General features: G+C 36.3%; 1 long non-coding RNA gene and 2 pseudogenes across 1 annotated transcript; 2 read left to right on the top strand and 1 right to left on the bottom strand.

The window, feature by feature from the left end:
- Positions 1-12,381: 12,381 nt before the first annotated feature.
- On the top strand, positions 12,382-15,608 carry LOC136206860 (benzyl alcohol O-benzoyltransferase-like; annotated as a pseudogene).
- A 13,567-nt stretch (positions 15,609-29,175) lies between these two features.
- On the top strand, positions 29,176-37,814 carry LOC136207339 (uncharacterized; annotated as a pseudogene).
- Positions 37,815-40,300: 2,486 nt separating this feature from the next.
- On the bottom strand, positions 40,301-45,117 carry LOC136206370 (uncharacterized). Its single transcript, XR_010676266.1, has 3 exons — positions 45,000-45,117; positions 43,706-44,877; positions 40,301-43,590 (listed from the first exon to the last, which is right to left on the bottom strand). It is a non-coding gene; the product is annotated as an uncharacterized lncRNA (long non-coding RNA).
- Between the last annotated feature and the right edge of the window lie 26,972 nt (positions 45,118-72,089).

Below are 72,089 nucleotides of genomic sequence, written 5' to 3' on the forward strand. Positions count from 1 at the left end.
CTGAGTACATTGGTACTGAGTACCTTGATACTTAGTTCTCAGAGGAAAATTATTTTTGTTTGGAACCTTTAGTTGGTTCTGAATGGTTGTGACATCCTTCCTCAGTTTCTTGGAAACTGACTGGACTTCAACGACAGACTCATGAATGGTTTTCATATTTTCATGCAAAACTGAGTTGTCTTGAAGAAGGTATCTGAGGTCACTCAGTTTGACCTCTTCCACCTCATCACAGCGCTGGCTGAGTGTTTTAATCTTTTTGTTAGACTTTTTGACAAGTGTGTAAAGATCACTCAGGGCATTACCCATTTCATTTCTGAGTTGAGAGAGTGAGATTACCTCATTGGATTGCTCTTCATTGTCTGACTTATCAGATTGGTCAGCATGCTCAGAAATGCATGGCTCAGCAAGTTCGTCAGCCATGAAGCATATCTTCGCTGACTCGGTGGCCTCAGTTTCTGTTGATGAAGATTCATCACTGTCACTCCAAGTAGCCACCATTGCCTTCTTCCCACTTTTCTTGTCTTTCCTCAGCGTGGGGCAGTTTGACTTAATATGGACATCTTGGTGGCACTCAAAGCATGTAATGGGCTTTGAGCTGTCCTTTCTATATTTGATGTCGCTTGAGTCAGCCTTATACTTATCAAACTTTTTGTAAGGCTTTTTGGAATATTTGTCGTTCTTCCTGAACAGCCTCTTCATCTTTCTTGTGAACATAGCCATCTCCTCATCATCAGTTGAACTCCCGTCAGTGGAGTCAGCCTTCATGACAAGTGACTTCTGCTTCTTGTCATCAGATTTTTCCTTCACCTCAAAGTTCTTCATTGATATCTCATGGGTCAGCAATGAACTGATGAGTTCGTCATATTTGTAGGTGGTTAAATCCTGAGCTTCCTCAACTGCTGTCTTCTTTGCTTGCCAGTCTTTTGGAAGACTCCTGAGTATCTTTTTGACTTGTTCTTCCTCAGTGAAGATTTTCCCAAGTCTCTTGAGCTCATTAATGATGTTGGTGAACCTTGCGTTCATGTCTAAAATGCCCTCATCATTGTTCATCTCGAACAGCTCGTACAGTCTCATCTGCTGATTCACCTTGGATTCTTTTACTTTGTTTGTTCCCTCGTAGGTGACTTCCAGCTTTTTCTAGATCTCTTGTGCCGACTCACAACCTGAGATTTTGTTATATTCTGCAGCATCGAGCGCACAGTGAAGCATATTGATAGCCGAAGCATGGTTTTGAAGCTTCTTAAGATCATCCTCTGTCCATTCAACCTCAGCTTTAACAACTGACTGGCCAGCAACAACTTTCACAGGTACAAACGGGCCTTGGACTATAGATAGCCAGGCACTCATGTTTGTAGCTTGAATGAAGTTTTTCATCCTATTCTTCCAAAAGGTATAGTTTGACCCGAAGAATAGGGGAGGCCTGGTAATGGACAGCCCCTCAGGTAATATCTGAGTTGTCTGGTTTCCAGGGAGAAACCGAGTGCTGTTTTCGCCCATGGTATGGATCAACTCAAGGTTGTTAGACCTTGAGTAATGAGCTTTTAGGCTCTGATACCACTTGTTGGTCCCTTGTAAGGTTGCAAATATAGTTCCAAGGGGGGGTTAGGAACTATTTTACCTTTTTAAAATAATTTGGGCAGATTTCTTTTCTTTAAGAAAAGTTTATAAAACAGCGGCACTTAACACTCAGCAAGACACTGGCTTAGTCAACTAGTGACTAGGACAGCTTCGTTGCTTAGGTCAGGAAATAGCACTTAGAGTCTATTCCTGAACCTGCTCGTTTGTAGCGCACAACTCAGCTTGACCTCTTTTACTTGGTCAGTTTTAGTTTGTTTTAAGCAAGCAATATAAATAAGGAGTTAAGGTTTAAGAAAACTTCACTCAGCAGATTTATCCAGGTTCGACTTCTTCTAAGCCTACGTCCTGTCCCCGGAACACTTCCGAGATTTCAAATCCTCTACTGAGCTCTTTAAAGATAGAGCCTCAAACCTTTTACAATATCAGCAATTGAGTATGACAAGAGTACCTTCCTCTATACTTCTACTCAATCCTAATCTCTCCGCTGAGTACTTAAAACCGAGTACTCAGCCTCTCCTTTCTACTTCTAGAAATGATAAAGATTTTGTCCTAAACAACAATTGCTAGAACACCTTAGATGATTGAAAAACAATCACTCTAGACTTTTACACAAATGAATAGACTTTGTAGTGTAAGAATTTTTCTTTGCTTTTGATGGAGAACTTTTATATACGTTTGGTCAGCGTAACGGCTTTTGCTCAAAGTTCTCTAAAGAATGTGGATTCTGAATGCTCTATTTATAGAGAGCTATGAGAGCTTCTGGTTATTTCGAATTTCGAAATAACCGTTGGAGGGAAACGGCTACAAGTCGCTTTTACTGAGTCTGCCAGCAGTTCTCTTTAGCCAATCAGATTCCAGCGTCTTCTGTTCTTCGGTCAGTGTGTCAGTATGTTCCACCATTTTGGGTAATGTCAACCAGACAGCTTGTTGTGTCTTCTGAACTTTACTAAATGGGGAAATACTTTGTCTGGAAGCTGTCTTATGGTCAGCAGCTGTCTTGCACGTTTTGTCGAGACAGCTCAGCAGCTTCATACCGAAGTTGTCTACGTGGATCTTCTCGATCCTTCTTTACTCAGCATGCGTTTCATCACTTCAACGGCGACGTTTTGGAGATACGCGAGCTGAGTGGTCTTTGGCTTGTTTGACTTGGGCCTTGATTTCCATATAGGGCTTGAGCCTTATGATCTTTATGTCTTATGATAAATTATAAACTCAATATTGAACAAACACATTAGTAACACTAAATCAAAGCATTTAAACTTAGTGTGTTGTAGAATATTTACTTTCACTTAATTAATTTTGTCAAATCAAAATCTTGTGGAAAGGTGTTTCAACACTTCACTCTTAGAAGCATTAAGAGGTGTAAAGGAGGTGACAAACGTTGATTTATTCCTAGAATCTCTTCGCTTACTTCAGGAGGAAGGATCTTGACGCTTGTCTTTGTCCCGATCTCGAAGATGAGATTCGCCTCTGTCTCTTTTTGGCGATGATGGTGAACCTCGGCGAATGTCGTCTACCTCTATAAAATCTTTACAACGCTCCATCAGCTCTGCCATGCTGGTGGGTTTCTTTCGGATGAGATCTTTCTGCAAACTCTTGCAGGTAGTGTTTCTTACGAAACATTCCACAGCTACGGAGATATCTACATCAACGATTTGTATGCACAATTGGTTGAAAGTGTCCACATACTCCCGAAGGGGTTCATTCGCTTTCTGCTTTAACTCAAAAAGTTTTCCAGATTTTACTACTGCAGGAATACAACCGGCGAATTTAGCACAAAATTCCCTGCTTAATTGATCAAAGCTGTTTATCGAGCCCGGAGGTAGAGATTGAAACCACAAATAGGCTGGGCCCCCCAGCGTGGTGACAAACATTTTGCAGAGCACAGGCTCGGTGGCCCGATTGAGCCTGGCCAGTATTCGATATTTTCGGACGTGAGCTTCTGGATTATCTTTGCCTGTGTATATTGCGAGATTGGGAATCTTAAAAGCTCTTTCTGTCTCCTCCGCCTCAATCCAAGCTGCAAAAGGCGAATCTCTATTGGCGAACGGGTTGTGCCTGGCATTTTCTTCATTCATACGGAGCACCAGGGCCCTTACCCTATCATCAAAATTTTCCGGATCTGCCCTGGGACAGCCTCTTCGTGGCGATCTGCTTGGAGAAGAAGAAGAAGAAGAAGAACTTGAATCAGACGATGGATCTGATGGCGAACGTCTTCCTTCATTACCGCGTCCACTTCCTCCTCCACCTCCTCCTCCACCACCACCTCTCCCTCCATTTCCTCCACCTGGGAGAGTCGGACCGCTTCCTCCCCCCTGGCCTCCTGACGGGATATGTCCAACAGTCCCTGAAGGCGGCAGCGGTGGTGGTCCACTTGCATGGGAAGCCTTTTCTGGCCTTTTACTTCGCCTGCGGCCAGTAGGTGGGGACGATCTGCCACGACGGGAGGATTTTGCTCGTCGGGGCGAAGGTGACCTTATCCGCTTATCTTTCTCTTTTCTATGCTTCTTGCGAGTTGGCCCTTTAGATCCGCCAAGGGATAAATTCGTCCGTGGACGCCTGGGTATATCGGACCCACCAAAATTCAAGCCCGGACCCCCAGATCCGCCAGGAAGGGTCGTATCATTTCTTTGACTTCCTTCACCAGGGAATAACTCCCGATTAATTGGTCGCTCGCCACCTGATGTCGTGGCCGTTAACATGGAATCCGTGTTGTGAGCTTGAAGGAACGAGGAGCTATGGGCACCTGGTCCAAAGCCAAAGTTTAACAAAGGCAAAGATGAAACGGTTGAAGCAGACGTCGTACTCCAAGAGTCATGTATGTTCGAAGGCGATTTCCTATCTCGAGTCCATATCGCGCCTCGATATCTTGTGCACACATATTGATAAAAGCAGCGGTAGGCATGTTATTGTCGACATGCGTTATTGGAGCGGTTGTATCGGTGCGACCAGCACTAGATGGTGTAACTAACGGTGTTTCAATCCCTGAGGAGGGATTTTCACCTCCGTTGGTCATTGCGTTTTCAGCGTGAACGAAGAAACCCTTTGTTTGATTAAGGATTCCACGCTCACCGCACCAATGTTAACTTGAGGAAAAATCCTTGATCGGAGCACTTCCCTGTGAGGTGCCGTTGGGATCGGCCGGGGACACTCCGATGCCAAAGTCAGTAAGATGGATCAAGGAAACCAACGGAATTGACAAGAATGGTGAGAATGTGTGTGTGTACCTTGATAACCTAGGGGATCAGGCTATATATAGCTGGGAAGTTGTAACCTTCAGGTAACTAGAAAGTCTCCATTAATGCCTCATTAATGGCGGTTACGGGTTATTCTGAACCTGGCGGATTAGCTAATTAATAACTCATTAATGGTCTTTATGGCCGAGTCGGCGGCCAGCCGTTATAGAGGCGAAGGGAGAGATTCGCCCTATAGGTCCGCCAGCGGATCTCTCTGAGCTGATCTAGGGAGATCCGCCAACCAGTTTCCTTTTGGAGACCCCTACGCGGCGTACTTTGAGGTGAATATCCCTTTTAGTCCTCAGGATAATATCTCAATGTTATCAAAACTTTACATTACTTAATAGTAAAGTCCAATCAATATATAAAAACGATTAATAAAATGCTGATATAAACATTAACTATGGTTATTTACTCATTATTTCCTTAATGTTTTAAGGAATTTTTGTTGATATAGATTTAAAGTTAAGTAATGTGAAAGTTAAACAATTTTTATGGCGAGAAATGAAGTTTAGAAACCATAATATAATTAGCAATATTATGATGTCGGGGTAATTACTGAAATTCCAGCAAATGGTAAGATGAGTATTATTTTATATGCTTCAAGCCTAGAGGGCATTCGCTTACATTAATATAAAAGATATTAATTATTTGACTGTAACTAAACTTTTAGTTTAAAATGGTTCCTTAACAGTGTGGAGGTTTTTTTATCGCTCTAAGTTTCAACCAGACAATGTGCGATGGGCCCAGGTTAGTCCAATTCATGACGGCAGTGGCAGAAATTGCAACAGGGAAACAAGTTCCTTCTATTTCTCCTATATGGGAAAGACATGTTCTTACTGCTAATTCACAACCTAGATTCAAAGCTCGATTAATTATGAAGGAATACCGTCAAACAAAAGGCATCGACTTTGACGAGATTTTCTAACCGGTGGTGAAGATGATATCCATTCGTACTATGCGGGGGTTAGCAACAAGTCAGAACCTGGAGGTCGAACAAATGGATGTGAAGACTACCTTCCTTCATGGTGATTTGGAAGAAGATATATACATGGAGCAACAAGAGTGTTTTGAAAAGAAAGGAAAAGAGGACTATGTCTGCGAGCTAAATAAGAGTCTTTACGGTTTGAAGTATGCATCGAGACAATGATACTAGAAATTCGAGTCTGTTATGGGGGAGCAAGGCTATAAGAAGACTACTCCAGATCACTGCGTATTCGTTCAAAAATACTCTTATGATGATTTTATTATTTTATTGCTCTATATGGACAACATGTTGATTGTTGGCAATAATATTTTCAGAATTAACAATCTGAAGCAAGTCTTTTTGCCATGAAAGACTTTGGGCCAGCAAAATAGATTTTTGGCATAAATAAACTTAATTTATTAACATGGTTAAATAAGAATATGTGATATTGGAAAATTATCATAAAAGACAAGGAACCTTAATACATGCAAGTAGTGCATGTGATAAATAAAAAATAAAAAAAAGAGGTGAATTACATGGAGCATGGTTTGTGGAGTTGAACAAATTATGGCTAAATTTTGTCCAAGTCCATGTCTGAAAATTAAATATCACGATGTATTTTGTCAAAGTAATGTCAGTGTATTTGAGTATATATAGAGGTGTGGAGTAAGTTTGAGTGTAGACATATAAAGAAGTGTGCAAAATAAAAGAGCGTCAATAATTGATGTTGTTATGCATGTGAGGGTCTAATAAATGTCAGAGTGGTATTGAGTTATGTGAAAGCAGTGCAATCTGACATGCTCGTTGAGTTAATGTAATTTTTTTGATAAAAACATCAACTTTAGTCCTTTTTATTCTTAAATCTCTTCTTAATCTCCAACAAAGTGGTATCAGAGCCTAGATTGAGAGAGTTTATTCTTCTACAAAATAATATATCTTTCTTAAATTGAGTGTTTTAAGACACCTATAAAAATGTCATGCAATTCCAATAACATATCCTTCCACAAAAACCAACTATGCAAGTTGGTGTATTTGAATGAAGGTATTATTCATATGTCAATATGTTTGGGACATCATAGAAAAAGGCTATGTAGTTCCAGAAGTCGAGTCACAACTGTCGCAGATTGAAAAAGGTAGTCTACAAAAAAAATCGTAGAACTGATTAAAAGACGCTTAATGTCATCCATCAAGTCTTGGATGAAGTTATGTTCGAGAAGGTAGCTGAAGCTACTACCTCCAAACAAGCGTGGAAAATTCTACGAGTGTCTCTTCAAGGTAAAGAAAAAGTTAAAAATGTTCGTTTGCAAATGCTGAGAGGAGAATTTGAGACGATGAGGATGAAGGAGTGGAGGCAGTTATTGATTAATTATCTCGAGTAAAATCTTTCGTGAATCAAATCCGACAATATGGTGATAAAATTGAACCAATGACAAAGATAACCGAAAATGTATAACTAGTTTTTTTATTTTTTCTAGGTGACATGGCATTCACATGGAGTTCAAAAAAGCAACCGATCGTGACGTTATCTACTTGTGAAGTTGAATATGTCACTGCAACATCATATGGCTGTCATGCAATATGGCTTTGAAGATTGTTAAAAGAATTTGAAATGGAAGAACGAGATCTGACGGAGATTTTTGTTGATAATAAGTCTACTTTGACACTAGCTAAAAATCCAACGTTTTATGACCGGAGCAAACACATTGACACAAAATATCATTTTATTCGGGAGTGTATTGAGAAAAATGAGTTGATACTAAAGCACGTGAAAACACAAGATCAAATTGCAGATATTTTCATGAAAACGTTGAAATTTGATGTGTTCGGTCATTTGAGAGCTCAATTCGAAGTTACGGTAAATTAAGTTTCAAAGGGCATGTTAAAATTAATAAACTTAATTATAAAAAAAAAAAAAAAAAAAAAAAAACCAAATCTGAATCATCACATGATGATGACAATTTGGTAAGGAAAAAAAAAATCAATGCATAAGGTAAGAAAATTATGGTTGTAAGAGATACAGATATATGCAAAAAAGAATTTAATTGTTGTGGTGTGTAAGAGGTCACTAGTCTTATATATAGACTTGTTGAATTTTTGTTTTTGTGCGAATTTTATTACATATCTAGTCCATTTCTAATTACTTAATTAGTTTCTACCTTCCAATATCCGTTCGTAAATACAGTCTAAACTGACTAAGAGTTATTTTTGTCTTTATATTTATTTATTTTATAAATTAATTCATTTATTATTTAATTATCACAAACAACCCCTAAAATAAAAAAATATAAATCAAACTCACCATCTATTTCATCTCTTTTCACTGTTTACAATTTACAGTTAGACGTGCCATAGTGGAAGCCATTTTAGTAATGTCAGGAATATCCTCAAGCATGCTCACCGGACAAACCCCGGCCCTGACCAATAGATGATCCGCTGTTAGCTAAAATAGAAAACCATAAACAATTTTTAAAACTTAATTAGAAGATAAATATTGATATGTAATGCAAATTAATTAAAACTATATTATACTGAAATATTAATGCTATATATATTAAGGAAAATAAAATTGTATAATTTGATTAATATTGATCAAAGTGCTCCGGTAATAAGTACAACTTTTCTGGCTACATCTTCACTGAAGAAGAAGGCACGCAAAGCAGAGAAGAGATATTTGAAAAAGAGAAAAGGTGGTTGGAAGAAGAAGAGTCAAATTATAGGTAGAGGGAATGTTAATGAAATCATTTATCAAATCCATGGTGTTTGTTTTAGAAATTAAAGAGAGACGAAGAAGATGGTGAGTTTTATTTTTATTATTAATTTTTAGAGTTTATTTGTAATAATTATATAATAAAATGGTTAACTGTGTTTACTAATGAAATTAATTTTAAGGTACCTATATCAAACCATATGATTTATTTTTATATTTTCCTGACTAATTATGCATTCAAATGGACAAACTTTTCAATTTTTACCTAATAGTCTTTGAAATTGTCAAGTTTAATTGAATCCAAGTAAATTACAAGGAACTTTCTGGTCCAATACCAAAGTCATATGGCTACTTCAATTTGTTGAATATGTTAAGTCTTTTTTTACCATATAACCTGCTTGCATGTCAATTTCCGTCACTTCACTTAAGCAGTCAAATTGCAAAGGAGCTATCCCAAGTATCAACTCTTCTTCAACTGTGAGTTCATATTACAATTTTTAATGTGAATTTAGCAATGGTTTGCTAAATCTGAATTCCATTTTGTTGTAGCCAAGTAATATAGTGGTCCAAAGATATGGACATTACTTAAAACCTCAATCACTACCAATCCAAACGTTTAACATGAACCAGATTATGTGAATGCAATTAAGGATGTGAACAGTGGTTCTGTATTATCTTAAGAAATTTCTAGTTATTTAATAAATTCCACATTTGGAATGAAGTTATCATTATTGTGAATGCAATTAAGGATGTATATTATCATCATCATTACTGTATGAGCAGAAAATGAATTATATTCACCAACCCATACTAATATTATTGATATAACAAGTCTTGTGGTTTTCATTTGTCCAGATGTCTGGTGGATAGCTAGATAAATAGAGTTTCAATGTTGTCCTAGTTTATCAAGTATAAGGAAAATAAGAGTGTGCCCGTGCAATAAAGTATGAGGTTGTGTTTGTCCATATTTTATAGGCTTAATAGGCATTCAGCCCCCTAAATTTATAACTTTTTTTCACCTGGCCCCTTCAACTTAGGAGACAACCTCTCAACACCACTCAACTCTCAAAAACATCAGATACAGCCCCTTACACCTCTTATGTTCGGTCAATGACCCGTGTAGAAAACGCGCTTGACTGTTGACCACACCAATGTCAAGTGTCATTTTTTTATTAAATTTTTCCATTCTGGCATAAGAATTCTGATCGAAATCCATCTCTGGTAGTTGCTCGCCCAGCACAATTGGGCTTGCTCGCCGAACAGAGGTCTCAATGGAAAAATTTAATAAAAAATGACACGTGGCATTGGTGTGGACAACAGTCAAACGCGTTTTCTACACGGGTCAATATTTTGACCAAACATAGGGGTGTAAGGGGTTGTATGTGATGTTTTTGGGGAGTTGAGGGGGTTGAGAGGTTGTCCCCTAAGTTGAAGGGGCAGGTGAAAAAAGTTACAAGTTAGGAGGCTGGGTGCCTATTAAACCTATTTTATATATTCTGCAAAATTAATAATCTCGGGTGAGAGAGTGAATAATTAATGACAAAGTAGTTGTTAGTTGAGTAGGGCTGGGCACAGTCCGGTCCAATCCGGAGATTCAAAAATCTCCAAGATTGGATTGTAGTTCGGAGATTTCAAAATAGAAATCTCCAAACTTGGATTGAAATATTAAATCTCCAAGATTGGATTGTACCAAAAATTTCGGTTCAATCCAGTTCGGAGATTCGGAGATCGGTTCCGGTCCAATCCAGTTCAATCTAATACAGTTATTCGGTTATTCGGATAAATATTCTAATGAAATAAAAATTAAATTTATAAGATAAAAATATAAAAATATTTAAGTAAAATAAAAATTCTTAGCCAAATGAAATAACATTTGTTTACAATACATATTAATTGTCAAACAAAATCAATGTGCTTGTGTTACATTGAAAAACTTCAATAATCCAATTGAAATATGGATGTAAGAGACGCTGCAACATCAGGATCAGAACTAATCTCTGCAAAATTAGAGAACAAAGTTAAAAATAAATTCATACTAAGAATACATCTAAATATGTAATCAGTATAACCTAAAGAAGACAAATGGTTAATTAATTTTTTTTAATTCAATTTTATCAAAATCTATAACTAATAAATTATGCACGTAATAAATTCATATTCACACTAAAATAAATAAATAAAAATAAGATTTTTAAAGAAATATTACCTTTTTCAATAGCTTCGAGATCATCCAGTTCTTCTTCATATTTGAACGCTGGAGTCGAGGTTCTTAGCCAATCTTGACAACAAATCAACACCGCAGCAGTAATAGGAGTTAAAGAACTCCTAAATTGATCTAAAGTTCTATCGCTCGTGCTAAATGTAGATTCGGAAGCCACGGTAGAACATTGGATTGCCAAAACATCTTTAGCAACTTGAGATAAAGCTGGATACCTTATAGCATTAACCTTCCACCACGCTAGAAGGTCAAAATCAACTACATATTTCTCAGGTAACTCATTGACATATCTATCCCAATCTCTCTCAGTTACCACATTATTTTTATCGACATCCAAAAAATAATCATCAATATCATCATCAATATCATCATCCACTTCATCAAACCTAGAAATTTGTGCTCCAAAATCCACATCTTTTACCTTATATTCATCTAACAATGTAATAATAATCTTTGTAACTCGTGCCACCAACTCATTAGCATCACTCTCACTATAAAATTCAATATATTTAGCCATCAAATATTTGAAGTCCATTAACTGAATAATCCTCAAATTGGGTTTAATCATTAGGGTTGAGTTTGAATTGGGTTGGGTTTAATCATTAGGCCAACCGAATTTGAAGTCCATTAACTGAATAATCCTCAAATTGTAGAACCTTTTATTATGCTATCCATTTAATCATTTATAAAATATAAAATTAATAATAAAATTTGAAATGATAAATTTTATGTCAATAAATTATCGGTTTTTTCAATCCAGTTCGGTCCAATTCAATCCAATTCGGTTATCAGTCCAGTTTCGGATAATTTCGGTCCAGTTCGGTCCAGTTCTTTAACAAAAAGTCAACGGTCCGGTTCTTTAAAAAAAGTCAACAATTCAGTCCAGTTTCGGATATTTTGACTCGGATATTCGGTCCAGTTCAGTATCTTCAGTCCAAATGCCCAGCCCTATAGTTGAGAGTATAATTGATTACAATTGTGATTCACATGGATACGCAAAGTACAAGTTATCCAGAATTTAGTTACATAAATGAAGTTAATAAAGAACGTACAGTGGTCCAAAGATAGCACATTACTTAAACCCTCAATCACTACCACTTTCAAATGGTACACATGAAGATAATGAGGTTTATATTCTTCATTATTGTTGTCATAATTACTAAAAAAATTTAACAGAATGATTTAAGAGTTTTTCCACTGTCAAATGGGATCTTTTAAACAAGTTTATGTATAAAATAAAACGCTTTTATATATTTTGTCAAATTGTTTATAACTATTTTAAAATTATAGTAAATATCTTAGGCAATTTCTTTTGCATATAACTTTGTAATACGAAACTTAAATATTAGACATAATTGATGTATGAAATGTTTAATGTAATGTATGAAAGGTTTAATGTGACATTAACGAGTCAAATAACAGTAGATATGTCTCTTTAAATTTTTTGTTTGGTAGGAGTACAGTCATTCTTTTTTTGCAACATTAATGGTAAAATTACACAATTTTATATGTTAGAAGTAAATCTAAATCCGTATTTGGGAATCTAATTTGTATTTGTTGACAAGGATAGCCAAAGCAAATTAGGGCAGTTGAAGATTGAGTCCATAAATACAAGTGATATTTCTACCTTAAAATAATAGAAAAGTCTCCTTTCCATTCTATAAAACCAGAAAAACTTAAACACTAAAAGCTGCACTTGGTATTTACTAGAATGAGCATATCAGGAATCTCTCAACCTTTCAAGGTTCACAGACGTGAACCTGAATTTATTCGTCCCGCGAAGGCCACACCATATGAGTTCAGGGCATTATCAGACATAGATGACCAAGATGGTCTCAGATTTCATATTCCTGTCATCCAAATCTATCCGCACAATTCCTCAATGGAAGGAGTAGACCCTGTTGAGTTAATTAGGCATGCTGTTTCTAAAACTCTTGTATTTTATTATCCTTTTGCGGGTAGGCTCAGAGAAGTTGGTCCTACCCGCAAGCTTGTCGTGGAATGCTCCGGTGAAGGTGTATTGTTTATTGAAGCTGATGCTGATACTACTCTTCATCAATCTCTCAATTCACTTATCCCTCCATCTCCTTACTTGGAGGACCTCCTTTTTCATGTCCCCCGGCTCTGATGGAGTACTCAACTCCCCTTTGTTGCTTATTCAGGTATACTTCATAGATATTCTTATACTCCTGACCGTTTTTGACATTTTATGAGCATGTCTAAAAAATATAAGCATACCCTCTCGGATAGAATTGTGTAATGTCAAAAATATAAGTCCCAATGATATTCATTTATAAAGGTTTTATTAATTTAATGATATTTTATCCTTTTAGTTTATAATTTTTCATAGATGCTTTGTAATTAAGTTTATATAATTTTTTTACTAAATCAATGCAAGTATGAAAAGTAATATTAGTAATAAAATTATATTACTAACGGTTGAAAGTCTACTTATAGAAAATAATGGGTTCGAATCACATGATGTTAGAGTTTTTTTTTCATCATTTAATGTAAGCGTATGTGTAAAAAGCATTTTATAAAAGAATTAGTAATATTGGTGATAAAATTATATTATTATATATTTTAAATAATGAACCGATCTTTAAATATGTTGTGTTTGTATATGTATTAAATTTATATATACATAATCAATGATATATTAATAATTATTTTAATAAATAATTATATACAAAACGATAAGTTTATCTATCTACCATAAATTACTCTAGTGTTTGATTGTTCGATATATTAATATATTTTAAAAAAACTAATTGTCACATGTTGCAATAAAATAAAGCCAATAATGTAACATTTAACTATTATTTACTAAAATATTATGTATTAAATATTTTATTACAAAAAAATGATAATTTAATTTATATTGCATTTAATCGATAGTTTAAAATCCAATAACACATAAATCATAAAAATCGCTTAAAATAAATATTATATGATTTTTTTTATTACAAATTAAAATATTAAGTTATTATAATCTTGATTATATTTTTTAATTAATAATAACTAAATAATAATGGTCCAAAAATAATAACTAAATAATAATATAATTTTATTACTAGGGCTGCTTTTCATGCTTGTATTAATATAATAAAAAATTATATAAACTTTAATTAAAAATATATTTAAATTAATTAGTAAAAATCATATAAAATTTCTCAAAAAATTATTATAAAAAACTCAATATTTATGAAAATTAATTAGTGATAGAAGAGTTAATTTATTATTTTATATAAAATTTATGGATGAAGAACTTAAGTAGTTAGTTTTGTCAATATTCAGAGACTTTATAATGTGTTTGAATAAAAACAGAGAGATTTATTAGTGTGCTATGCACAAACTCAAGCATTAATAGATTATTTATACTAAATAACGTTATGCCTCTAGTTTCATTTCTTGAAAAAAAAAATTGAATTTTACATTACTTAATACTAAAGTCAAAATCAACAAAATCTATAAAAAAAAAACAATTAATAAAATTATACCCAAACTTTAATTATGGTCAAATGCCTATTTACTCTCATTCTTTTGTTGATTTTTTAAGGAATTTTTGTTGACATAGACTTTAAAGTTAGTAATGCAAAGTAAAGGATTTTTAAATCAAGAAATGAAGTTTAGCCATAATGCAATTAGTAATATTATGATATTCATGGGTCATTAATATAATTTTAGTAGATGGTAAGATGAGTTTATGTTTTGCACCCTTCGAATTCAAAGGGCATTCGCATGCAGTAGTAAAAACTATTAATTATTTGACTTTAATTAAGCTTTTGGTTAAAATGGTTTCTTTACAGGTAACACGTCTTAAATGTGGAGGTTTTGTTTTTGCTCTAAATTTAAACCACACAATGAGCGACGGGCCTGGGTTAGTCCAATTCATGACGGCAGTGGGAGAAATTGCAAGAGGGAAACCAATTCCTTCTATTGTACCTATATGGAAAAGACATGTTCTTAGTGCTAGAAATCCACTAAATCCGACATGTTTTCACCCTGAATATGAAAACAATCCAACAATTCCACTTCAACTTAATGACTTAGTCCAACGAGCGTTCTTTTTTGAACTCAAACAACTTTCTATCATAAGAAAATCCATTCTTCCACAGATGCTTCCTTGTTCTACTTTTGAAATATTAACAGCATGTATGTGGAAATGTCGTACCATTTTACTTCAACCAAACCCAACCCAGATTATGCGAATGATATGTCTTATTAATGTTCGTAAACGATTCAACCCTCCTTTATTACCACAAGGCTATTACGGGAATGGTTTCTTTCTTTCCATGGTTACATCGATTGCTAAAGATCTGATTCAAAATCCATTGGAGTATGCATTGGGGTTAATAAGAAAGTCTAAAGAAAATGTAAGTAGAGAATACGTACAATCTACAATGGATACTCTAGTGAGTAAAGGAAGGCCTTTGTTTCATGTTGAAGGGACTTACATAATGTCTGATAATATCAAATTAGGACTTAGAGACGTGGATTTTGGGTGGGGAAATGCTATTTATGGTGGTCCTGCTAGAGCTATTCCAACTATGGCAAGCTTTTTGGTTCCCTATCAAAACAATAATGGAGAAAATGGAATTTTAGTGCCTCTTTGTTTGCCCATTCAAGCTATGGATAGATTCGTTAAGGAGTTGAAGTATATGTTCAAGGACAACTCTCCAAAATCCTCCCTTTGATGTGCCTTTTATATCGATCAATTAGCAGGGCCGGCCCTGGGCCTAGGCCAGGAGTGCGCTGGCCTAGGGCCCAAGGCCATAAGGGGGCCCAAATATTTTATCAAGAATTCAGTATATATAAGAAGAAAAAAAAGCAATTTGTATCAAAATAAATATGTATCCTTATCTCAAAAAAATATATATATCCTAGTGGTAAAGCTAGCAATTCCTCTCCTAATGCTCTTGTGTTCGATCCATAGCCTCAGCATGTATAGCCTCAACATTCACACTTTTTAGATATGGAGAAATCAGTTTTTTTTTTCTAAAAAAAATTATACAAATATGGAACTTATTTGTAATTATGTCAAATAAATAAAATTATTTTAATATATTTTAAAACTTAAAATTTATAAATTAAGAGTCCAAAATATATATTAAAGCTTAGAATTTATGAATTTGGATCTAATTTTTTTAAATTAGAGTATAAAAGTTAACAAATTGCTTAGTTTTGTTTATACAAAACGAGTTAAATTTCCTTCATGGAAATACTCCAATGAGCAAATGTTATCAAATAATACCACATTAGCCAAATGATCAAATTTTGGATTAATATACATATTTGCCCTTGTATTTGTCCGTTTTGACACATATACCCCTATATCAAATAAACGCACAAATGTCTCCTTATACTTTTCAAAAAACTGCAAAAATACCATGAGCTAACAGATTGGTGATATGTCACTTACAGAACTACACCTCAGCCTCCACCTAATCTGCCACCTCAATTAATAAATATCACGTCAGATTTTTAGCGACGAAAATTTATGCGTCGAAATTTATACAACAAAATTTTATAATACTGCATTTTACATGACGAAAATTCCAAATTTGTCGCTGAAAAATACCATACCGACAAATTACTGACAAAAATCATTCCTTATTAAAATTTTGAATTTACTAATTTAATAGTGATTTATTTATTTTTATTTTATAAATTAATTTTGTACCTAATGATAATTATTGATCAATACTCAAATTTAAATCTAGAAAACTTGTAATTTTTTATTTAAATTTACAAAACTTTCAATCATTTCAAAAGTGCATATAATATACAAATTTTCAAATTTTGAAACATTTCTAAATTTACATCCATGCTAACGGCTACATTATTTATCTTCTTCCGTTTCCATTCTCTTCTCTTCTTCTTTCTCTCCATCTTCTTCCTTTTTTCTTCATCTTCCTCCTTCCTTCTTCATCTTCACCTAAAACCATCAAAATTATAAACCATTAACTTACAATAGCAATAATCTCCACATTAATGAATACATACTATGATACTATTATATAAACAATCATTTAGCAACGGAAACAACAATTAAAACCGCATTTGTCTGCTAGATCAATATATCACCTTAAGAAATATGTTACCCTTAAAGCAAGCACTTGCACCAGATATTAATCTCCATACTTGACTTGTAAATTTTACAGTCCAAATATAAACTATATCCTCTAACATTGTTTGATATGAACTAACAAACATGCCCACAATAAAGTATCACAATCATACCTCAACCACGCCCATTATATCCCGTTGAAGCTTTTTATACATTAGAAACAACGCAAGACTTAGTAACTTGACCAAGTTCTCTATCTCTGATATCACCCAGAGTTAGCATATCTATAAATATCCAACTAATGATGTAACAAAGAATGCATAATTTTATTTATGAGATCAGCACCCTATATACCCATAGTACTGCAGATAATACAAAATTATAAATTTCATGCAACAAATAGGTGTAAATTCTCAATAACCCAATCAACCAATAATTGTAAAACCCAGAATGTACATATACGGACTAATCAAAGCTAAATCAAGGTACAAAAGTTTGGTGCAATTCGAAATGCTAGGAGGAATGGATCCATCGAGACGGTTCCGACTTAGCTCTATGATTTCCAAAGCTTGCAACTTTGCAATTGAAACATGTATTGAACCCTCTAATTTGTTTGCAGCTAGCACTAAAAGTTTTAAGTTAATTAAATTCCCTATGTTCCTAGGTAATGACCCAGTGAGATTGTAAGAATCAGTATGAAAACATTGCAAGGAGGACCAATTGCAAATACTTTCAGGAATGCTTCCATTCAAGAAATTCATACCTAAATCTAAAGTTTGCAGATTTGAAGGTTTCCTAAATACATGCTAGAAACACCAGAGGGTTAGATCAAAGTAAAATTATTTCGATCTGGCTCGGAGAGAGGGTAAATAGAGAAAACTCCTTGCCCAAAGGACAAACACCTCTTCCATCTGCAGAAATCAGTAGAGGTCCTCGACATCCTCAAGGCGGATTCAGACCCAAAAAAAAATATGACAATTAAATAAACCAAAAAATATAACAAAACCCCCAAAAAAAATGACTCTACTTGCTCAATTCGAAAAATTGAGCAAGTCCAGTACAAATCTACCCAAACACCCCTATGCTGAATAATGTACATAAACGGAAGATTCAAGATTCTTGATAAAAAAAATTAAAAAACCATAAATACTGTAAAAAAAATAACTAGAACAACGTCTTAAAATCTGCACATATTTTACACCTTCAAAAAATGTAAATGACAGCAAACAACTTACCCAGGCTAAGAGATCTGACAGAAATCACCGATTAGTGAATGAATCGAAGAAGGGCAAAATACAGATTGAAACCTTCGAATAAGAAACAAATGAAAAGAATCATCGGTACGTGAAAGGAATCATCCAAAAGGAATCGAAATGGAATCCCTCATGTCGTTCATCGATCGCTCAAAGAGAAGACGGGTGCAATGAATTTCAATGAGAGAAGGAGAAGAGTCCGCTAGATGGCGATTAGTTGTGTTAGGTTTTTTTTCCATTTTATATTCCTATGCCACGTGTTGTATTTTTCATGAGGGCTGGGATGACTGGATTAACAGAGTTATCCAAATAAAAGTTCTGTTTAGGTTAGGGCATTTTTGCTATGTTTTGAAAAGTATAAGGAGATATTTGTACGTTTATTTGATATAAGGTCATATGTGCTAAAACGAACAAATACAAGGGTAAATATGTGTATTAACCCTAAAATTTTAGATACCACGTGGATTAAATAGGGATTTATCCATAATTTAAAGAATTTGTGAAACATTTTTTTTATTTTGGATAAACAATTGTATTCGATGATCGTAATAATACATACTGTATAATTACTAATAAAATATTTTTTATTTATCATGTATTGAAATGTATTTTAATTTGTTTACGAAAAATATTTTTATTAAAGGGGCCCTTATTTATTATTCCGCCTAGGGCCCGTAAATTATCAGGACCGGCCCTGTCAATTAGAGATATATATCTTCACTCTAGGGCCAAAGAAAGTTTCTTAGTCATGAGGGTTCAACTCTATTAGGACTTGCTATTAAATAGTTAAATATTAACATTTTATATCTTCTAAAATAAATTTTTTATGTGTGAGCTTTGCATGATAGTAAATTTGCACCAATAAACGTAATTCTTTGTACACTATTTTCAATATAACATATAAAATACACATCAAAAAATAAACATGTAAAAAAAATATTTACAATAATAAACAATAATAAAACACTCATATTTTAAATTTGAAAATTTTATAACACGCATCATGCAAATGAATACTACCATGAATAAATTTTTCATAATGTCAATATGCTTGAATTAACGGTATATCAACTGAGCAAGAATGCAGTGAATGCAACCGCAGTCCTGTAAACTCCAATATCAAATGAACAATAATTATGATTTCTATGGGAAGAAGTATCAAGCACATGAATACAAAATTAAAATAATTTGATTCTAAAAGTAGTATAAGACTGCATATGACATATCTTTGTATTACACACATATCAATATCAACCTATTAAAAAAGTTATATCAAGAGACAATAAATGAAAGAGATATGACGACCCAATTAAATAATTTTCATTTCAAATAAATAAAAATTACAATTAATAAATTTTAAGAATTTAAGATAAAAGTGAATAAATGAAGATGTTAAAATTTAACTTATTGTCATTCATGTTATACATAAAACTGTTATAAAAACATAATTACTAACTAATTTATTAACATATTAATATCTTTTTGTTCTCCTTTAAAAAAAATATCAACTTGATATACATTGGTTCATCAGAGAAATTTCTTATGACTAATAAAAATTATTGAAATACTAACAATTTTGTACAAACCATAATATAATGATTAATAACTATAAAACTCAATGTTGCCAAAGCAACTGTCTCGCTATCCCATAATTAATAATTAATGCACATTTTAGGATTCTGAGCATCAAAAATTATTTTTATTTACCTTCATTTTGAGTTCATATCTAGCATAACCTAAATTGCTTCAAGAATAAACATCTTATCAAGTGTATTGGACGTTTACAATCTCTCATCTAAAGGATTGAGCAAAAAAAACTTAACTTCTTGATAATAATAATAATAATAATAATAATAATAATAATAATAATAATAATAATAATAATAATAATAATAATAATAATGTAGAATCCATGACTAAAAATGAGAAAGAAACTTAGAATGATAATCATAACAGAACATGATTTATAATTGAAATAAATTTCATTGCAAGTATAATGTTTCAATACATCTTTAATTAATTTCTTCAATATATGTTTCCAACTTCAATGAACAACTATTGTGTGAAACTTTATATCTATTCGTACAAAAAATGTATAAAAATAAAAAAATTCAATCCATATGAGTTTGATAAGCCCAAACTAAAAAAAAAATCAGTGGACTTCACCGGGTTCTGAATTTGGAAAATTAACCTAACTCCAATTAAACCTAACAATTGTGTTCATATAAAGCCGAAAATCCAAATTTTAGTTAGAGTTAACAATTGAAAGGATTACATCTAGCAACTTATACTAAAAAAGAATGAAAATATACAAAATCTTTATTTAGTCATTTTGAAAAAAAAAAGACAAATAAAAAAACATTGATAAGGAAGCGAGATGTATGGAACAACACAATTGAGAAAAAAGAACTATATATATGAAAAAAATTGAATAATTACTTCGAAAACATAACGATTTCCTGTAATTTTTGACGCATTTGCTTTTTCCGATTTCAGTTGTCCATGCATCTTATATTTTCATCAGATTTCTTCAATTAAAGATGTCAAAGTCTAAATTCTCCTAATTTTTGAAGAAAATGTTACTAATAAAGTTTATCAATGAAAATCGCTCTTAGATCAATCGGAATCTTTTAATGAAGTAAGAAAAAATTATAAGACTATATTATTTGAAGTAAGAACAAAATTAAGAGATTAAGAACAAAACTAATACATAATCAAAATTAAAGGTCGATGAGTTCTTTGATTTTCAGTGGCCAATAAGTATAATGACGTAATACTATATATCATGTTTTATATATATATATATATATATATATATATATATATGTTTATTTGTGACTTTTGGATTTCCTTCGCTTTGTGTTTTTTCGTCTTCCTGTGACTCTTACTTTCTTTTATTACTTTAATTAATGAGCAAGTAATTGACAATAAATAATATATTAATATAGTACTCATGATATAGATATAATTAAAACTCATTCTCTTTGCTCCTAAGGTGCCAACTAAGTTAAAAAGCCTCTAAAACACTTCTTGTAAATTCTCTCTGCTTCCGCTATTATATATAGTATAGATAGATATTATAATTATTGTAATTATTATTTTTAATAATTGGATTATTATAAAAAAAAGTTATTATTTTTTGACACTATTTTTAATATAAGATATAAAAAATAAAAAGTATACGTCAAAAAATTAAAATAAAATAAATATATTTATAACAATAAAACAATAATAAATCACTCATATTTTAAATTTAAAAAATTTATAACACGAATCACGTTTATTCATTTAAACGAATACTACCATGAATAGATTTTTCATAATGTCAATATGCTTGAATCAATGGTATATCAACTGAGCAAGAATTACTGTAGTGAATGCAGCCACAGTCCTATAAAATCCAATATCAAATGAACAACAATTATAATTTTTATTGAGAGAAGTATCAAATCCATGAATAAAAAATTAAAATGAATGCTTATAATTTGATTTTAAAAGCAGTATGAGACTGCATATGACATATCTCCGTATTAACAAACACCAATATCAACCTAGTAAAAAATTAGGGTTAATTACATATAGATGTAATGTGGTTTCGCCGATTTGCTGATGAGTACTTATGGTATTTTTTTTTCAAACACAACTCTATAAAGATCAAAATAGTTCTTTACCATTTGACTTTTGATTTTTTTTAACATTGCTAGTCAGTTTGGACTATCTTTAATTGCTAACGGAATGAACCACAATGTACCAATTTGCAAGTTTTTAAACCACGTAGTTATGTTTGAAAATGACTCAAACCACATGGTTTATATTTGTACTTTTTCCCCCAAAAAAGACCAATTATTTATAATAAATCTGGTTAACATAGCATTATTCATTTCAGCTGGATTCGAAATTTGCATTCAACAGTTCGAAAGCAAACTTTTTTATACGTATAATGTGGTTATAGAGACAGTAATTTTTTTTATTCCAAACTCTAAAAAATAACACTCTATTAAATGAGTTTTATATTCGCTGTTAATTTGTTTGATAAGAAGCTTAGGGCCGTGTGTTTCAGCTGTTTATTATTTGTTGTTGTTAATAGACAGTAGATATTAGTTGTTTTTCTGCAAAAAAAAAAAAAAAAAGCAGTTGTTTCAGAATTTTACCAAACACTTTCTATCTTAGGCAAAATGCAGTTCCGAAAAATGGAAAGAAACGGACACTTAATATAATAGAAAATAAAAATTAAAAAATTAATGTGTTAAAATAGAAGATTATAGGCTTAATAAACTAAAATCGTTTTTTACCTAAAAAATAGGGGTGCACACAAAAATCCGGAAAATCCGGAAAACCGAAACCGAACCGAAAATAAGGTTAATCGAAACCGATGGACTAGTGTACGGTTTTTAATTTTAAAAATAGTGGTTAATGGTTACGGTTACGGTTTCGGCATTTCAAAAACCGCGGTTAACCGAAACCGACCGAATGTCAATTAAATATTTAAAAAATATAAAAATATATTTATTTATATTTATATATATAATTATATTTTATCCAACTATACTAATTAGTAATTAGTTACATTTATCCAATTAAGTAGTTAGCTAAATATATATTGATTATATTTATCCAAATTTTTTTATAAGATTTAATTACTCTAATTTAACTAATAAATATTACTAATTTATTTCGCAAATTATAAATCATTTGTTAAAATTTCACTCTAATGGTCGTCTGTCAAATTTCTTAACTATACCATTGAAATTAAAAATCAATTTCATTTAAAATGTAGCAAAATAGAATTCATAAACTTATTAGTTATAACCGGTATCAATTGATTAGTTATATACATTGATTATTAGGAAATTTGATCCCTGGAGAAAGTAAACTACATTAGTTCAAAATAAAGCTCTAAAATATGAACCACTTATTATATTAAATTTAAAAATTTATTTGAATTTAAATTCATGAAGAAGTTATTGTAATTGAATAGTGAGTTGGAAGTCATAGATTAAAGTGCTCGATGTTTTTTCATTGTTAATCTCTTCAACTCGTTATTGATCCGTTATTAGAAATTTTTTATTATTTTTATTTACTAATGGTTAGAAACCGAAATAAAAGGTTAACCGACCGAAATAATTGGTTAACCGATTAGTGGTTAACCGAATTTTATGGACTAGTGTATGGTTAGTGTTTTTAAAAAACCGATTAAATGGTTAACCGATCGAATTAACCTTAATGGACTGGTTAACCGATCACGTGCACCCCTACTAAAAAATATTGCATGACTATCGCCATCTTATTTTAATAATGAATGATGTATCCTTTTGCTTTCATTTTATTTTTTTATTTCTTCAGGTGAACTGGTTTTCAAAGTTTCATATATATATGGAATCTATCAATTAGTCAGCTCAATTAGCCGCCTGCTATCGCCATAATAGATTTACCAAATCAATTAATAAATATTTTTTATGGGATGTAAAAGAATGAACTTGAGGGCTCCATCCGTTGACCTTAAAGTATAGCAGGAGTGTTTTGTTTATTTCATTGTTTATTTAAAATAAGAGTTTTATGTATTTAGTTAGAAAATTATTATTTATGATTTAATATATGAAAATTAGCTTTTTTTTCTAAAATCGGAAAATTATTGTCTTTCTAACAAGAAACAGCAATAGCAAACAGCATGGACTTTAGGGGTGGGTACGGTTCGGTTAACCGGTCCATTAGGTGATTTTATTAACCTAACTGTTACCTTCGGTTTTTTAACTATGTAAACCGAAACCGATCCAGAACAATTGGTTAACCGTACAACCAGTTAACCATTAATTTCGGTTAGGTTTTTCGGTTAACGGTTTTGAACCAATTCACACTGGTTAACCAAAAATCAACGGTTAACCATAATTTTTACCCAAACCTAAATTTTTAAACAATATTAAAATATACATAATTTAAAAAATTCAAACGAAACGAATTCATATAAAAGTTCAGAATTCAAACATAAACACCGAACTAAAAAACAATCCATCAAGTTTACATTTAAAACATAAAGAAACGTAAATAATATTTCATCAAAGTACTTAATACAATATTTCATCTTTTTTTTTTGTATGTTAAAGGTTTATAACTTGTATTATACTTTATGGGTTAGAGGGTTTTTATCTTTTTAACTATTGTATATTGATAATATATACTATATATTAATATATATATATTTTTTTTAAATTTATATATATTAAGCGGTTCGGTTAACCGTTAACCGCGGTTTTTTAACATGCGAAACCGAAACCGAAATCGAAACCGATAGCCACTTATTTTTTTAACCATTAAGAAAACCGCCGGTTCGGTTAACCGTAATTTTCGGTTCGGATTACCGGTTTTCGGTTCGGTTACCGGTTTGATCGGTTTTTTTGCCCACCCCTAATGGACCCAAGGTAAAATAAGAGATAAAGGCTTATAAAATGTACAAAAATGAATCATGTGATTTGAGTCATTTTCAAATATAAACTACGTAGTTTAAAAGTTTAAACTAGAAATTTAGGGTGATTTTAGGTCTAAAATATCATATTATTTGATCTCCGTTTAATAATACCAGTGTATAATAACTACATTTATGATAAAAAAAATTATTAATATATAGTAAAATAACTAAATTTGGATCCCTTTTGGCCCTGGATCCTAGGAGCGCACTCCTAGCCTATGCCCAGGATCGATCCTGACAGCATGTAAACAACCAGGCTCTATGCATTAAATATTTTCTTGATTTTTGGTTCGCTTAGTAAAAACTCAAATGAATAGTTTAAATTAGTCAATGCAATGTAATATAATCAATGTTGTAATATAATCAAAGTTGTAATGTAATGAAATGTAATAATGATTCCATTACAATGTTTGATTGACAAATTTTAAAAACTTTGATCAAATATAATTTTTATTACAATATTTATGTTTGTTTCTTCAAATGTAGTTAGAAATTTCAATTATTTTCAAATTTTCTTTTGCAGGAGAACGTCATCCATATATGATGGTTAAAAACTTGTTACTTTTTGTTTATTTTTCCCATTTTCTTGTTTTCACATGTTTTTCTGTTTTTTTTTCACGTTTTTAGTTTTTCACATCTTTTCCATTTTCCGTTTCCGCATTTTCACGTTTTTCCCATCTTTCGCGTTTTTTCTCATTTTTTTCATTTTTCGTGTTTCATGTTTTTCACATTTTTCTATTTTTTCTATTTTCCATGTTTTCTGTTTTCACATTTTCTCCGTTCTTCGCATTTTTCATGTTTTTCTCATTTTATGTTTTACCATTTAATAAGAATTGTTGATAATAAATATAAATAATAAAAATATATATTTGGACTAGTTGTAATGATACTTCATGTGTATTTTTTTTATGTAATCCTCATTACATAAATTTGTAAAGAAAAATTGAGTAATGTAATTATGATTCCATTACGACAAAAGCAATAGACTAATCCAAACATAGTAATGAACATCTATTGTAATGAATATTCCATTACAACGTTCATTACAGTATACCAAACGACACCTTAATGTTTTTAAAAGGATAAAATATTTTCCTACAAATTTTGAAACTCTAATTTATTTTCGTGAATACACCCACTCATTATTTTTCTCTCTTTGACTTCCATTAACCTCCCACCAGCTGGTCACCACTGCTATACTTCCAGTTTTTGTAACCATCCACTGGCAAGTGGTGGATCTAGAGGTTTTCGCCCTACCCCCCGTGGTTCCGTCACTATTAGAAGGGCATTTTGGCCTTCTTGTCGGGTGTTTTGTTATCTCTCAAATTTGTTTAAAATGATATATTGGTCATCTAAATTTGTTTAAAGTGATATATGTATTGATCCTCTAAACTTGCTTATAGTAGTCTATTGTCCTCTGAACTTGATTAAAATGATATAATATTTACGAAAATTTGTAAGATAAGAATAGTAAGAATTTGCCCCCTTTCAAAAATTTCTGGATCTGTCACTGCCACCCATTATTGTCGTTAGCTGCGCGGTTGGTGCACTTGTGTCATATCTAATGGTTTGTAAAATTCTTGAATACATAAACAAACAGTATACAAGTTTTTAGAATAAGAATATTCCATTATTTGACTCAGCTTTTGATTCTTAATTTAGTTATTTATCATTGAAAGTGTAATTAGCTAGATTGCTAAACTATTTTATTTAAATGAGACGTGCTGTTTCTGAGAGTCCAATAATATGTGTTTTTTTAATATGGTATTACTAGATACAAATTAATCTAAGAAATATTTTTTTTTTTGAATCAATCTAAGAAATATTTATGGATTATTTAATAAAATTGTACCAAAATACAAATCTTTTGAAGATAATTATATATTAATTTAGTTGAAAATAAAAAGTATAAATAAATATAATATTATTATTTTCCTAAGAAATAAACAAATGCCAAAAAAATATTTTCTGATTTTATAACTAAATACTATTTTCCAATACTAAAAATTTCCTTGTCAGATATGTTTAAAAATAATATTTTTCTGCAGACAAATGATAATATGTTAAGTATATGTCCTAATTAAAGAATTTGAAGTACACCTGTCGGAAAAAAGCCGCCTAGAGAGAGAAGCTCTAGCTTTTCTCTAGGTTTTTCCCTAATCTTTGCCCCCCCCCCCCTTGAAACCCACCACCTCTTCCTCTCCTGCTCTCTGCCGTCTTCTTCTTTCTTTCCATTCCTTGTCTCCTTTTCTCCTTTTCCAATTTTTGCAACCTTAAGCTACAACAAAGTAGCCAGATCTAATCGGAGAAGGGAGAAGGAAGCTTGTCTTCCTTCTTCCTCCTTCCATCTATGACTGTTTTTTCGTTTTTTCTAGCTTTTTAGTGTTTCGTTTTCAGTTGAAAACTCATTCCTTTCTTCGAATTTTCTCCATCTGATTCGCACCCGTTAGCTATATCTCTGTCGTTTACGCTTTTTTTAGATTTAGCAAGAGCGGAAACGTGTTATTTTATTCGTAGATCTACAGATCTACGGGGTTGCACCAGTAAAAAGGACTCAGATCCAGATAGTCCAGTTAGTCGGAAGAAACTAAATGATGACGATTGGTTTGCGGTGGCTTTTATGTGGAGTTGGATTCGGAAGAAGTATGAGTTTTATCGTCTTATTGTTGTAGTTGTACCTTTTATGGTTATTTTTGCTCTTTGTAGTCCTTTTATTTCCTTTATGGATGTTGTATTAGGCATTTGTCTGTACTTGTGTAAGGTTTTATCCCTTGCTATTTTCACGATGTATTCGTATTTTATCATCTAATGAAATGATTAAGCATCTTTATCAAAAAAAAATTAAAGAATTTGAACAATATACCATCCCAATGTTCAACATGCATGAATTTTTTGGTCTAGAACATTTGGTATCCAAGGTCGATGGTGTAGACTAATTTAGATTCGAGTAGAGTAAATCTTTATGAGACAATTAAAGCTCTCTCACCAAATATTACAATCACGCTTACATTCTAATATGTAGGATTCAAATTATGATTAAATGGTTAAGTTGATCTAATATTATAATCTTAATTGACTAGACGCGTACTTAGCAATTTGAACATGAATTTAATAGATACATAATTACGTGTATGAATGGTAGCAAGACGAATATTTTAGGATACCAACTCTACTAATACTCCATTAGCGTTGCACAACCCTTACTATGACTTTAAACGAAAACGAAAAAGTATACTCGTAATGGTTATGGTCAGAAGAAAAAGGTTGTTGTTTCTAAAAGCAGCAAATTACTGTTGTTGTCGCTCCAAACCCGCGGTTTACCTTTTATGACCTTGGATACCCTTTCAAAATCAACTGTTTTTTTCTCTCACAATATTGCAAGTCTACCATACGTACTTCTCACAAATCGCAAGTCTACCATATTTAATTAATGGAGAAAGATAAGTATTCCACTAGGGATGGCAACGGGTACTCTACCCGCGGGTACCCGACACTACCCGACCCTAATGGAACTACTCGTACCCTATATAAAAGGGTATGGGACGGGTATGGGATCAAAAACATTACCCGTTAGGGTAATGGGACGGGTATGGGAAGACCCCCAGGGTACCCTGTACCCGTTACCCGTCATAACTTTTTTATATATTAAAAAATATTATTACGTTTTAGATGTAAGATGTGAGATTTGAACACCAACCTTTTGTTTTTCGACCATTAAGTGATATAACTAAGCTACTTTATTTTTATTAATTAAAATTCAATTTGTTCAATTTTTAAATGAATAATTTATTAAATTTATACTTTGTTAAATTTGTAATATTATTTTTTTATTTCTTGATTTTTAACGGGTAAGGGTACCCGTGGGTACCCGTGAATTAAATGGGACAGGTATGGGATGCAAAACATACCCATTAGGGTAATGGGAATGGTACGGGTAATTAAAAAATAAACGGATAAGGGTTTAGGATTGGCACTACCTGCGGGTACCCTACCTGTTGCCATCCCTATATTCCACTGCTTAAAAGGTGTTGGGTCTTTACTAGTAGGCTTTACCCATATATTTATTATATTATTTTTCTTTATACATTTCATTTTTATCTTAGAAAGGAGGTGGAACAATTAATAAATTATTTCTCAAATTAACTCAACTTATCAATATTAGGTGTAAAAATATTATTGGTTGTCAATATTAGAGGTAAAATTACACTATTTTAGACATTAGAGGTAAAATTGCTATTAGGAATATTTTGCACCTTATCCTATTTAGATTTTTTTTTTTCTAAAATTAAATTTATATATTAATTTGTTGATTGATTCAAAACATATCCATATTAGTCAATTTACATATTAATAATAGCTAGTCATAATTTTACCAAACATTAATCAACAATAAACAGCTAACAACAACAGTACACAGTAACATGTGAACCAAACGAGCTCTAATTACGAGATTATTGCCTACTATAAAATCTAGCATTAATTGATATTTCAATTGCCAAGTCAACTACATTTCCAACTTAATTATTGCGTATAAAAGTTTAATAACTTAATTTAAGTTTAATTCTGACTTTCTTAATTTTCACACTTATATCTAGAATTTTTTTTAGAAGATATCTAGAATTTGTTCAAATACGTCAATCAAGAATTTATTGATGTGCATATGTTTCTTTTATTCTAGTACTCATGGAACGTAGGATGGAATCCCTAACCGTAGCCAATGATGAAAATGATGCTCTCGAATTCTCCGACGCTGCACAAGATGAGGGTGAGCAACAGCAGCGTCTCGTGTTGGTTGGCACGTTCCTCAGGAACAATCGATAAATTTTGCAACAATGAAAACGAATAGATATCTGGATGCCAAAGAAAGGGGTCTGGATAGTTGACATTGAATCCAACCCTTTTACATTCGAATTATCATGAGGTGGATATGAATCAGGTGTTTAATGGAGGACCTTGGTCCTTTGATAATGAAATGTTAGCTTTGGAGGTTCTGCAGCCTAGAAACAATCAACCAGTGTCTTGGTGGTTGCAGGAACCAGGTGGAGATACAGAAGGAATAAAATGGTGTATATGGATGTTGGGGGATTAGAGAGTATGGAAAGAGGGGGAACTTCAATTGAGCAAGGTAAAAATAACACAGAGGATGATTCTGATATAAGTTTAGGGGAGGATCAGGCATTGGAAGTTCAAGATGTCAGGAAAAGGCAATGTGAACGGTCGAGTATGGTGTCATTAATTAAACTGGCTCGACTTTTACTACTGGTATGCGTACGGAGGATCTATGCGAACCTGTTTCTTCCTTAATCAACAAGGATAAAATTAGTTCGACTAGGACAGAAATGGAATGGTCTAAGGATCAAACCCGTGATTATTATGACTTGTTTAAGATAGAACTGTTAGGGTCTCGGTAACCCTCAGGCAGTTCGGTCGTCATGTGAGCTTCTAAAACCACACAAGCCGAAAGTGGTGTTTTTAATAGAGACTTTGGTTGATAATAATCGTATTGATGCCTTACGCATAATGTTTTCATATGATGGATGTTTTCTTGTGGATGCAAGGGGTCACAACGGAGGCCTGGCTGTACTTTGGAGAGAAAACAATACCTTTTCTGTGAGTAGCTTCTTGGATCACTGATAGGGGTCAAAAACCCCTATCTTTAGGTACGGTTTTAGGACGGTTTAGTTTAGTTTTTCGTCAATAAGCGAGCAATTCTCACATTTATATGCATGTGTGTGTGTTAATTAGATTGTGAATATGTTTTATTTACTTTTGTAGTTTAAGTTCGTTTTCTGATCGTTTTTGGGAAAATATTGCCAAACTAGCACGTATATTAGTTTTCAATTATTTATCATGGCTAAATGATCCACCAAAAGTCGCACCAAACGGAGTTTCTACTCAAATCAAGCGATTGGTGGGTCAATTTAGCCTCGGAACTAATGTCGTTTGGAGTTTATATGCGTGTGCAGGTCAAAACAGGAACAAATTCGGGCGAAAATCGCATTTTGGGGACACCCGACAGTCACGCAGGGCGTTTGGGCACTTGCTGCTCGACAAACTGGCCGATTTAGGCCAACTCGGCGAGCTGACCTGCGGGAATCAGTCTTTTGACTGATTCCTGGCCCCACGATGCCACGATTTCGCCCATTCTCACACCTGCAATAGGAAACGAATTCGGTCAGATTTGGGACTCAAACCGCGACTATAAATAGGACTTTTCACATGTAAATTAGATATCTTTCTTTTATTGTAAAAACTCTAGCTTTCCCCCCTTGAATCATCCTCTCCAACTCCTCCACCTCCTTCATCCTCCATTGAAGAACATTCAAAGCTCCATTCTCCGAGGATTATTCAAGGTTCCTCCTTAAGTCCTAGGAAGACACCTGCAGCGGTAGACAGGTTCCCTAAAAGGGATTTTCTTACTCTTTTACAACTTGTTTATCTCTTGATCCAGTCTATGAATCCTAGGCTCATTGTATCTCCGTGACAATTTTCTTCATCTTTAATGTTAATATAATTCTTGTTTTGTTCAATTGATTCATCTATTTAATTTTTGTCTTACGCTTTGTTTGATTGGTTTAACTCATTCATAAATCCAAATATCTTGTTGGCACATATTGCGAGCTGAATCTGGTCTAGTCAGAGCCTATAAGATTAATGACCTTATAGAAGATTAAGCCCAAATTTCTGAGCCTTAGAGCTAGTTTCGGCCTTACAATGGAATCACGAACTAGGAACCACAAAATGATAAGTAAGGTTGATCGCCTTGAACACAAGTGACTTAGATTAGGTTATTAATTGGTTGTCTAAACAATTTATATTCATCATTATCGTACCATTCCATATCCCTTCGGGTAATTACATGATTGAAAGATCACTTAGGGGTAGAATAATTTACATAGGAGTAGTTTAACTTAATCAAAACCAAGCTTGAACCCCCCAAAGCCTAGATAACACTAGAAACTGAGTAGCTCGATACTTGCAGGAGTAAATCATGTGGATTCGATACCTGGACTTGTCCAGATTATTACTTGATAACGACGAGGTACACTTATCCCTTAGTGAGTCTATCGGACCGACATCCGTTATGCTGAAAGATAGAGACATCGAGAGTTCTGGGATTTCCTTAATAAACTTGCTAAAAGTTCTGCTTTACCTAGCTATTGTATAGGGGATCTTAATTGCATTTTGAAGCAAGATGAGAAACAAGGAGGACCTGCTTAACCCTCATATCTTATTTCTAAAATTTTTAATGATATTTTCACAAATGATATTCATAAGCTCTGTTTGAAGGGTAGTGCATTCACATGGGATCATGGGAAGGGATGGGAGCACTGGATTCGGGAAAATTTAGATCGAGCTTTTGGGTCCACGAATTGGATGCACACTTTTTCCAATTACAGATTATCTAGTTTGTTCTCTCCTTATTCGAACCATTCCCCTTTGATATTAGAGTTTGAATATTATATTTCTGTCAATACAAATCGTTGATTTCATTTTGAAATGGCTTGATTAATGAAAGACGGGTTTTTTGATTTGGTAAATAAGTGTTGGGCGGAGAATGCGAATTTGTCAGTTCCTAATAGGGTTGTTGCTTGTGTATCACTGCTCGATCTTTGAGGTTCAAACTTTCGCACTCGTTCTAGTAAGAAGAATAATCATAGCAAGCAGATCATTGCCCATGTATGTGATAAGGAGGACCCGACCTCTATTGATTGGTTTTTTCAGGCTAAACGACAGCTGAATCTGGTTCTTGAGCAAGAAGATACTTATTGGAAACAGAGGGCTAAGGCTTTCTGGTTAAAAGGTGGTGATCGTAACTCTAAGTTTTTTCATGTTGTTGTTAGGCATGGAAGAGGATCAACTGATAGTTGGTCTCACTGATGATATGGGATTCGAACACTCAGACATTGATGGAATGTGTTTGATTGCGAAATCTTATTTTTGCAATTTATTTTATGCATCATTGGTCTCCAATTATACATTTGTGGATGTGGTTCCATGTCCAGTCTCTGATTTGATGAATGTTGGTTTGACTGTGCCTTTTACTTATAATGAGTTCAAAACTTCTATTTTTCAAATGCATCTGGATAAGTGACCAGGCCCTAATGGACTTAATCCAGGTTTCTTTCAAAAAAATTAGCCTCAAATTAGATATGATGTAGTTGTTGCCTGTTCAGGTTGGCTTGAAAGCAATGAGTTCCTAGCAAATTTGAATGATACTGTTATTACACTGATCCCAAATTTTGAGAATCCAATTCGTATGACTGATCTTACGTCTATTTCATTGTGTAATGTTATGTATAAGTGTATTGCTAAAGTTTCAGCAAATAGGTTGAAAATCATTCTTCCTGATGTGATTTCTGAGAGCCAATCAATATTTGTTCCTGGTAAGTCTTTGATTGATAGTGTTTAAATAGCGTTTGAGTCATTACATTTTATGAAAAAGAAGCAGGGAGGTGGGAAGGGGAGGTAGCATTGTAAATTGATATTAGGAAGGCTCGTGATAGGGTCGATTGGGGTTTTTTAACATTGGTAATGTCGCACATGGGATTTTATGACCGGTGGGATTCTAAGATTGGTAATGTCGCACATGGGATTTTAAGATTGGGGTCTTTTAGATGTTCATTCTCCTTTGGTACGGGAAGGTCCAAAAAAGAAGTTTTCAATTTTTTAAAGGATATGTTACTTAAGGGATTTAGTAGTTGGATCTTTAGGTTCTTATCAGCTGTAGGGAAGGATGTATTACTGAAGTATGTTGCTCAAGCATTACCTATGTTCTACATGAGTACTTTTTTACTCCCGAAATCCATATATGATGAACTTAAGAAAATCATGAGCTCTTTCTGGTGGGGTTCTAAGGCGAATGGGAGTCGGAAAATCCATTAGTGTAGCTGGGATTAGCTTAGTATTCTTAAAGATTGTGGAGGTTTGGGATTTCGTAGTTTACATGATTTTGATCTGGCGCTACTCGGAAAACAAGGTTGGAAGTTCATTGATAGTCCTCAAACATTGGTAAGTAAATTGTTCAAAGTCAAATATTATGCTAGAGGTTCTTTCCTTTCCTCTAAATTTGGCACTAATCCCAGTTTGTTTGGAGGAGTGTATGGAGTTCGATTGAACTACTTAAGGATGGAATTAATTGAAGAATATGACAAGGGAATACGATTTCGATTTGGAGGGATCCATGGTTAGTGAATGATGCAAAATTGTGTATTACTTCCTTGTGTAATAATGAGAATAAAGATGTTGTGGTAGCGGATCTGTTTATCCTAGGGACGCGCATCTGGGATTGGGGAAAGCTAAATAAGTGGTTTCAGCCTCAGGAAGTGGGAATTATGACTAGCATGGTGATTCCGATGACAGAACGGAATGATAAACTGATATGGCACTTTTCAAAGGACGCTTATACTCTTCTAAATCGGGTTACTAGTTGCTTGAACATGCTCGAATGGGAAATTTGGTTACCAATGGTTAGAGCAAAATATGGTCTCTTGAAGTCTCGCCAAAAATCAAGCATTTCGTGTGGAAATTATGTGCTAAACTGTTGCCCTTTAGGTCGCGATTAATTCAAATAGATTCACATCCCGAGCAGCTGTCTATTGCGTTCGACAGACATTGAACATGGTTGGCACCTTTTCTCGCATTGCGTTTTTACTACTACGTGTTGGTCGGCGGTGAAGCTACCAGCTCCTAGGATTGAATGGGATTGGATAGAGGATTGGGTGCTCTATACGATGACTTCGGTGGGGAGAGATGAAGTTGGGCAGATTGATATGGTTTTATGGTCCATTTGGCAGCAATGGAACGCCAAACTGTGGTCCGACAAGTGTCTGTCTCCGGTGGAAGCAGCGGTAGGAGCTTTTCGGGTTGCTACAGAATGGTGAGAGGCATGTTATGGTCAGCAGTATCGGTTGAAGGAGAAAAGCTAAGGGATACCGCAGTAGTATGTCCATAAGCAGAAACCTGGAGTCGAAAGAATTAAGTGTAATGTTGATGTCGCAATCTTCAAATTGGAAAATAAGTATGGCTTAAGAGCAGTAATTCGAGGTAGTTCAGGTGAGTTTCTCACATGTTTCATCTCCTTCACAAATGGGGGTATTACGGCAAAATTAGCCGAAGTGTTGGCACTCCACGATGCAATGGTCTGGGTATTGTTGCTGCATTATAAGAATATTAAATTCGAATATGATGCTAAAAGTGTGGTGGGGTGTATCTCAAACACGTCACACGATATTTCCGAGTTTGGTGGTGTTATTGAAGATATTTGTTCTATGTTGCTAAGTTGCCTTTACAGCCGGTCCCAAGCCCGGACAAAGGAGGAGGGTTGCGGTAGGTTTGTGGCGGCCAGCGTAAAACTTAGCCACATCTTATGACATGAACCATAATATAAATACCGTTGGGACGTTCCCTACTCAGCGACGCGCTGCACTTCCTAGACCCGGGTGTAGTGATAAATGTGCAAGGGTTGCTAGGTCGTCGCCCCGAAGCGGCGCGCCACCCCAGGACCCGGGGGTGGTGTCAAATATGCAAGGGTTGCGGGTAAATAAGCTAGTCCACGGTAATGGTAGGGGTAGGGGTAAGGGTAGTAGGTTACGCTTTGGGACATGGAACATAGGTTCTTTGACAGGAAGATTAGCTGAAATTGTAGATGTTATGAAGAGGAGGAGAATAAATATATTATGCCTACAAGAAACCAAGTGGGTTGGAGCCAAGGCTAGAGAGATAGCTCCTTGGGGTTATAAGCTTTGGTACTCAGGAAAGGATAAGGGTAGAAATGGAGTAGGTATTCTTATTGATAGGGAGTATATTGATGAGGTAGTAGCGGTGTCTAGGAAGAGCGATAGAATTATGAGTGTTAAGCTAGTGATAGGGGATGAGGTTGTGAATGTCATTAGTGCATATGCGCCACAAATAGGATTAGATGTGTCTATAAGACAAGCTTTTTGGGATGACTTAGAGGAAGTGGTGCAACATGTTCCTAGGGATGAAAAAATGGTACTAGGGGGTGATCTCAATGGACACGTGGGTTCTAGGCGAGATGGGTTTGAGAGTGTTCATGGAGGGTATGGCTTTGGAGATAAGAATGAAGCAGGAAATGATATTTTGGAATTCGCATCAGCCTATGACTTGAGTATCATGAACACATGGTTTATGAAGAGAACATCCCACTTAGTGACTTATCGGAGTGGCGGTAATGCGAGCCAAATTGACTTCTTCTTAGTAAGGAGTGCTTGGAGAAAGAGTTATATTGATTGTAAGGTGATCCCTGGTGAGAGTACGACAACCCAACATAGAGTAGTGGTGCTAGATTTTCGAAGTAGGAAATGTATAAGAAAACAAACACCTCAAGTAGAGACTAAGATTAAGTGGTGGAAATTGCAAGGGGAGAATCAACAAAAATTTGTGGATGAGATGACCAAAAAAGATATTTGGACTTGCAATATGGATTCAGATATAGATTCGATATGGAATAAGATGGAGCATAGTATAAGGGAAGTAGCGAAGGAAGTTCTAGGGGAATCTAAAGGTAGCATGCCACCGGGTAAGGACACATCTTGGTGGACAGAAGAAGTACGACAAGCAGTAAAGAGTAAGAGAGAATCCTATAAACTATTGGGGAAATGTAGGAGTGACGAGAACTACGAAAAATACAAAGAGGCTAAAAGGGAAGTAAAGAAGGTCATACGAGATGCTAGAGCAAAGGTGAATCGGGATCTGTATACAAGATTGGATACGAAAGAAGGGGAAAGAGACATATATAGAATTGCTCGGATGAGAGATAGGAAGACGCGAGATCTCGGAAAAGTTAAATGTGTGAAGGATGTGGACCAGAAAGTCCTAGTTGGAGATAAGGATATCAAGGAACGATGGAGGTCCTATTTTGATGACTTATTTAATGGAGATCGCCAACAAGATGTTGGAGTATCCATCACGATATGATAAATCATGAATGCCTGCGGAGAATTCAAAAGGGTGAAGTCAAAATGACATTAAGTAAGATGAAGTTGAAGAAAGCAGTAGGACCTGATGGCATCCCTATTGAGATTTGGAGATGTTTGGGAGAAAGAGGAATCGAATGGTTGACGACGTTCTTCAACAAAATTTGGAGAAACAATAAGATGCCATCAGAATGGAGGAAAAGTACCTTAATCCCTTTGTATAAGAACAAAGGCGATGTCCAAGATTGTGCCAACTATCGGGGAATCAAATTAATGAGTCACACTATGAAACTTTGGGAGCGAGTGATTGAACAAAGGCTAAGGAGGACGGTGAAGATCTCGGAAAACCAGTTTGGCTTTATGCCGGGAAGATCAACTATGGAAGCCATCCATCTAATGAGACAATTAATGGAGCACTATCGAAATAAGAAGAAAGACTTGCATATGGTTTTCATTGACTTGGAGAAAGCATATGATAAGGTACCAAGGGAAGTACTTTGGTGGGCCTTGACAAGGAAAGGCATTTCGCGGAAATATATTGACATCATAAAGGACATGTATGAGGGAGTATGCACGAGTGTACGTACTAGTGTTGGGAAGACTGAAGAGTTTCCTATTACGATTGGAGTGCATCAAGGTTCCGCACTAAGCCCATTTCTTTTTGCCATCGTTATGGATGAACTAACAAGTTCACATCAAGATGGTATACCATGGTGCATGCTGTTTGCAGATGATATTGTGTTGGTTGATGAGACGAAAGAAGGAGTGGAGATGAAGTTGGAACTATGGAGGCAAACTCTAGAATCTAGAGGCTTTAAGTTGAGTCGAAGTAAGACAGAATATTTGGAGTGTAAGTTTAGCGGCCGTAGGAGTAGGGAGGTAGGGACAATCACCCTAGATGGGAGAGTTGTTCAGGCCTCGGATTGCTTCCGGTATTTAGGATCTATTATCCAAACGGATGGAGAAGTAGATGGAGATGTTGCTCATAGGATTAAAGCTGGTTGGTCGAAGTGGAAGAGTGCTACGGGTTTCCTTTGTGATCCCGGCATGCCTAATAGATTGAAGGGAAAATTCTACCGGACGGCAATTAGACCAGCATTGTTATATGGTACGGAGTGTTGGGCAGTGAAACACTGCCACATCCATAAGATGTCGGTGGCGGAGATGCGTATGTTGAGATGGATGTGTGGTCACACGAGAAAGGACCGGGTGCGTAATGAAATAATTAGGACAAAAGTAGGGGTCACATCTATTGAGAATAAAATGAGAGAAAACCGACTAAGGTGGTTTGGCCATGTGAGACGTAGAGCGCTTGATGCGCCGGTTAGGAGAACCGAAGAGTGGCAAAGGGATGTAGTGGTGAGGGGTAGGGGAAGACCTAAGCAAACTTGGAGGAGGGTGATCGAGAGTGATATGAGTTTATTGGGAATTGAGGAAAATATGGTAGTGGATAGGACGGAGTGGAGGGAGCGAATCTGTGTCGCTGACACGACTTGATTTTCACGGTTTTATATGATGGTTCATGTTAGCCGACCCCGAATCATTTCGGGACTAAGGCTTTGTTGTTGTTGTTGTTGTTGTTGCTAAGTTGCCCAGATTATTATGTGGCTTTTGTTCCTAGATTAGCGAATGAGGTGACCCATGAAATGGCTCATCATGTCCGTTATAATGTTAATTTGTTCAATGATTGAGTTGTTCCTTTATTTTTAATCAATGCGCTATGTAAAGACAATAGTTATGGATTTTTTTTAAATGTTCAAATACTGACATAAATAATTAAATTTGCTAGTCTCCTAGTATTATAAATTTGTTAATATGCTTTAGCAAATAGCAACCAATACTCCCTCCCGTTGAATCTTCAGTCTTTCGATGGGTTTAGCCTAGTTATTAGCCCTGTTTGGTAAAAAGCTTTTTGGAGTAAAATTAGAGGTTTGAGTCACTTTAGATGTTTTGACTAGGTAAACCTCTAATAGTGGTGTTTGGTGAAGAGATGTTTGGAATAGCTTATTGGGTAAAAAAAAACTAATTTTGAAAAAACTTATTCTATGAGCTTTTTTAATTAGCTTATTGCTCCATCTCTTTTGAATGACATTTTTACCACTAATTACTATCCTTTAACCCCCAAATAAATGTTTTACCATGTTTTTATTTATCATTTACACAAACAGTTATTAACAATCATCTAAGTTTTACCAAACAAGTTTACACAATTAACTAGTCAAATCAGCTACCTGAAAAGGTAATCAGCTAACAGCTATTTGCCAAACAGTATCATTATGGCATCATTGATAAAAAAAAAAAATCTATTTATTGTTATTTTGTTAAGTTTATTTTGATTTATTAAGTTTATTTGAATTTGTAATTGTTATTCAATTTATTTTAGATTTTTCATTTTATTGTTTTATTTTTTAAACAAGAATATAGTTATAGTTTTAATAGGTAGTTGTGGGTACCATTAAATTTATGTGGATTACTAAACCCAGCCATGAATTCCCACCCCTAGCCCCATGAAAAGACCAAACTACCCTTTACCCAAAATTTGAAAAAACACAAAACCTCTCAAATACCCTACACACTCTTTGATCAAATCCGGACTAATTTGTGAACCAAAACATGGAGTGTAACAACAACCGTAAAGGGAAAGCGAAAATAATAAGATTTACCGTTTTTGTTTTTTGATTTAAGCTTAAAAATTGAATCTGTGGGTGATTTTTTAAAAACGCTAGAATCGCAGTCGGGCGTATGAACATCACGCCCGACCTACGGTTCCGGCGTATGAATATCACGCCCGACCTGTGGTTCGGACGTGAGGCTATCACGCCCTACCTATGGTTCGGACGTGATGTTCATACGCCCGCACCATAGGTCGGGCGTGATGTTCATACGCCCGACCTATGGTTCGGGCGTGATGTTCATACGCCCGAGGGGTTTTAATTAATTTAATTAATTTTTTGTAATTTTTAGTTTGTTTAATTTAGTTTAACTAAATTTTTATGTTGTAAATTTTAGTTGTTGTAAATTTTATTTTGTTTAATTTAGTTTAACTAAATCTTTATTTTGTTAATTTTAGTTAAATTTTTATTTTGTTAATTCAGGTATTTACGGGTTTAATTCAACAGCGGACTAATTTTTTTTACGTAACAGGTATTTACGGATTTAATTCAATAGCGGACTAGCTATTTTTTTTGCTCTCCCGACATACAGGCGTGTGCCTATCACGCCTCACCTTGTGGTCGAGCGTAATAGCCCCACGTCTCACCGTGTGGTCGGGCGTGTAGCGATCACGCCCGACCACACGGTGAGGCGTGGGGCTATCACGCCCGACCACAAGGTGAGGCGTGATAGGCACACGCCCGCGTGTCGGGAGAGCAAAAAAAATAGCTTTTTCCTCCCCAAAACCCATGAAAGGGTATTTTCGTCCTTTCATGGGGCTAGGGGTGGGAATTTGGGGCTGGGTTTAACAACACCCTTGTTTTATTGTTTTATGAGAAATGCAGATATAATCTTTCTAAACTAAAAACTAAATTTGTCATAGATTTATCATATATAAAAGTTAATCACAAACAAAAACGAAAAAAAAAACTGTAAAAGCATCTAACATAGTTACAAATAACCAACAACAAATGTACAAAACTGCTTTAGTAATATCATTTAAAGCGTATAGATTTCACTCTAACGAAAAATTTGAACTAACTAATTTGATAATTATTTAATCTATTGCTACATTGAATATTCTAAATAAGTTTATTGGTAAACAATTTCATCCATTTTTATAAGTTCTTTGTAAATTTAGACCTTATTCTGAAATATAGGACGGAAAGTGTGTTGCATTTTTCCTTAATGGGCATGAAAATGAGAGTGATAAATTTTGCAGATGTACCCTATACAATCATTGTTGTTCTTAATTACAATATATTAATTCCCTATCACATCTACCATTAATTGATATTGCAATTGTCAGGTCAACTGTATTTCCAACTACTTACTAATAACATAAAAGCTCTTTATCGAAAAAAAAAAAAAAAAAAAAAAAACATAAAAGTTTAATCTAATCCTGAATGCAACTTAAATCAAGTTTATTTTACAATTTAAAACAGCTGGTTTGATTTTATATGATTGAATTGGCAGACTCCTAGTATTATAAATTTGTTAATCTGCTTTTAGCAAATATCAACAAATACTCTCAGTCCCTCACTGAATGGCAGGCTTAGCTCTAGCTATGGCATCCTTGCTGAAAATACATTTCCTAATAGCTTGTGTTATTCTCTTCCACCTCCATCATGTGTTGTCCTTTCCAACTTCAACCACTTCAAAGGAAGCTGTTGCACTCTTGAATTGGAAGACTACTCTTCAAAACCAAACTCAGTCTGTTCTTTCTTCATGGACAGCGAAAAGAGATACTTGTGTTTGGTATGGAATCTCTTGCAATAATCATGGAAGTATTGTCCATTTAAATCTTTCATCTTCAGCTTTGATGGGTACACTCCAAGACTTCACCTTCTCATCTTTTACCAATCTTCTTACTCTTGATCTCTCCCAAAACTTACTTTATGGAATTATCCCTTCAACAATTGCTAATCTTTCAAAACTTACATATCTTGGTTTGTCTGATAATCAATTCGTCGGAAATCTTCCACCTGAAATAGGCCTTCTGAGTTCTCTGACTGAACTTCATTTGGATACAAACAATCTCACAGGTTCTATCCCTCCATCTCTAGCAAACTTAGCAAAACTATCCCTTCTTCACCTTTACCAAAACAACATCTCCGGTTCTATTCTACCTTCTTTTCGGAACTTGACAAGCTTATCACTTCTTGATCTTCAGAACAATCAACTTTCAGGTTCTATACCTCAAGATATCGGAATGTTAACATCTCTGACTCGCCTTGCTTTGCAGAACAATTACCTCACTGGTGCAATCCCTACTTCTATAGGGAACTTGACAAACCTATTATTCCTTTACTTGAATGAGAATCAACTTTCCGGCTCCATACCCGTGGAAATTACAAAGTTGAAGTCCCTTGATCAGATTTCCTTGTTTACCAATAATCTCACTGGTTCAATTCCTTTCTCCATAGGAAACTTGAGCAGCCTGTCCGTTCTGTATTTCTATAAAAACAAACTTTCAGGTTCAATTCCACCAGGAGTCAGTATGTTAAGATCTCTTATAAACTTAGAAGTTTCAACTAATGATCTCACTGGCACAATACCAGCTTCTATAGGAAACTTGACAAACCTGGCTACTCTCGTCCTTTTCGAAAATAGATTATCAGGCATTATTCCTCAAGAAATAGGACTTCTAAATTCTCTTATTTCACTTACATTGTACACAAATAATCTCACAGGTCCTATACCTGCTTCCATAGTAAACTTGACAAAAGTACAAAAGCTTTTCCTTTATAAGAATAAACTTTCCGGTTCCATTCCTCAGGAAATTGGAAATCTCAGATCAGTCTTCTACCTTGACCTTTCAGATAATAACCTCACTGGCTCCATCCCTAATTCTATTGGATACTTATTAAACCTGACAATACTTAGTCTTTTTGATAATGAGCTTTCAGGATCTATTCCTTCAAGTATTGGAAACTTGACCCGTCTTACCACACTTGCTCTATACCAAAATCAGTTATCAGGCTCTATTCCTCCAAATATTGGAGCACTTGAATCCATTAATGATATAAGGTTGTTCTTCAACAAACTCAATGGTTCCATTCCTGCAGAGATGAATAATCTTACACAATTGATAAATTTAATGTTAAGTTATAATGACCTGACTGGCCATTTACCAGAACGGGTATGTGATGCCGGACCACTTCAAACGTTAATTGTCAATGACAACCATTTCACAGGTTTGATTCCGAGCAGCATCAGAAATTGTAGTAGTTTGTTGAGGATTAGACTCGAAAACAACCAACTGTTGGGGAACATCTCAGAAGTTTTTGGTATATACCCGCATCTATTCTATATGGATTTGAGTGGTAATCATTTAACCGGGGAGCTCTCACCAGAATGGGGGCAGTGCAAGAACCTGTCAAGCTTGAAAATTTCACATAATAATATCTCCGGCATGATACCATCAGAGCTTCGAAATGCGTCTGAATTGCGAATACTAGATCTGTCTTCAAATCAGCTGGCTGGAGAAATTCCTGCTGAATTAGGACAGTTGAAACTAGTGTTTCAACTTCTGCTAAATGATAACCAACTTTCAGGTAACATTCCTTTTGATATTGGAAATTTATCAAGTTTGCAGCATCTTAGCCTTGCATCAAACAACTTGAATGGCTCAATTCCTGAAGAAATTGGAGGATGTGTGAGTCTGTTGGAGTTGAATTTCAGTAACAATAAAATTGCAAACAGTATCCCATCCGCAATCAGTGCGTTGCAATTTCTCCAAGTTGTTGATCTTAGTCACAATTTCCTTGATGGAAAAATACCGGCTCAGCTTGGATCATTTCAAAGCTTAGAAAAGTTGAATCTCTCCCGTAATCAGCTCTCTGGTCGTATCCCATCAACATTTGATGGCATGTCAAGCTTGACATCTGTTGATATCTCCTACAACCAGCTAGAGGGCCCTATTCCTGAAAGCAAGGCCTTCACAGAGGCTGGATTTGAATCTCTGAGGAATAACAAAGATTTATGTGGAAATGTTTCCGGTCTGAAGCCTTGCAACTCAACGATCATTGATTTAAATCAAACGAGTAACAGCAAACTTCTAGTTGTAATCATTGTAATCTCCTTAACCAGCTTGTTATTTCTCATATGTCTTGCATCAGTATTTTATACTTTTCGGCGGAAAGGTAGAGTGGCAGAAGACATACCAAGGGAAACAAGAAACGGGGATTTATTTGCAATATGGAGCTATGATGGTAAAATGGTGTATGAAGAGATTGTTAAAGCAACAGAGGAGTTTGATTCCAGATATTGCATTGGAATTGGAGGAAATGGAAGTGTCTACAAAGCTGAACTACCGACAGGTCAGATTGTTGCTGTGAAGAAACTTCATTCAGCAGCTGATGATGAAAGCATTCACTTCAAAGGCTTCACAAGTGAGATTCAAGCATTAGCAGAAATTCGGCATCGGAATGTTGTGAGACTCTATGGATTTTGTTCCCATTCAAATCACTCACTTTTGGTGTATGAATTCTTGGAAGGTGGAAACCTGGGGAAAACATTACAAAATGAAGAAGAAGCAATGTTGTTTGATTGGAATAACAGGGTTAATAATGTTAAAGACATAGCAAATGGGTTATCCTACATGCACCATGACTGCTTACCTGCTATAATCCATCGTGACATATCAAGCAAGAACATTCTGTTGGATTCAGAATACAATGCACACATCTCAGACTTCGGCACTGCTCGAATTCTAAAACCTGACTCTTCCAACAAGACTGCATTTGCTGGAACTTTTGGATATGCTGCTCCAGGTAGTACCATATTATTTCAAAGCATGAAAATTGTAAAGGTAATTTGTAATCTGATTCATATTTTCCTTGGCAGAGCTTGCATACACAGCAACACTGAGCGAAAAATGTGATGTTTATAGCTTTGGCATGGTAGCAATGGAGGTACTTATAGGGAGTCATCCAGGTGAATTGAGCTTATCTCTTTTCTCACCTTCAACAGCAGCATCAGCATCCACATCAACATCAACATCAACACATCAAATGCTATTAGAGGACATATTAGACCAACGCCTTCCGCTACCTATAAATGGAGTTGCAGACGATGTTGTTCTAATTGCCAGGTTAGCGTTGGCTTGCCTGAATGTGAATCCCCAATTTAGACCTTCAATGCAACAAGTTTCCCAAAAGCTATCAAGAAGGAGAGTTGCTCTGCCTAAGCCATTTTCCACCATCACAATTGAAGACTTGCTCGATTCCAACACCCTCAATCCTTAATTAAGTTGTAACTTTATCTACTCAAGTAATAACTGAACTCGATTGCAATCCAAATGAAAGAAAAGTCAAGTGCACTAATTTAGTCCTTTCGTTTTTTGTTTTTTTGTTTTAATTTCCCAAGCATGGATGTGATCCTTCGTGACAAAAATGAAAACCTACTTGTCGAACACATAATGAGGGATTGCTAAATGGATGATTAATTTAGGGTTTTCCAAAAATGAAAAGAATATGAAATCAATAGAATACATAACCAACTACGCAGCAAATAACCACTGAAAATGGAAAAGGAGAATAATGTAAATGAAAGAATCCAGAGACCTAGTTAATCGAGTATTTGTATGATTTATGATTTTACGTACCTGAAGCAAGAAAAAAAGCTGATGAGAAAATGGAAGATAATTCTCATATCATATCATAGTCCAGCAATTCATGTCGAACTAATCCTTCCAAAATGGTCTTTTGAGCCAGCAGACTCACATTTTTTTTCAGCGATTTTAATAGCGTCATCTCTGACTAAAGCATCCCAGTAATGAGAGATTGCTGGACTGGAGAAAAGAAAAATTAAAGAGAAAAAAGAAATATAATTAGTTCTTCATATTGGAATACACAAGATGGCAAATAAAAGAGAGAATGAAACGAAAATTGGCGATGAAGAATGATACAATACCTACCACCATGGTTTTGTGGGATGAAGAAGACCAAAAATCATGATGATCGGGAAAGACATCACGAAGCTCCGGCATATCACTTATTGCTAAGGATAAAAACCAAATGGGACAAGGTACAAAATAGTGTTATTGGGCTGAACATTCAAAATAGCATTAATATACACATAATATTAATTTAGTCTTAACGTTTACAATATAGTATCAATATAGCCTCACGTACAAAACAGCACTAATATATATTTAACGTTTACAAAATAATACGAATTTAAGCTTAACGTTTACAAAATATATCCAATTTAAACTAAACGTCACTATTAAATTAACCATATTATATTTTTTTCCTATTAAATTTATATGTTATCTTTTTATCTAGTTCTATTTTCTTATTTATTATAATACAATTAATTAGTTTTTTTTGTTCGTTAAAACCTTATATTTGTTTTTCATCAACCATTCTATGACTCCTAAATTACATGGTTCATGTAATATATGCAAACTAAAAGTACTTGAATATCCACAATATTTTAAACACTAGTTAAAATAATATTGATACATGTCGGTGTTCGAAATATATTACATGAGCAGTGAAATTTAGTAGTCATGGAATCATTTATGAAAAAAAAAATATAAGGTTTTAATAGGTAATAATACTAATTAATCGTGTTATAATAAATAAGAATATAGAACTAAATAATAAGATAACATATAAAGTTAATAGGAAAAGAATATAATATGATTAATTTAATTATGACGTTTAGCTTAAATTGTATATATTTTGTAAAACGTTAAGCTTAAATTCTTATTATTTTATAAACGTTAAGCCTATATTGGTGCTATTTTGTACGTGAGGCCTAAATTGATGCTATATTGTAAACGTTAAACCTAAATTGATATCATGTTGTAAACGTTAAACCTATATTGGTGTTATTTTGAACGTTGAGCCTAATTTGGTACTTCCCCAAAAACCTTAGATCTATTTTAGTACCTTATCCCAAACCAAATTTAACAGGTATGATGAAATGGTAAAAATGTAACACCTTTGATTAATTTTAGCTATAGGTTACTAAAAATTTGGAAATACTAGTTTTACAAAAAAAAAAAAATTCAAATTTTTAGTAATATAGGATTAAAAATCAAATAGCTTGGATATGATTTTAGATCTTCTACTAGACCATTAAAATAATACATGTAACCAATTAAAAGACATATTTAAGATCTTATTGGTAAATAATTTGTTTTAAGAATAAAAATATACAAATGGTGCCAATTAACGCTAGTTCACATCGATTTTTACTCATTTGGCTAATTATTATTATATGATTAGGGATATGGGCTAACTCAAGTCCAACGAACCTGACACCTTGGGCTGATGATCCATAGACCTAATATACCATATACTTTCTATATAAAAAGAAGAACATCACCATCAATGAAGAGGTCGGATATTCTCTCTTACTATTAAATACTTCCTCTTGCTTCTCTCTCTATATTTAATAACCTGAGCATCGGAGTATTCCCAGTGATTGTTCCCCGCACAGAGAAAGAAACTGAGTCTGAGGATCTGCTGCTACCCCACATGTACATTATTTGGTGCGGTGAGCGTGGAGATAAATCGAATTCTGGATAGATCTCAACCAGCGATAGGAAATGGGGGATCCACTCGCGATGAGTCCGGTGAAAGAAATACTCGTGGCGCCTGTCGGGCCCTCATGTCTCGGGCAGGACTGTCCACACCCAAACCCAATGGTGGCACCGCTAAACTTAGCCCCTTTACTAGTGGAGATCGAGCTTAAAGATGAGGAGGCCAGCACCACAACCTAACTGGTCAACGCCATATGTAGTTTCCAAGCTACCCAAGCAGTGCAAACTGCGGGTTAGATGAAGATCATCGAACAACAGAACTGCCTCTAGGAGGAAAACCCGAGGATCTGTCAATTCCTAAAAAACAAAGCCGACATGGCAAAACAACATTGTCACCCAAGCACCGTTGGCGGAAGAGAATCCCTCATGCCGCCCCCACAGAGCGTTGTAGGCCCAACTGAGTCGTTGGCACCCCCAAGTGGACCGCAACCTCAGGCCATGACACCTCACGAAGTTAAAGACCTCTTGAAATCTAAGATTCAGCTCTTCCTCAATAAGCGGGCTCTCGGTGAAATGATGGGAAGGAACATCACTTCCAGTAAAATGCCTCTTGTTCACTGAATCATCGAAACTCATTTTCCCAAGGATTGGAAGGCCCCTCGCTTAGCCTACCACTCAGGAACTGAGGACCCTAATTGCTGGTCCCTAGTAATTAGTTCCAAGGGGGGGTTAGGAACTAATGTAACTTTTTCGGCTTTTAATTATACTGACTTAATGTTATTTTAAGAGTTTGATAACTCATCGTGTTGGTCAGCACGGCCGATTAATTAGTCAGACAGTTTTAGTTCTATGCTGACTAAGACTGCTTGACCTGAGAGTTGGGAATTGACACTTGAAAGGTCAGCTTCCAACTCAGCACTCAGATTTACTCAGTTTCAGTTTTAACAATTTATAAGCTGAGTAAACTTCACAAGCAACACATGCACACACACACACACACACACACACATATATATATATATATATATATATATATTGAGAGAAAGAGTTTAGAAGTTACTCAGCACGACTTATCCTGGTTCGGCCTCTCTGCCTACGTCCAGTCCCCAGTTCCTCCTGGGATTTTCAATCCAATACTGAGCTCTTTCAAGGTAGAGCACAAACCCTTTACAAGGCAGTGAGTATGCAAGAGTACGTCCTCTATTCGTCTACTCAGCTCCTACTAAGTACTACAACCCAGCACTTAGATTTTTCTACCACTGAATACTTACAACCAAGTACTCAACTCAACACTCTCAATATTCCTATTGATTACACACTTGTTCTTTTTCAAATAAAGAACACTTTAGATGATTACAAAACAATCAATCTAGCATTTACACAGAGAATAGAAATGTTGGTGTAAGATCTTTTTGTATTTGAGTGCTTTGAAGATTTTCTCTCTTGTATTTTTCTTTTGATACTTCGGCAAATGATCCAAGGTTCTTGATTGTCCTTTTATAGATGGAAATCTCATCCTGGATCATTTTGAATTGGTTTAGCCGTTGTGTCCAAAACGGCTCTTTTAGGGAACATCTTCTGGTCAGCTTCAGACTGTTCCGCCATTCCCTTCCTCTGTTTTCTTCAGGCGTCAGGTTTTGTCTTCTTGCATCAGACTTGTCTTTTTGTGCCAGTTGTCTTTTACCAATAATCCATTGACCCATGATTCTTGGAATTAGTCTTCTGTGTATTTTCGAGGCTTCAATTATTGGTGCAGAAGATTGCAGACTTTGTCCTTTAATGAACGAATCTTTCATGCTGTCCTGACTGTTACTCAGCTTCATTCGTTATCTTCGAATGTTCAACTTCCATGCTGAGTTCCTTCTTAGTCAGCTCCGTTCTGTTTATTCAATTCTGAAAGTCTTCTAATTTGGTCAGCTTCGTTCTGGCAACTTTGAAGAAGACTTATGAGACTGAGTTCCACTCCATTCAGCTTCTTTCATGTTGTGTTCCATTTCACTCAGCTTGGCTTAAGCTGACCTTTGTCCTGTTTAACTTTATATATATTTTTGCACTCAATATTGAACAAACACATTAGTACAATTAAATCAAAGCATTTAAATTTAATTGCCTCTTAATCATGGATGATTTTGTCAAATCAAAATCTTGTGGAAAGGTGTTTCAACAAACTCTCCCGTTTTGATGTTGGCAAAATACATAATTATGGAACTCAGTTATAAGTTACCCCATGATTGATTTATTTTTGAAATAACTCCCCCATAAGGGTTGCACATATTGACTTAACTTAATTCTAAACCTTCCAAGATTTAATTGAATTAACCTTAAGACATTTGTGTATACTGACTTAGTTTAATATTAGATTCTTCAAGATCTGAGCTAATTGGATTTAAGTCAGTTTTCAAAAATATTAGAAGTATGTTATTACTCAGTTTATTACCTAAGTATTTTAGTGTTAATGTGTACTAAGTATGTTTTACTTCTTAATTTGTTTGTTCAATTTTATCGACCAGATTGTGTTGGTCCCTAGTGATTAGTTCCAAGGGGGGGTTAGGAACTAATGTAACTTTTTTCGCTTTTAATTATGCTGACTTAATGTTATTTTAAGAGTTTGATAACTCAGCGTGTTGGTCAGCACGACCGATTGATTAGTCAGACAGTTTTAGTTCTATGCTGACTAAGACGGCTTGACTTGAGAGCTGGGAATTGACACTTGAAAGGTCAGCTTCCAACTCAGCACTCAGATTTACTCAGTTTCAGTTTTAACAATTTTATAAGCTGAGTAAATATAACAAGCAACACATGCATATATATATATATATATTGAGAGAAAGAGTTTAGAAGTTACTCAGCACGACTTATCCTGGTTCGGCCTCTCTGCCTACGTCCAGTCCCCAGTTCCTCCTGGGATTTTCAATCCAATACTGAGCTCTTTCAAGGTAGAGCACAAACCCTTTACAAGGCAGTGAGTATGCAAGAGTACGTCCTCTATTCGTCTACTCAGCTCCTACTAAGTACTACAACCCAGCACTTAGATTTTTCTACCACTGAATACTTATAACCAAGTACTCAGCTCAACACTCTCAATATTCCTATTGATTACACACTTGTTCTTTTTCAAGTAAAGAATACTTTAGATGATTACAAAACAATCAATCTAGCATTTACACAGAGAATAGAAATGTTGGTGTAAGATCTTTTTGTATTTGAGTGCTTTCAAGATTTTCTCTCTTGTATTTTTCTTTTGATACTTCGGCAAATGATCCAAGAACTATCATTGTCCTTTTGTAGATGAATTTCTGAAGATTGGATCATTTGAAATGATTTAGCCGTTAAGTCCAAAACGGCTCTTTTAGCAGACAGCTTCTGGTCAGCTTCAGTCTGTTCCGCCCTTCTCTTTCTCTGTTTTCTTCAGGTGTCAGGTTTTTGTTGAAACACCTTTCCATAAGATTTTGATTTGACAAAATCATCCATGATTAAGAGGCAATTAAATTTAAATGCTTTGATTTAATTGTACTAATGTGTTTGTTCAATATTGAGTGCAAGAATATATATATAAAGTAAAGACAGGACAAAAGTCAGCACAAGCAAAGCTGAGCAAAACGGAAACTCAATGTAAGCGGAGTGGAGTAGAACTCAGAAGCAAAACGAAGCTGACTAAAGTTAAAGATTTCTTCAGAAGCGGTTAAACAGAACGGAGCTAACCAAGAAGGAACTCAGCTCAGAAGTTGAACATCCAAAGATAAAGCTGAGTGACAGTCAGGACAGCATGAAGGATCCGTTCACTAAAGGACAAGGTCTGCCAATCTTCTGCACCAATAATTGGAACCTCGAAGACACACAAAAGACTAATTCCAAGAAACATGGGTCATTGGATTATTGGTAAAAGACAACTGGCACAAAAAGACAAGCCAAACGCAAGAAGACAAACCTGATGCCTGAAGAAAACAGAGAAAGGGAATGGCGGAACAATCTGAAGCTGACCAGAAATTGTTCCCCAAAAGAGCCGTTTTGGTGTTAACGGTAACAACAATTCAAAGGATCCAAATCTGCAATTTCCTTCTATAAAAGGACAATGAAGAACCTTGGATCATCACTGAAGCATCAAGAGAAAAATACAAAGAGAGAAAATCTTGAAAGCACTCAAATACAAAAAGATCTTACACCAATTTTTCTATTCTCTGTGTAAATGCTAGATTGATTGTTGTGTAATCATCTAAAGTGTTCTTTAGTATAAAAAGAACAAGTTTCGTGATCAATAGGAATATTGAGAGTGTTAAGCTGAGTGCCTGGTTGTAAGCATTCAGTGGTAGAGAAATCTAGGTGCTGGGTTGTAGCACTTAGTAGGAGTTGAGTAGACGAATAGAGGAAGGTACTCTTGCATATTCAACTGCCGTGTAATTGGTTTGTGCTCTACCGTTAAAGAGCTCATTATTGGATTCAAAAAGCCCGGAGGACTCTGGGGACTGGACGTAGGCAGAGAGGCCGAACCAGGATAAGTGATACTGAGTAATCTCTAAACTCTCTCTTATATTGTATGTGTTGTTTGCTATATTTACTCAGCATATAAATTGCCTAAGCTGACCTTGAGTAAATAAGTGGTGCTGAGTTAGAAGCTGACCTCCAAGAGTGTCAATTCTTAACTCACAAGAAAACAACTTTAGTCAACATCTGACTAAAGCTGTCTTGAAATATATCTCACCAAGCTGACCAAAAGCTGAGTTAATAAACTCTCAAAATAACTTCCAGTCAGCTTAATTAAAACGCGAAAAAGTTATATTAGTTCCTAACCCCCCCCCTTGGAACTAATTACCAGGGACCAACAAGTGGTATCAGAGCCTAAGCTCACTACTCAAAGATTTGACAATCTTGAGCTGATCCCTAAAAATGGGTGAGAATAGCACTCGGTTCCTTCCAGGAAACCAAACAACACAGATACTCCCTGAGGGACTATCAATCACTAGACCTCCCCTATTCTTTGGGTCAAATTATACATTCTGGAAGAATAGGATGAAAAACTTTATTCAAGCCACAAACATGAGTGCATGGCTTGCAATTGTTCAAGGTCCACATGTGCCGTACAAAACTGTTAACGATGAGAAAATTGTTAAAAGTGAGGCTGAGTGGACAGAGGATGACCTCAGAAAATTACAAAATAATGCTTCGGCTATAAACATGCTTCACTGTGCGTTAGATGCTGCAGAATATAATAAGATTTCAGGTTGCGAGTCAGCACAGGAGATTTGGAAGAAGCTTGAAGTAACCTATGAAGGCACAAGCAAAGTTAAGGAGTCTAAAGTCAATCAACATATGAGACTCTACGAGCTGTTTGAGATGAATGAGAATGAAGACATCTCAGAAATGAACGCAAGGTTCACAAATATTATAAACGAGCTAAAAAGGCTTGGAAAGAACTTCACTGAAGAGGAACAGGTGAAGAAAATTCTGAGAAGTCTGCCTAAGAGTTGGCAAGCAAAGAAAACAACCATAGAAGAAGCTCAAGACTTGACTACCTATAAATATGATGAGCTGATCGGATCCCTGCTGACCCATGAAATCTCTATGAAAAACTTTGAAGCTAAAGAGAAAGAAAAATCAGAAGATAAGAAATAAAAGTCACTTGTCATGAAAGCTGACTCGACTGAAGCTGAGTCAACTGATGATGAGGAAATAGCCATGTTCACCAGAACGATGAAGAAGCTGTTCAGAAGGAATGATAGAAACGGCAAAAGGTCATTTAGAAGAAATGACAAGTATAAAGCCGAGTCAAGTGATAAGTACAAGAAGGACAGCTCGAAGTCTGTCACATGCTTTGAGTGTCATCAAACTGGGCACATCAAGTCAAGCTGTCCCAACCTCAAAAAGGAGAAGAAGGGAAGCAAAAAGGCTATGGTAGCCACATGGAGTGACAGTGATGTGTCAACATCATCCGAAGCTGAGCAAAATGAAACAGCCAACATATGTTTCATGGCAGATGATGGAGCTGACCAATCCCAATCTGAGCAAGCTGACCTCTCTGAAGATTCCAAGCAGGAGGAAAACAACAATGAGGTAACATCCTTACTTTTGCTTAGAAATGAAATGGTAAATGCCTTGAGTGACTTATATACACTAACTAAGAAGTGTAACAAAAAGATTAAGGCACTCAGCAGGCGCTGTGATGAGATTGAAGAGGTCAAACTGAGTGACCTCCGATATCTTCTCCAGGACAACTCTGACTTGCATACCAACATGCAAATCTTACATAAGTTTGTCACGGAGGTTCAATCTGAGTCAAAGAAACTTAGAAAGGATATCACAATGTTACAGAGTCAAGGGAAGGGCTCAAATAGAAATAAACCCCATGCTGAGTACGCAAATACTAGTCAGCATAAGCAATTTACTCAATGTGAGTGTTGTGGAAAAAGGGGACACACAAAGGATGTGTGTTGGCATAACAAGCGGATTGTCCAATGTGACTACTGCGGAAGAAAAGGGCATACCACAAAAGTATGTTGGCATGCCCAACACAATAATGCTGACCATACTCAATTCAACCCACAAAGGGTACCTTTTTGTGATTTCTATGGTAAGCCAGGACACACCATAAAAGTATGCCTTCACAAGTTAAAATATGATTTTGCACCTGTTTATACTAACAAGAAAGGACCCAAAAGGAATTGGGTACCTAAAAATGAATAGTTTAAACTGCAGGTCAGCTTGACATGCGTGGAGAAGTCAAAACTATGGTATATAGACAGCGCATGCTCAAGGCATATGACAGGTGATGAAACTCAGTTCATCACACTAGAGCTTAAACGAGGTGGAAGTGTAAGCTTTGGAGACAACAAGAAGGGTAAGATAGTCGGCTCAGGTACTATCAGAGGTAACCCAACTATTGAGTCTGTCTCCTTAGTTAAAGGTCTCAAATACAATCTGTTGAGTGTAGCTCAGCTTTGCAAGAGCGGCAGAAAGGTTGTATTTGATGATACTAAGTGTCAAATACTCGAGGGAAATACAAATGAATTGATTCTAACTGCCCCTCGTGTAGAAAATGTATACATGTTAAACCTAGAAAAACAGTTTTCTAAAAACATATGCTTGGTGTCTAAAGAGGACAACTCCTGGTTATGGCATAGAAGACTTGGGCATGTCAGCATGGACCTTCTTGCCAAATTAGCTAGAAAGCAATTAGTTGAGGGATTACCCAAATTAAAGTTTGAAAAGATCAACTGTGTAAAGATTGTCAGCAAGGCAAACAAACTAAAAAGTCATTTCATAGCAAAAATATTGTCTCAACCAAAAGACCATTGGAATTACTACACTTGGATCTTTTCGAGCCTATCCAGCCACTCAGCTTGGGAGGTAAGAAATTTTCCTTGGTTATTGTAGATGATTTCTCTCGGTACACTTGGATCATCTTGCTGAGCAGCAAGGATGAAACTTTTGAGATGTTTACCACACTGATTAAAAAGCTTGAAAATGACAAAGACCTAAGAGTAGCTCACATTAGAAGCGACAATGGTGGAGAATTCAAAAACCAACAGTTTGATGAATTCTGTGAAACCAGTGGTATTGACCACAACTTCTATGCTCCTAGAACACCTCAACAAAATGGGGTCATTGAAAGGAAAAATAGAACTATTGTCGAAATAGCTAGGACAATGCTGAGTGAAAATAGGCTTCCAAAGTACTTCTGGGGTGAAGCTGTTCACACGGCATGTTACATACTGAATAGGGCTCTAGTTAGACCTATACTTAAGAAAACCCCATATGAGCTTTGGAAAGGACGAAAGCCCAACATTGGATACTTTCGTGCCTTTGGGTGTAAATGCTTTATACTCAATACAAAAGACAACCTTGCTAAATTTGATGCTAAAGCTGACGAGGCGATCTTTTTAGGGTACTCAACAAACAGTAAAGCATATAGAGTATTTAACAAAAGAACTCAGGTGGTAGAAGAGTCTGTGCATGTTGAGTTTGATGAAACTGACCCTACAGGTAAGCCAGCTCAGCCTGAAGAAGATGAACCAAGCTCAGCTTCCGCTGATCAACCAGAAGCCTCTGTGTCATCTATACAGGAGCTGACCCAAGGTAAGCAAGAAATTGAAATATCATTTGCTGACCAATCTATTCCTGTAGAGATTGTAGAAACACCTCTTCCAAACGACTCAACATTGCCCAAGGAAATAAAGATCCCAAGAGGACATACAAAACAGGCCATTCTTGATGCTGCCAACAACAAGTTGATGACCAGGGATCAGCTTAGAAAATACCTTAGCAATGTTGCCTTCGTCTCAATGCTTGAGCCAAAGAATTTTGCTGATGCTGAGCAAGATGAATATTGGATAAATGCCATGCAAGAAGAACTTGATCAATTCACCAGAAATGAGGTATGGGATCTAGTACCTAGACCTAGGAATCAAAAGCCCATAGGAACCAAGTGGGTCTTTAGAAATAAACTAGATGAGCATGGAAATGTGATTAGAAACAAAGCTCGACTTGTAGCCCAAGGCTATAGTCAGCAAGAATGTATAGACTATGGAGAAACATTTGCACCTGTTGCCAGGCTAGAAGCTATACGTATATTGTGTGCCTATGCTAGTTCCATGAATTTTAAACTATACCAAATGGATGTGAAAAGTGCATTTCTTAATGGCCTTATAAACGAAGAGGTATATGTTAATCAACCTCCTGGGTTTGAAGACTCAAAGTTTCCAAACCACGTTTATAAACTCAAAAAGGCCTTATATGGCCTAAAACAAGCTCCAAGAGCTTGGTATGAGAGGTTGACCAATTTCCTACTGACCAGGAACTATGTCAGAGGAAAAGCTGACACAACCTTGTTTATTAAGAAAAAGGGTAAACATACCCTACTTGCACAGATATACGTAGATGATATAATATTTGGTGCTACTAACGAGTCCTTGTGCAAAGAATTTAGCCAACAGATGCAAACTGAGTTTGAAATGTCAATGATGGGTGAACTCAACTTCTTCCTTGGACTTCAAATCAAGCAAGGTAAGAATGGCATCTTTATAAATCAGTCTAAGTACACCAAGGAAATGTTAAAGAAATTCAGCATGGTAGATTGCAAACCAATATCAACCCCCATGGGTACTAATAATGTCCTATGCAAGGATGAGAAGAGTAAGTCAGTTGATAGTAAACTCTATCGAGGTATGATAGGTTCTTTACTCTATCTCACTGCTAGTAGACCGGATATTCAATACTCAGTATGCTATTGTGCTAGATATCAAGCTGACCCCAGGGAATCTCATCTAACTGCTGTGAAAAGAATTTTTAGATACTTGCAAAGCTCAGTTGATGTAGGTCTATGGTATCTAACCTCAAATGACTTCACACTCATTGGATATACTGATGCTGACTATGGACGAGATAAGCTAGAACAGAAGAGTACTTCGGGAGGATGTCATTTCCTTGGAAGCTGTCTAGTATCTTGGTTCAGCAAGAAGCAATCATCCGTAGCTTTGTCTACAACTGAAGCTGAGTACGTGGCTGCTGGAAGCTGTGTTGCACAAGTCCTATGGATAAAGCAACAGCTTGAGGATTATGGAGTCAAAACAAAGACAATAGAGATCAAATGCGACAACAAAAGTGCCATTGATCTATCTAAGAATCCAGTCCAACACAGCAGGATGAAGCATGTTAGCATAAGGCATCACTTCATCAGAGACCATGTACTAAAAGATGAGATCAAGCTAACCTATGTACCAACAAATGATCAGCTTGCAGATATCTTCACTAAGCCCTTAGCACGAGAACAATTCAATATACTGAGGGAAGCCATTGGTATGTCAAATCCACTCTAAATAATTCTGTATGATTGAATGACTGCTATACTGAGTGGAAAATTGAATGAATGTGCAAATGCCATGCTAAGTAAATTAACAATAAATATCTACTCTCTATTAAGTTTAAAAATAGAAAAATAACCTCATGCTAAATAGACATAAACATTGAGTGGTTATACTGAGTAGATACAAATGTTGAGTAAATATCCTATGCTGAGTAGATAGACATATTGAGTCTTCATCGTATGCTGAGTAGAAGCACATACTGAGTGCTCAAACGTATGCTGAGTTATTTAGAGATAGACAAAACATGGGCACTCAACATCACGAATGCTTCGAATTCTAGAAAAATAAAAAAGAAACCCACTCGCGTAAAATGAACCTACACGTGTAACCTCTGGCACCTTGGAAAGACGCACATTAATGGCAAATCCCATGCACCGAAGATGTCATAAATGACAGAATCTTTGTCGGTTGAACGTCCCTAGGTAAAACGGCTAGTTAATGAATAAGGGCCGCCGTAAATCTATATAAAAAGTGGAAGAATCCCCACTCTTCACTCTTTACGCTTGTAATCTCCTGCAATCGAACTTCTCTCTCTCCTTAAAACCTCAAAACCTTCAACAATGGCTTCCGGCAAAGACAAAACCCCTAAAACTCAAACCTCAAACAAACCCACTCAGGCTGACCACGCGGGTCCTTCGACGCAAATAGAAAGGAAAATGATCAAAGTACACAAAAAGGTCAACAATCTGGAGGTTCTGAAATGAAGATGGTTCTCTCCAGGATTCGTCACCTCTGAGAAGCCCTTTTGTGACTGGATCGAGAAGAACAAGTGGACTGGTCTCTTCTCTCTCTCGGGAATAACCTACCCTAGGTTAGTACAGGAATTCTACTCAAATCTATATGTTGATGAAGATGACTCTGATTATTTGGAGACCACGGTTAAAGGTCAGAAAATCATTGCCACCCCTGCATATCTAGCCACCTTACTAGATTTACCAGACGAAGGAATTGAGTTTAGAACAACAAAGGAGAAAGTGCCAAAAGACACGGCTGAGAAGCTCAAGGGGTTCTGTAAACCCAAGGATCATAAGGGTGAAATACCCAGCACCTGTATGGGTAAAGAACAAAAGATTGTCCACTACATGCTGACCAACTTTATCTTCCCCAAACTTAGCTCAGCTTCATCCGCCTCCAACTTCGAGCAGTGCTTCATCTGGCACATGCTGACCTACACTCCACTCAACCTTCCCGTCATCCTAGTTGGAGCTCTTCAACGAGGTGGTAAGAAACTCCGCTTAGGATCTCTAATCACAAAAATTCTCGAAGACAAGCAGATCGAGATGAAAAATGAAACAAGTAGCTTGGGGAGTGAAATCACTGGAGTTCTGCTGGATGGACTGTTATACAATCAACCCTTGAAAGGATATGAAGGAGCTGGAGATGCTGAGGAAGATGAAGAAGCTGAGCAACCAGATGCTGAGCTTGAACATGAACCTGAAAAAGAAGTGGAGACTCATACTGAGTCTCCTAAGATAGCTCAGCCTAAGCAGAAGAAGAAGAAGAGGAAGGCTCTTGAAACCTGCTCTAAAGACATCCATGCTGTCCCCAAAAAGGTGAGACTTGTGTCTCAGGAAAAAGCTAAAGCTGACAAGGCTAAAGAGCAAGCTGAGTTAGCAGAGAAGAGAAAAAGGCAAGAAGAGCCTCAGGACGAAGAGGAAACCCCTGAATCCCCTTTGATGAAAAGGAAGAAGGTTAACACCTTACAAATAGTTGAAACTGCACCACTCGATGAGGCTATCTCTACAGGTTATGGAACTAACCTAGATGAAGCAGCTGAGAAAGGAACTGAGCAACAAGCTGTAGATGAAACTCATATTGAGGAAGAAGTTAATACTGAGCAGGAAGAACATACCAATGTTGAGAAATCTCAGGATGATGCTGAGCAGGGAAAAAGAGAAAGTAATGATGTTGAGGGTCATATTGAGCAACTTGTAGAAGAGGAGACAGTTGCTACTGAGTCCAGCGACGAAATTCAAGCTGACCCTTCATCCCCAAAAGCTCCGACACGACGAAGACTTAAGAAGAAGGCGCAAAAGCAAATTGATCTTATGGACGACTTTCCTATTGATGAGCTTGAAACCGATCTCTCCACAATCCAGTTCCAGTACTTCTCGAATGAGACTGAGTCACCACCAGAAAATCCTGTAGAAAAACAAGCCTCTGTTACTCAGGATGAGGAACAAGCCAAAAACCCTGAAGATCCAATCCAAGCTGCTCCAGGTGGCACACCTCCTGTTTCAACTTCACCTCTCCAAGCTGAGCATATTAACTTGTCTAATCAAACTCCACCTTTAACCCAACATATTGATGACTCAGCTCCAGAAATCCATCAAAGTCCAGTTACCAATCAAGGTACTCAATCTGGCAAAGAACCACCTCCTCCACCACCATTAAGCTCAATACCAGCCTCTGAGCCTAATGCTGATCAATTTGCATACTTGAATGCTACTGAGTCAGGACGCCGTGTCATTGCTTCTGCTCAGTCCTTGCTTCAAGATTTAACCACTCCTCAAGCTGATGCACACCAATCCACTCAAGCTGAGTCCTCTCAACTATCAGGTATTACTCAGCTTCTAAATGAACTCCGAGGCCTTAAGGATCTGGTCAGTGTTATTACTGCGGTTCAAACTCAACAACCAAATCAAGGCCATATAGCCAAACTGACTGAAATGATGCTGACAATGGCAACCCATATGAATTCGCTTGAAGGCAAAATTCATCAACTGTCAGAAGTCAATCCAGGGTATGCCACTTCCACTGAGCTTCAAAGCTATTTTGCTAAGCTATCAGCGGAACTGACCACCTCTAGCACAACTGTTAATCCTGAGTCTGCTACCTCTGCTGAGTTGCAAGACTGCTTTACCAAGCTAAATGCTGAGCTGACCAGTACACGTGACTTAGTATCCTCCTCTTCTCAGTGTACTATTGACCAACTAAGTGAAGCTGTCAGACTCCTCAACATAGACAGAGCACAGATGGATGTTGATCCAGTCTCCAACAGTGAACTCATGAGCTTTTCACAAGTTATAATGAAGGCAATGCGCATCAACAATGCCCAGCGGATGTTTTATGATTCTGCCTTGCTCAAAATGTACCATCAATCGTTTGGTCAGCTCACCGCCTCGCTCACCTGGCTCAGCAAATCCCATGAATGCCTCCTTAGCATGATCAGCAGCTCCCTTCGGGTTCCTAGGCATGTCCAGGACGATAGTGTACCAGTAATTGATGGCTTGGGTGAAAGCACTAAGAAGCTTCAGCGCTACTCCCATTATCTCTCATCTGCAGCTCGAAATGAAACCTTCCTCTACAAACCCGATGATGGCAAAACGGGGGAGATAAGTCAAAAAGGAACTCAGTCTGTAGGTAATGCTTCAGGGAATAAAGAGAAAGGCAAAGGAATTGCTCAAGATGATCACTCGGCTCAGAAAAAGAAGAAGTAGAACTAGATATAGTCTAGTGAATGTTGTTTGTTTAGAACTTGCATAGAAACATTTATATGTTCTACCTTATTGGTTAGCTTTATCTTTTCTTAAAAAATCTATGGCAAGTACAATTTCCTCAAACTGGTCGATCAAATTGAACAAACAAATTAAGAAGTAAAGAATACTCAGTTATAATAACACCTAGGTAATAAACTGAGTAAAAACATACTTAAATGATCAGATCTTGAAAAATCCAACATTTAACTAAATCAGCATACACAAGTGTCTTAAAACTAATCAAACATTGGAAAGTTTAGAATTAAGTTAAGACAACATATGCACCCCTTAAGGGGGAGTCATTTCAAAAATATCAATCATGGGGTAACTTATAACTGAGTTCCGTAATTACGTATTTTGCCAACATCAAAATGGGGGAGTTTGTTGAAACACCTTTCCACAAGATTTTGATTTGACAAAATCATCCATGATTAAGAGGCAATTAAATTTAAATGCTTTGATTTAATTGTACTAATATGTTTGTTCAACATTGAGTGCAAGAATATATATATAAAGTAAAGACAGGACAAAAGTCAGCACAAGCAAAGCTGAGCAAAACAGAAACTCAATGTAAGCGGAGTGGAGTAGAACTCAGAAGCAAAACGAAGCTGACTAAAGTTAAAGATTTCTTCAGAAGCGGTTAAACAGAACGGAGCTAACCAAGAAGGAACTCAGCTCAGAAGTTGAACATCCAAAGATAAAGTTGAGTGACAGTCAGGACAGCATGAAGGATCCGTTCACTAAAGGACAAAGTCTGCCAATCTTCTGCACTAATAATTGGAACCTTGAAGACACACAAAAGACTAATTCCAAGAGACATGGGTCATTGGATTATTGGTAAAAGACAACTGGCACAAAAAGACAAGCCAAACGCAAGAAGACAAACCTGACGCCTGAAGAAAACAGAGAAAGGGAATGGCGGAACAGTCTGAAGCTGACCAGAAATTGTTCCCCAAAAGAGCCGTTTTGGTGTTAACGGTAACAACAATTCAAAGGATCCAAATCTGCAATTTCCTTTTATAAAAGGACAATGAAGAACCTTGGATCATCACTGAAGCATCAAGAGAAAAATACAAAGAGAGAAAATCTTGAAAGCACTCAAATACAAAAAGATCTTACACCAATTTTTCTATTCTCTGTGTAAATGCTAGATTGATTGTTGTGTAATCATCTAAAGTGTTCTTTAGTATAAAAAGAACAAGTTTCGTGATCAATAGGAATATTGAGAGTGTTAAGCTGAGTGCCTGGTTGTAAGCATTCAGTGGTAGAGAAATCTAGGTGCTGGGTTGTAGCACTTAGTAGGAGTTGAGTAGACGAATAGAGGAAGGTACTCTTGCATATTCAACTGCCGTGTAATTGGTTTGTGCTCTACCGTTAAAGAGCTCAGTATTGGATTCAAAAAGCCCGAAGGACTCTGGGGACTGGACGTAGGCAGAGAGGCCGAACCAGGATAAGTGATACTGAGTAATCTCTGAACTCTCTCTTATATTGTATGTGTTGTTTGCTATATTTACTCAGCATATAAATTGCCTAAGCTGACCTTGAGTAAATAAGTGGTGCTGAGTTAGAAGCTGACCTCCAAGAGTGTCAATTCTTAACTCACAAGAAAACAACTTTAGTCAACATCTGACTAAAGCTGTCTTGAAATATATCTCACCAAGCTGACCAAAAGCTGAGTTAATAAACTCTCAAAATAACTTCCAGTCAGCTTAATTAAAACGCGAAAAAGTTATATTAGTTCCTAACCCCCCCCCCCTTGGAACTAATTACCAGGGACCAACAGTTTTGTCTTCTTGCATCAGACTTGTCTTTTTGTGCCAGTTGTCTTTTACCAATAATCCATAGACCCATGTTTCTTGGAATTAGTCTTCTGTGTATTTTCGAGGCTTCAATTATTGGTGCAGAAGATTGGCAGACTTTGTCCTTTAGTAAACGGATCCTTCATGCTGTCCTGACTGTCACTCAGCTTCATTCGTTATCTTCGAATGTTCAACTTCCATGCTGAGTTCCTTCTTAGTCAGCTTCGTTATGTTTGTATAATTCTGAAGGAGTCTTCTAATTTAGTCAGCTTCGTTCTGGCAACTTTGAAGGAAGCTTTTGATGCTGAGTTCTACTTCACTCAGCTTCTATTCTTTCATGCTGAGTTCCGTTCCACTCAGCTTTGGCTTATGCTTACTTTTGACCTGTTTAACTTTATATATATTTTTGCACTCAATATTGAACAAACACATTAGTACAATTAAATCAAAGCATTTAAATTTAATTGCCTCTTAATCATGGATGATTTTGTCAAATCAAAATCTTGTGGAAAGGTGTTTCAACAAACTCCCCCATTTTGATGTTGGCAAAATACATAATTATGGAACTCAGTTATAAGTTACCCTATGATTGATATATTTTTGAAATGACTCCCCCGTAAGGGTTGCACATATTGTCTTAACTTAATTCTAAACCTTCCAAGATTTAATTGAATTATCCTTAAGACATTTGTGTATACTGACTTAATTTAATGTTAGATTTTTCAAGATCTGAGCTAATTTGATTTAAGTCAGTTTTCAAAAATATTAGAAGTATGTTGCTACTCAGTTTATTGCATAAGTATTTTAGTGTTAATGTATACTGAGTATGTTTTACTTCTTAATTTGTTTGTTCAATTTTATCGACCAGATTGAGGAAATAGTACTTGACATAGATTAAACAAAAAGATAAAGCAAAAAAACATATATGAAAGTTTCTATGCAAGTTCTAAACATTTACTAGACTATATCTAGTTCTACTTCTTCTGAGCTTGGTGGTCAGCTTGAGCTATTCCTTTGCCTTTGTCTTTACTTCCTGAGGCATTACCTGGTTTTGCCATCATCGGGTTTATAAATGAATGTGTCGGTGCGAGCATGAGAGGAGAGGTGAGTTGAATAACGCTGGAGCCTCCTAGTACTTTCGCGCAAGCCATCAATTATAGGAACACTGTCATCTTGGACATGGCGAGGAACCCGAAGAGAACTGCTAATCATGTTGAGCAGGCATTCATGAGATTTGCTAAGCCAGGTGAGCGAGCTGGTGAGCTGACCAAATGATTAGTGGTACATCTTGAGTAAGGCAGAGTCATAAAATATGCGCTGGGCATTGTTGATGCGCATTGCCTTCATAATCGCCTGGGAAAAGCTCAAGAGTTCACTGTTGGAAACTGGATCAACATCCATCTGTACTTTGTTGATGTTGAGTAGGCTGACTGCTTCACTCAGTTGGTCAATTGTACACTGAGAGGAGGAGGATACTAAGTCACGCGTACTGGTCAGCTCAGCATTAAGCTTGGTAAAGCATTCTTGAAGTTCAGTAGAGGTGGCAAACTCAGCATTGCCAGGTGCGCTTGATTTGGTCAGTTCCGTAGTTAACTTAGCAAAATATCCTTGAAGTTCAGCGGAAGTGGCATACCCTGGATTAACTTCTGATGGTTGTTGGATTTTGCCTTCAAGCGAGTTCAGATGGTTCACCATTGTGAGAACCAATTCAGTCAACTTTGTGATTTGGTCTTGCCTTGGTTGCTGAGTTTGAATGGTGGTCATAACACTTACTAGATCCTTGAGTCCTCTTAGTTCATTGAGAAGCTGAGTGATTCCAGGCAGTTGAGAGGACTCAGTATCAGAAGATCTAGCAGCATCAGCTTGAGGAGGGTTCAATTCTTGAAGCAAGGACTGAGCAGAAGCAATGATACGACGGCCTGACTCAGTGGCATTCAAGTAGGTGAATTGAGCCGCATTTGACTCAGAGGCTGGAATTGAGCTTGATGGTGGAGGAGTTGGCTCTTTGCCAGATTGATCACCTTGATTGGTGACTGGACTTTGATGCGGAGTATCTTCAGGGGCTGAGTTGTCAATATGCTGAGTTGGAGGTGGAGTTTGATTAGTCATGTTGACCTGCTCATTCTGAGTGGATGAAGTTGAAGCAGGATTTGGTCCATCTTGAGCAGTTTTTGGATTCTCCGGAGTCTTGGCTTGTTCCTCAATATGAGTAACAGAGGCTTGGTTTTGCACAGGATCCGTTGGAGGAGACTCAAGCTCAGCATCATGAGAGAAATATTTGAACTGAATTTTGGACATTTCAGCATCAATATCTTGAGGAGGAGAGTCTGCAAGAAGATCAATAACTTGAGTTTTATGGGCTTTCTTCTTAAGCCGCTTGAACTTTGTTTCTTTGGCAGGAGATGGGTCAGCTTGAATGTTCTCCTCATCAGTATCAACTGTCTCTTCTACCATAGTTGGATCCTCATGTTGCTCATCATGATCCTCAACAGCAACAGTTTCTTCTTCCTCAACTCTTTGCTCAGCATTACCCTGAGGTTGCTCAACATCAGCAGGTTCTTCCTGCTCAGTATGGACGTCTTCCTCAACATGAGTTTCTTTGTCAGCTTCCCTTTCTACTTCAACATTTGTTTTCTTAGCTTGTTGCTCAGTTTCTTTCTCAACTTCCTTTTCTAGGTCAGTTCCATGACCTTTGGACGATACAACCCAATCTAGGGGATCAGCTTCAACTGTCTTTAAGGAATTAACCTTCTTCCTTTTCATCAAGGGGGATTCTGGAGTTCCCTCTCCTTCATCCTCAGGCTCTTCTGGCCTCTTTCTCTTCTCTGCCGACTCAGCTTTCTCCTTAGCCTTGTCAGCTTTGACCTTTTCTTGAGACACTAGTCTCACTTTATTTGGAACAGCATTGATGTCTTTGGAGCATGTGTCAATGGCCTTTCTCTTCTTCCTCTTCTTTTCCTTAGGTGACTCAGAAGGAGCCTTCACTTCTTTCTCAGGCTCATTTTCAGGCTCAATTTCTAGCTCAGCTTCATCATTTTCCTCAGCATCTACAACTTCTTCATATCCTTTCAACGGTTGATTGTACAATAGTCCAACCAGTAGAGCTGCTGTGATCTCACTTCCCAAAGTGTCAGTTTCATTGATTGTCTCAATTTGTTTGTCCTCAATGATCTTAGTGATCAGAGAACCCAGCCTGAGCTTCTTTCCACTACGTTGAAAAGCCCCAACCAGAAAGACGGGCATGTTGAGTGGAGTGTAGGTCAACATGTGCCATATGAAGCACTGTTCAAAATTGGAGGCAGATGAGGCTGAGTTGAGTTTGGGGATGATGAAGTTGGTCAGCATGTAGTGAGTCATCTTCTGTTCTTGCCCCATACACGTGCTGGGTATTTCTCCCTTGTGATCTTTGGGTTTGCAGAACCCCTTGATCTTGTCAAGCTTTTCTTTAGGTACCTTCTCTTTTGTTGTCCTGAATTCTATTCCTTCGTCTGGTAACTCAAGCAAAGTAGCTAGATAGGCAGGGGTTATGGTGATTTTCCGACCTTTGACTGTAGTTTCCAAATAGTCAGCATCTTCTTCATCAACAAACATGTTGGAATAGAACTCTCTGACCAGTCTAGGGTATGTTTTTCCGGCGAGTGAGAAGAGACCGGTCCATTTGTTCTTCTCGATCCAGTCGCAGAATGGCTTCTCAGAAGTGACGAATCCTGGAGAAAACCATCTGCACTTCAGAACCTCCAAATTGTTGACCTTTTTATGGACCTTGATCATATTCCTTTCTATTTGCTTTGAAGGACCAGCGGGGTCAGCTTGAGTGGGTTTGCTAGAGGTTTGGCCAGGCTGAGTGGTGAAGTTAGGGATTTCATTTTTGCCGGAAGCCATTGTTGCAGATGAAGGTTTTGAGGTTTAGGGAGAGAAAAGGATTCGATTTCAGAAGATCGTAAGCATAAATGAACTAGCCGTTTTCATCTTGGGACTTTAATCGACAAAGATTCTGCCATTTATGACAGGTTCGGCGCATGGGTATTCATTATTACTTGCGTTTTTCTAGGTATGATTTGTTACACGTGTCATTGTTAATCGGTGCAAGTGGGCATTTACTCAGTTTGCCAGAATATGAGTCGTTTATGATACTGAGTATTTAATTCTACGTGGATGGATTTCCTATCTCTTAGTAACTCAACATACGTTAATTACACAGCATGTGCATCTACTCAGCATAGGGTGATTACTCAATATGTCTATCTACTCAGCACAGTGTATTTACTCAACATTTATATCTACTCAGTATAGACTATTAAGCTCAATGTGCAGTAGTTACTAGATTGATATCAGTCAGCATGACAATCACTCAACATTTATTCAAATATTTAGAATTATTGAAGAGGATTAGACATACCGATAGCTTCCCTTAGTATGTTAAATTGCTCACGAGCCAAGGGCTTGGTGAAGATATCTGCAAGCTGTTCATTTGTTAGCACATAGGTCAGCTTGATCTCACCTTTTAGTACGTGATCTCTGATGAAGTGATGCCTTATGCTGACATGCTTCATCCTGCTGTGTTGGATAGGATTCTTGGATAGATCAATGGCACTTTTGTTGTCACATTTGATCTCTATTGTTTCAGTTCTTACTCCATAATTCTCAAGCTGTTGCTTTATCCATAGGACTTGAGCTACACAGCTTCCAGCAGCAACATACTCAGCTTCAGTTATAGACAGAGCAACTGATGACTGTTTCTTGCTGAACCAAGATACTAGACAGCTTCCAAGGAAATGGCATCCTTCTAAAGTAATCTTACGTTCTAGCTTATCCCGTCCATAGTCAGCATCAGTGTATCCTATGAGTGTGAAGTCATTTGAGGCTGGATACCACAAAACTGCATCAACTGAGCTTTGCAAATATCTAAAAATTCTTTTTACAGCAATTAAGTGAGATTCCCTTGGGTCAGCTTGATATCTTGCACAATAACATACCGAGTACTATATATCAGGTCTACTAGTAGTGAGATAAAGTAAGGAGCCTATCATACCTCGATAAAGTTTACTATCTATTGACTTACTTTTCTCATCTTTGCATAGGACAGTATCAGTACCCATAGGGGTTGATATGGACTTACAATCTTCCATATCAAATTTCTTTATCATCTCCTTGGTGTACTTGGACTGACTAATGAAGATGCCATTCTTACCTTGCTTGATCTGAAGTCCAAGGAAGAAGCTGAGTTCTCCCATCATAGACATTTCGAACTCAGTCTGCATCTGTTTGCTAAACTCTTGACACAAGGATTCATCAGTAGCACCAAATATTATGTCATCTACATAGATTTGTGCAAGTAGGGTATGTTTACCCTTTTTCTTAATGAACAAGGTTGTGTCAGCTTTTCCTCTGACATAGTTCCTGGTCAGCAGGAAGTTGGTCAACCTTTCATACCAAGCTCTTGGAGCTTGCTTCAGGCCATATAAGGCCTTCTTGAGTTTATAAACGTGGTTTGGAAATTTTGGATCTTCAAAACCGGGAGGTTGATTAACATATACATCTTCGTTTATAAAACCATTAAGAAATGCACTTTTAACATCCATTTGATACAATTTAAAATTCATAAAACTAGCATATGCACACAATATATGTATAGCTTCTAACCTAGCAACTGGTGCAAAGGTTTCACCATAATCAATGCCCTCTTGCTGACTATAGCCTTGGGCTACAAGTCGAGCTTTGTTCCTGATTTCATTTCCATGCTCATCTAGTTTGTTTCTAAAAACCCACTTAGTTCCTATGGATTTTTGATTCCTAGGTTTAGGTACTAAATCCCATACCTCATTTCTCGTGAATTGGTCAAGCTCCTCTTGCATGGCATTGATCCAATACTCATCATGTTCAGCATCAGCAAAGTTCTTTGGTTCATGAACTGATACGAAAGCAACGTTGCTAAGGAACTTCCTAAGCTGATCTCTAGTCATTACTTTATTATTTGCATCATCAAGAATGGACTTTTCTGAATGTCCTCTTGGAATTTTTATCTCCTTGGTTAATGTTGAGTTGTTTGGAACATGTGTTTCTACAATCTCTGCAGGAACAGATTGGTCAGCAAAGGTAATTTCAGTTTCGATTTTACCTTTGGTCAGTTCTTGTGCTGATGACTCAGCATGTCCATTCTGGTCAAGAGATGGTTAGTTCAGCTCATCCTCCATGGGTTGAGTTGTCTTACCTGCAGGGTCAGTTTCATCGAAATCTACATGGACTGACTCTTCTACAACTTGGGTTCTTTTATTATAAATTCTATATGCTTTGCTGTTTGTTGAGTACCCTAAAAAGATTGCTTCGTCAGCTTTGGCATCAAACTTTGCCAAATTATCCTTAGTATTGAGTATAAAGCATTTACACCCAAAGGCACGAAAGTATCCAATATTGGGCTTTCGTCCTTTCCAAAGTTCATAAGGAGTTTTCTTTAATATAGGTCTTACCAAGGCCCTATTCAATATGTAACATGCTGTATTGACAGCTTTTCCCCAAAAATACTTTGGAAGCCTATTTTCACTCAGCATTATCCTAGCAATTTCTACTATTGTCCTATTCTTCCTTTCAACAACTCCATTCTGTTGAGGAGTTCTAGGGGCAGAGAAATTGTGGTCAATACCATTAGTTTCACAGAATTCATCAAACATTTGGTTTTTGAATTCTCCCCCATTATCACTTCTAATGTGGGCTACCCTTAGGTCTTTGTCATTTTCAAGCTTTTTGACTAATGTGGTAAACATCTCAAATGTCTCATCTTTGCTACTCAGCAAGATGACCCAAGTATACCTAGAGAAATCATCCACAATGACTAAGGAAAATTTCTTACCTCCCATGCTGAGTGGATGGATAGGTCCGAAAAGATCCAAATGTAGTAATTCCAATGGTCTTTTGGTTGAGACAACCTTTTTTCTATGAAAAGACTTTTTGGTTTGTTTACCTTGTTGACAAGCATTACAAAGTTGATCTTTTTCGTACTTTAATTTGGGTAATCCCTCAACTAATTGCTTTCTAGCTAGTTTGACAAGGAGGTCCATGCTGACATGCCCAAGTCTCCTATGCCATAGCCAGGAGTTGTCCTCTTTAGACACTAAGCAAATACTTTTTGAAAATTGTTTTTCCAAACTCAACATGTAAACATTTTCTACACGAGGGGCTGTTAAAATCAAACCATTTGTTTTTCCCTCGAGTATTTGGCACTTAGTATCATCAAATATAACCTTCCTTCCACTCTTGCAAAGCCGAGCTACGCTTAGAAGATTATATTTGAGACCTTTAACTAAGGAGACTGACTCAATTTTAGGGTTACCTCCGATAGTTCCTGAGCCAACTATCTTGCCCTTCTTGTTGTCTCCAAAGCTTACACTACCTCCTCGTTTAAGCTCTAGTGTGATGAACTGAGTTTCATCACCTGTCATGTGTCTTGAGCATGCGCTGTCTATATACCAAAGTTTTGATTTCTCCACGCATGTCAAGCTGACCTGCATTTTAAACTATTCGTTTTTAGGTACCCAATTCTTTTTGGGTCCTTTCTTGTTAGTGTAAACAGGTGCAAAGTCATATTTTAGCTTGTGACGACATACTTTTGTAGTATGGCCACTTTTACCACAAAAGCCACACTGAGTTACCCTTTGAGGGTGATGTTGAGTGTGGTCAGCATTGTTGTGCTGAGCATGCCAGCATACCTTGGTAGTATGACCTTTCTTACCACAGAAGCCACATTGGACAGTCTGTTTGTTATGCCAGCACACAGCTTTTGTGTGTCCTTTCTTCCCACAATAGCTACATTGAGTAAACTGTTTATGCTGACCAGTACCTGAGTACTCAGTATGTGGTTTATTCTTAGTTGAACCTTTTATTTGGTTCTGTAAGGTTGTGACATCCTTTCTAAGTTTCTTTGACTCAGTTTGAACCTCCGTGACAAACTTATGTAAGATTTGCATGTTGGTATGTAAATCTGAGTTGTCCTGGAGGAGATATCGGAGGTCACTCAGCTTGACCTCCTCGATCTCGTCGGAGCGCCTGCTGAATGCCTTAATCTTTTTGTTACACTTCTTAGTTAGTGCATATAAGTCACTCAGGCCATTTACCATTTCGTTTCTAAGCAAAAGTAAGGATGTTACCTCATTGTTGTTTTCCTCCTGCTCAGAATCTCCAGAGAGGTGATGCGGCCTCACGCGGTTGTGGAGTGAGGCCGATCTTAGGGATAAGTGTACCCCGTCGTTATCAAGTAATAAATCTGGAAAGTCCAGGTATCGAATCCACAGGACTTATTTACCACAAGTACCGAATTACTTGGTCTCAGGTGTTATCTAGGCTTTGTGGGTTTTGAGTTTGTTTTCTTAAGTTAATCTACTCCTAGGTTGAATTACGCTACTCCTAGCTAAGTTATACTAGTTCTAACTAAGTTATTCCATGCCTAATTAAGTTAAACTACTCCTAATTAAGTTAAACTACTCCTAATTGATCTTTCACTAATGCAATTACCCGAAGGAACATGGTATGAACGATAATAATGAAGTTAGGTTATTAGGTCTATTGATTAAAAACCTAATCTAAGTCACTTGTATTCAAGGCGATTAACACTACTTACCCTCCTGAAGTTCCTAGTGCGTGATTCCCTTGTAAGGCCGAAACTAGGTCTAAGGCTCAGCAATTTGGGCTTAATCAACTAAGAGGTCGTCAATCTCCTAGGCTCTGACTAGGTCAGATTCAGCTCACAATATGTGCCTACTCGATTTTGGGGCTTTTGAATGAGTTAAACCAATTGAATAAAGCGTAAGACAAAGATTAAACAATTAAGCATAGAACAAAATAAGAGCTAAAATATTATTAAAGATGAAGGATAATGTCACATGATACAATTAGCATAGGATTCATAGACTGTATCAAAGAGTACAAACAAAGTAAGGTAAAAGGAGATACGAAAATCCCTTTCAAGGAACCTGTCTACTCTGCAATCGGCTTCCTAGGTCTTAAGGACGGACCTTGAATATTCCTCGAGAACAGCTTTGAAGGAGCTTCAATGGATGTCGAAGAAGATGGAGGAGATGGAGAGGAAATTCAAGGGGAAAGCTAAAGTAATTTACAAATAATGAAAGATATCTAATTACATTGGAAAAATCCTATTTATAGGCATGGCTCGGGCCCTTTTCTTGACCTATTTTCATGTCCTTATGCAGGTAGGAAGTCGTGGGGTCCATCGTGGCATCGTGGGGGCGGAATTGGTCTTTTTGACCAATTCCTGCAGGTCTGCTCGCCGAGCAGGGCAAGCTGCTCGGCGAGCAGGCACTGCCTGCTCGGCGAGCAGGCCCCTGAGGGCCTGCTCGACGAGCAGGCCTCTAGGGGCCTGCTCAGCGAGCTGGCCTACGAAGGCCAGCTCGGCGAGTTGGCCTAAAATAGCCAGTTCGTCGAGCAGTTTAGCCCGATGCGCCCCCGCGCGGTCGCCGAAATGCCAATAATGTGTCTTTTCGCCCGAACTTATTCCTGCGCATGCACAAAAACTCCAAACAACATTAGTCCAAAGGCTAAATTGACCCGCCAATCGCTTATTTTGAGCAAACGCTTCGTTTGGTGCGACTTTTGACGGGTCAATTAGCTTCAAAAGATAACGGAATTATAATATGCATGCCATTTTGGCCGTATTTGCCTAAATCGATCATAAAACGAGCCTAAACAACGAAAAGTAAATAAAACATTTCCAATTTCTAACTAACTCACACAAAAGCATTTAAATGCGAGAATTGCTCGCTTATTAACTAAATAACGCTAAAACCCGTCCTAAAACCGTACCCAAAGATAGGGGTTTTTGACCCCTATCAAACCTCCTCGCACTTAAAACTTTACTTTTTCCCCAAGTAAACTAAAAAACTAAACCCGCAATCACAAGCAAGCTAGAAAACCTCCCGGTTTGACTAGGTGCTTGACACAATTTCGAGCATCTGTAATTACATGCATTCGGAAATACAAAGTAGAGACACGATATCCAAAAGCCGCATTTCAATTATCATAGGTCATATGTTTTAAGACAAAGGACACATGTTCAATTAAACAAGCTTGAGGGGATCGCTAAGTAAGACACCTCACCATAGGTATTTCACTCATTTCACACAAATTTGGTGGCTAAGGTGTTTACTCTCGGCTTATGTTCTTGCTTAGGATTACGTTGATTTTGCACGTTCATCCGAGTTCCTCTACTATGCTATATGACTCCGATGATATCAAAAACAGCCTCGAATTGGGGTTGTAATATGGTTAGAGGGTTAAAGGTATAACAAGGGTTAATAGTTCTAGCGATAGAAAAACAAAGTTCAAATGGCTTTAGCAAATATGAAGTGACTGAGCTTTTTATTCAT

Source organism: Euphorbia lathyris, chromosome 9 (assembly GCF_963576675.1).
Source record: "Euphorbia lathyris chromosome 9, ddEupLath1.1, whole genome shotgun sequence".
Lineage (NCBI taxonomy): Eukaryota > Viridiplantae > Streptophyta > Magnoliopsida > Malpighiales > Euphorbiaceae > Euphorbia > Euphorbia lathyris.